Source organism: Urocitellus parryii, chromosome 10 (assembly GCF_045843805.1).
Source record: "Urocitellus parryii isolate mUroPar1 chromosome 10, mUroPar1.hap1, whole genome shotgun sequence".
NCBI classification, from domain to species: domain Eukaryota; kingdom Metazoa; phylum Chordata; class Mammalia; order Rodentia; family Sciuridae; genus Urocitellus; species Urocitellus parryii.
Window position 1 is genome coordinate 46,709,648 of NC_135540.1, and position 72,089 is coordinate 46,781,736.

The window sequence follows — 72,089 nt, forward strand, 5'->3', positions numbered from 1 at the left end:
ATAAGAGATACATCACAGCACTGAGCATCAGTGTGCAGGAGGTATTTAAACTGTGTGCCTGTGGTATCTAGTTTTAAGAAAGATGACTATTATTTTCCTGGGCCTCTAGGTGGCCCTCAGGGACACCTGTTGTCCAGGTAACTCTATGGTGTCAGCAAAGCATCACATACCTGGGTAGGTGCTCCTCAGAATGCTGCCTAGACCAGACTCAGGTTGGTCAGGTGAAATTTTCTGGGTATAGGTAAAAACCTATAAGAGACTTCTAATTTCCAGAGATGTAAGACCATAAACTTGCATTTTCTTAACCACTAAATCTGTGAACATTTCTTGCCACAGCAATAGAAAATGAATTACAATTAAGTGAAATATTGAGTATTTCAGTTAAATGAAGGATTAAAGCTATAAACCAGGAGAAAATGAAACTGTTGAAAATGTCCAAAGGATTGTTTTGTTTTGATGAAGTTACAATAAAGACAAATGATGCATGTTTTCTTTGCAGTCACTTTTACTGGAAAAAAAAAAGAAACAACAAAACATTTTTTTCAAAACAGTCAAAATAAAAAACCAATGCACAAGATTGCACAATCGTTTACAAATGCTGGCAATTAAAGGCAAGTAGTCTAGTCTCACAAGATCCTTGTCTAAGTAGTTTTCTCCATGTGCAATACACTGAAAAGGTAATTCTTGGAGCTGTAGAGTTGGATTCAAAGCCCCTTTAGCCAAGCTCACTGCATTCTGTCATTGAATAACATCAAATCTCAGGTAGGAACTTTTCTACCAAGATTTCTATGTTGATTGTAGTTTAAAATTTCACATTCTTTCCTTATGCCACCAGGTTTATTCATAGTCAGCAGTATAATTCAGTCTTCTCCAATGTCCTTCCTTACATATCACACAATGTCCTCTCTTTATTCATACGTAACTTCTACAGTCTGCACATTCTTTTACAGCCACCACTGTCTTTACTATACAATAATATAATTTATACGTAAATACAGAAATGCATATTTTCATGGGTGGGGGTGGGGGTGGGGAAGGGGGAGAGCCTCCTGTTAGAAAATGCATACAAGTATGGCAGGTAATTCAGGAAACCCAAGGAAGAACTTAACACTAGCTTGTAAAAAGTAATTCAGAAACTTAAAAAAAAAAAAATCAAACTAGATGTGTGTGTGCATGTATGTGTGTGCGTGTGTGTGTGTGTGTGTGTGTTTTATTCTGCACCATTATGAATTAAACAGGAATAAATCTAATGATGTACTCTAGCTGCAACATGAAACACCGAATGCTAACACCTGATAAATGATGCTGTGAACATTCAGTTTTCTTCTGAGATGTGGGGCATACAAAGGAGTCCAATTTTCAGAATCCTCCCCTGGGCCTTGTCCTCATATATGTCACAGATGGACATGATCCCTTTCTAGAGGACGAAAGTCTGCAATTCTGATTAGATTCAAGCTCACCATGTAGCAAATGCTACGTGCTTCATTAATGATTTTATGCACCTGTGAGGTCTACTTGGGACCCAGAAGTTAAAGAATATATAAGCAGTCTCTTGAAAATATATATCTTATCTATGTATCTATCTCCTTAGAAATCATGTAAAAGCCTAACATAGTTTATGGGATTGATTTTTTTATAAGCAGTTTTCTCAAACAAACTTACACATAATTTTCCCCTTCAACAGTACTGATAAAATACAGGGCACCTTTTTCTTTCAAGTATTTGGGTAAAATAACATACCCTGAGAATTTGGGGTGCAAACCTACACCTTGTAAACTGTAGAATGAAACTCCTCAAGCACCACATAGGAAAATATATAGCATGATAGTTTTATACAAAGACTATTGTTGACTGTGTTTTCCCATGCACTTACACAGACTTATCATGAGGTTATAGTCAGTCTACTTAGGAATCAATACTGTCCTGCAGTCTGTAGTCCAAAATATTATTTCGGGTAGCGTGAACATTCAATTTGTAGCAAACACAGACTTTCATTTCTATGAAGGATGAAGACAATCAAAATGCATTAAATCTTGTGAAGAAGCAAAGATGATAAAGTCAAATCTGAAATTAAGAAAAAGGAATTTCTATCACTTGATGTTTCCTAGTGATCTGAGGACAAATTTGAAATTCAGGTTAATATTTGAGAATTATTTTTATAATGTTTTCAAAGTGTAATTTTTTAGCTTATTTACTCAGTGATAAACATACAGAAATACTATATCCTGAGTCTTTACTGGTGTTTCTGGGCTTCATTTAATCCTGAGTGCAATTTCAGTGAGTGTTTTCAGGAAAATACATTCTGGAGAATACAATTTTCATATGGATTACAGATGTGTTCAATTTTTCCAAAAACTCTCCAAATGGGCCTATTTCAATGTGGCCTTTCACCAACAGGAAAAAAAAAAATAGAGGAAATGGGTCAAGATTTGTACACAGAGTAATCTGTGATTTTTCTAGAAAAGTGAGCCACACCCATAACCCTGAGTGGAAATCACAAAAGCCAGACTCCACAATTCTGATTAGATTCAAGCTCAAGGCTTTCTTTAGGAAATGCTTTATTCGTGGTTTATGTAAATAAAACATAAATCGGGTCTCAGTGGCTATAGAACATTGTTGGGGTAATAGTTTGAGGGCTTCCTAGACTTTTGTTTTGTTCCATTTTTGTTGAAAAGGAAGGGCATAATCACTTCATTCAAATGTCCATGCAACCTCAAGAAATGACTAAGCAATGAAAAGGAGGATGGAAATTTCCCTTACGCCTGTGAAAACGTTCTTTTCCTGTCTTAGGGGAGTAAATGGCCTACAGGTTTGTTTGGTATGATGACATTACCACTAGCCGATATGGAACTCACAGAACAGCAACTTCCCCATGGACTCAGCCTCTCAGAGCCAACAAATGAAAAGTTCTTTCCCAGTTTCTATCCTAGTTTACCTCAGTGTGAGAACCCAAGGCTCAGATCTGCTGGTGATAAATATCGGTAAATAGCTAATGAGCAGCTCAACCCTCAGCCTTACCCCATTCTCTAGGGAAGGAGTGTTCCCCATTTGGAGGAACTGGCAAGTAGCCATGGCTCAGTGCGGCCACTGGGCTTTCTTGAAAGTCCCCTGTTTTTTAAACCAGTCTCACATCTTGTAACTGTACATATTGTACGCCCACGCCCTATGTAAGTTTCACTACTCAAGGTCAAATACTTGAGATTTCATGGTGCTGATTTGAGGGTTCATAGTCTGAAATTTTTAAAACGAATGCTACTTTCTTGTTTCCATATGAAGCGACCTTATTTCCAACCAATCTCTCTCAAAAATGAAGAAGCACTGATGCTTTAAGATTCCCGCCCCCCCCCAGTGGTGAAAAATTAAGTTCTGGAGTGAATCTACTCATGTACCTGGGTAAGAAAACTTCTATAATAAAGAAAAAGTGTTTTCCCAAATATGGCACAGAGCTTCTTCTCCATACAGAGACTATGCTTCATATTTCATGTCTCATGGAGATGAAAGCTTCATTTCACAGCTCATTGGCCCAATGAGTAATTGAATTGTGGTGAGATTTCCTGTGTCAAATATTTCTCTTTACACAAAAGAACTTTTTATTTTTTTAATGAGATTCCCGCTAAGAAATCCCCTGAAAGTGCCTTTGTTGTTGTTTTTTAAAAAGTCTAGATGAGAAGCATAATTACAGAGTAATAAGATTATATTAATCATATAAAATCCAGTCTCATGAATTACATATAATTCTGTGGCTTTGAGAGCAATTGTTAAGCTGAAACCAAATATTGACAATCATTCATATCAAAATAATGCTTCTGAAAAATTACCAAAATGCCTTGGCTTTAAACAAATAAGTTAATAAAAGGAGACTCCTGAAAGACAGTCTGGGAGAATTGTTTGGCTTTTAAAGGGATATTTCTTTAGAAAGGAATTAAGAAATATTTCAATGTAACATCTGTTGAGTGTATATTGACACCTTATAAATCATGACAAGTTAAATAAGTATCTGTTCAATCAGCCCTTCAGACTCACTGTGAACACTCACTCAAATAGCCTTCAGAATTGGATTACAACGGAGGCAATATCAAATGTCAGTGAAAGATCCAGTGATTTGGATTTTTTAACATCTCTTAAAACCTGCCTCATAACAAGCAAGCACTGTAATTCTAGGTTACTGCTTTGGAGAGGGCCAGGGCTAGAGGGAATTAGAGCCCCTGAATTAAGAGTTCACATTCTACTCAACTGCCCCAAACAGGTCACTCTTCAGACTCCAGTCTGTGAGAGACAGGAGTGTACAACTATGGAGGGAATCACAAGGAAAAAAAAGGCTACACACTCATAACAAATGTTGGATTTTTTAAAGGGAAATAGATATTTTATACCTTTCTGAAACAAAGAACTTAATTTTAAATGCAGTCACTGACTTTCCACTGTTCAAAGCCAATCTATTTTAAGGCAACAAATAGTGTCATGGCATTGTACAAGTGGGAAAAAATTAAAAACAAAGCACAAAAGTTAAAACCATTGTTTTCCACAATCACATTTGAAATCATCCCAAACCCAATAAAAGAACACAGAGCACAAACAAGAGAAGGTTTAGCTGATATATGATTCCAAGAGCAGACCCAATATATTTTACACCTAAATATGTGCTACAACTCTGCCAGCTACATTTGATAGAATCCAAGAACCTGTAAGGTGATTTGTGATCCAAATTACTGATTTGCTCACTTTGTTTACAACAGAAGCCATCCCATTCGGTTGTGGGTTTTGGTTGAAGCATGGCAAACACTTAAGGGATTGTTTGCCTAGTCAGAAGTGCAAGAGGGAGGGAGGAGAACAGAAAGCTTGTCTCTTGTATTAAAGTATAAAAAGAAATAGTTTTACAGGGGAAAAAAATGCAACCATTCAATCATCTTAGTGAAACTTAAATAACAAAACTGCCTTTAAGAGAATTGTTCAGGAAAATATGAAAACTTACACACTTGGTTTATAAGAAGCAAAAATTAAGAATTACTCATGTGGAGGACATTTTTCAGCTGGATTCATAGTGCTATTACATTTCAACTTTTAGAGAGTCTGTATTTCTGTCTTGCTCCTACAAAAAAAAAAAGTCAAAGAAAAGATGGTTAGTTCTAAACACACATCTCACTTTCAAAGAATCAAGAAAAATGTCAAAATATATTTTATTTATTCTTTAATCCAGTTTCATGATAAATAATGGTGAAGCCTACATTTTAAAATGTATGTGTCAAGAAGAAAAACAATTAGACATTACTCTGACTTTAAGAAAATGCCCTGAGGTGGAATTTCTCTTTGAAAATTGAACTATTCAAAAAATAGTTTTAGAATTAAGTGTTTAGTTTCATTTAAATTATGTATATCAAGGATAAGACAATATAATATATGTTCCTAAAATTAGCAGGCAGAATTGATATTTAAACTAAATGGAAACATTTGAAATTAACTATGAGTCAGTAACCTAATAAAATGAATAAACTCTACACTAAGGATTCTTGTAAAGTAAATGACCACTAATGAAATTATGTGTAATTACACACAGTGCCTTTGGCTTTAAATAAAATATACTGATTATAACCTATAACTTATTTACATCTGTTCTAGTTCAGCACTGGCAGAGTCAAAACATACTCAAAGTCAGACCTTTCTTTCTGTTTTTTTTTCTATATAATTTTGTAGATCTATTAGAACTTTACTGAAGGAATACATTTTTAACACCTGAGAGCTGATATTCGGACTTAATATTATGAAGATAGAAATAGATTGGACTACAGGTAGTATTTGTTAGGGATTAAAAAGACTCTATCATGGGGAAAATAAGCTGCAAGTATTATCAAATAACAACTATCCAGCCAATTATATGCAAGGGATCAAGGCAAGGGATATTTTAATCCTGTCATCTAGAAAAAGATCTGTCTAAATACATGCTTAAGAAGGACATCTATAGGAATAATTATGGTTTTATAGCTCATGCATATATTTCACATATATTTTATTGTTTCATATTTTATGAGAAATAACCTTCATGAATTTTTTGTGTGTTTGGAGATCTCTTCTTTGCTAAACTAATTTTTCAACCTTACAACAAATAGATTAGTAAGAGGAAAAGGGGAGGAGAGCCGGGCACAGTAGCCCACACCTGTAATCCCAGTGGTTTGGGAGGCTGAGGCAGAAGGATAGCTAGTTCAAAGCCAACCTTAGCAATTTCGTGAGGCCCTAAGCAACTCAGTGGGACCCTGTCTCTAAATAAAATACAAAATAGGGCTGGGGATGTGGCTCGGCGGTTGAATGTCCCTGGGTTCAATCCCTGGTACCAAAAAAAAGTGGGGAGGGGAGGACTAAGAGACTAAGAATAATAATTTCAGTGTGGATCAGGGATTTGACAATAACTCTGGCTGTGTTCTCTTCCAAGGCAAGGTTTGTAAAGATTTGAGTACTATGCAAAAACACCAAGAGGGTGGTGGTCTATACTCTGGAACAATGACAATGAGAAGTGGAGGAGAAATCTGTTTATATAATCTACTAGGATCATATCTGGGGATCAGTGGAGTAGATTTCGCCTGTTTGGATATTCATAGGATATTGCCTCTATTTCCATTAACTTCAGAGATATTTTGTTTGAAAGTAATGTATCTTTCATATCAAAAGTCATTTGATTTCATGAAAGTAATAAAGTTGTTTCAAATTTTATTAAAGATAAAATAGTAGGAATTGCCAAATTAACCCATCAGAGGCCTCATGAACACTGTGTCTGTGTGTGTGTGTGTGTGTGTGTGTGTGTGTGTGTGTGTGATAATAGATCATAAAGAAGTCAGCAGAGATAAAGGGGAGACTGTACTGTGTTACCAAGGAGTCTGGCTGGATGATTCTCTACAACTTTAGAACCAGGACACATGACAGAGTTCAGCAGGGATGCTGGGTCATATTTTCCCTTGCTCCACACAGCCCTGTGCCCAGACAGAGAGGAAAATCACCACACACAGTTGGCAAGCTAGGCCCAGAGTTGTATAACATTCTGGAAGGCTATGGGGGATACTAGAGTACCCTGATGCACAGCCAACTAGCCTGCCCTGAGAGGACTGTTGGGCTGAGGGCATTGCCTTCAACTTGGGGAAATACAGAGCAATCCTGGGCACAGGCCCTGATTTGGCTCCGGGTGTCTGCAAAGACAAGGGCTGAACTTTGCTGTGATGGAGGGCCCTGAGAAGATGAGAGGAGCTTGAGGCATTTATGAGGCTCCAGTCTCCAGAGGATGAACACTTACTATGTGCCATGAACTCTGTGCTATGTCCTCTGTAGTGGGTTTATAATTCAGTCTTCACAACTGTCGTTTAAAAAGTATCCCTGTTTTAGCCGTGCGTGGGGGGTGCATACTCGTAATCCCAGTGGCTCAGGAAACTGAGGCAGTAGGATTGCAAGTTCAAAGACAGCCTAAGCAATTTAGCAAGGCCTTAAGCAATTTAGCAAGACTCTGTCTTAAAAAAACAAAACAAAAAACAGCTAGGGGTGTGACTCAGTGGTTAAGTGCCCCTGAGTTTAATACCTGGTACCATCGCCCCCAACCCCACAAAAAAAAAGTATTACTATTTTGTAGATGAGGAGACTGAGGCTCAGGGAAAGCAAGTTACTTGCCTAGATTAATAAATAACAAAACTTGAGTCAGGGTTGCATGACTTCAAGGAACATGTACTTATGTTTTAGTCACAGCCACACAGCTCCCTTTGACTGTATTTTAACCCCCTGCCATCCAGGGACTTCCCACGCTCACCTGCACAACCCACACCTTGCTCTCCTTACACACACACACATACAATATCTCATCACAGGAGCCATCACCTCTGGGCATCCTGAAACTGGCTAAGATTTCTACTTGGGGCATAAAATGTTCTAAGAACAGCTAATTTTCTAATCAAAAGAAAAACACATATAGAGATTTAGTATATGTGAGACATTATCAGATTTGGGATCAATTTTTTAACTTATTTCCTCCTCGACCTTTCCTGCCCCTTCTCTGAAACCCAACACACACACACACACACACACACACACACACACACACACCAAGGCAGTGAAATGACTAGCAGATTCTATGTACTTTTGGATAGGATTTTCATTTTCCTTTGAATGAAACTGAAGTTAGGAAAATCAGCCAGTCAACCAACAGCTGTGCTTTCTCCTCCACAAGGACGTAAATGTGTCACGCAACTAATCCTTTACCAAGCTGATTGACCAACAGGCAAAAGGCAGTAGCTGCAAAATTTTGGAACAAGCTGGGTAGAAAGACAGACCTGACACAGAAAGTACAGATAAGGGAAGAGAGACAATTCACAATAAAGAAAAAGAGAGCAGAGAGTAAAAGAAGTTGGTGAGCAACGAGTTCCTCTATAATAAGACCATGAGGATCTAGGATGAGTTCTCTTTTGGTTGTCAAAGAGGAATTAAAAATGCACCCACTTGCTAAAGAATCCAAAGGCATGATGTTAAGTCTTGGCATATAATAAATGACCGATACACATCAGATATTAGTTTTTGTCTTTTTACTAACCTTAGGGTAGGGAAGAAAATATCAAAAAATAGAATTGTGGAGAAAGGCACAAAATGGTACGCGGGAGGGAGGCTTCCCTCCAATAAAATTGATGGGGAAAATGAAAAGGCAAAAAGACATCAAGAATAGAATAAAACGAATTAGCAAATTTTTACAATGATTGAGAAAGCAAAGTACAACCAAGTTAGAGGGAAAGCAGAAATAAATTCATTATTTCATGAGTGTAGTTGTGGGGGATTAAGTGAAGACAAAACATGGAGTTTACAGCTTCCATCCACCGGGTCTCGAGGGGCAGTCACAGTTCTGTCCTTCCCATGACCCATCAGGGAGATGCTCAAATGAGGGAGCTGGCAAGGCCCACCCCGCCCTGCCCTTCAAGCTGTCCAGTCTGTGATAAAAACAAACTACAGGCAGAGAGGAGGGGGAAGACACAGTGGGGGGCACTGAAGTCAATTATGCTGAAGTGAATGCGAAATGAGAAACACCATAAGAAAGAAATGGCAAATACATAGAAAAGAGCCCAAAGTCATTTCTCAAACACACACAGCAAAGGAAAAAGGGAACAGTGGGACAGAAACCAGGAAATAAGACCATCAAAGAAAAGTGGCCTTAAGGAAAAAGAGAAGCAGAAAGGATCAGTAACCAAAACAGACCCTGGTATAAATATTCAGGGTTTCAGTCTCAGCTCCAGAGGGACATTGTGACTGAAGAAAAGACTCGGTTCCCTCCTGCAATCGTAATACGAAAGGACTGGATTGGGTCACCTGAGGACTCCTCTGGAGCCCCTTGGAATACCCCATGAAAACAGCTCTTCTCGAATCCAGCTCTGTCTTCCACTTCAGTGGCTGATGTGTGGAGCTCTGTTTAGGGGGTAGCAATAACTCAAGGAGAAAAGAAAACACCAATAATGTAGGAGCAACATGAAGCACACTCAGAAATGAAGAAACAAAGCCTTACAGAAAAAAAAAAAAAAGGAGGGATGTTCAAATGAAAGAAAATTATTGCAATTCGCTTAGACTGGTACCTCATCTGTTAGCAAGCAGTGCATCCGTTAGTTTCCTTTTGTTAGTATTACATGCTTATTTTATTTTTATGTCCTTATAAATGGTATTTAGTATCAAGTCTCAATTAAAAATTTAAAACAGAGTTTTGCCTTCCAAGTGGGTGGACAGGAGAAAACATGAGAATGAATGTCAGGAGAGGGAACAGCACAGCCACGAGTCTCAAATGACAGAAACCCAAAACAAAGTCGTCCATCAAAAAGCATCAAAGATCCAAAATATACAAACAAACACAAAAGTCATCACAAAAATAGACTGGTGAGGTTTTGCAACTGATGTGCCTGGCACACTGGTGTGTTTCCAACGGGCTGCCTCTGTGGCTATGTGACCCCTGGGCCACCGGGTACTGAGTGGTGAACTGCCTTGTGCAATTGTCACAATGAGCAATGGCATTACTAAATAATAATAAAATAAATATATGTTACTAATTATCTTTTTAGATAGGTGTGGCCTAGCAAAATTTGAGTACTGGAATATTGACCACAGGATGAGGAGAAGCGAGAAAAATCCACCCATGAAAGGAAAATTCCTAAGGGGGTCATCAGAAAAAGGAGAGCTGGTAGTGCTCAAATATACACCAGGAGGAAAGAAGGAAAGCTCCCTGTTACAATGTAATGCTAAAAATAGATGGTGAACTGCTTATTCTCTGAGCTGGAAGGAATCTTAAAGGTTATGACAGTTCTTGAACACGGGGTTTGCAGTTTTGTGTGTAGACGTCTTCCTCCACTGCTGGAGTGTAGTCTCCTGACTTGTGGAACCGCCTTGGGTCACATGTGGGTTTACAGCCTTGCCGCAGAGTGGCTGATGAAATGCAGGCACGGAATTTGTGTTCATTGAATGAATGAGAAAACTGGTACATTTCCTTCAAATGTGTATTTTACAAATGTCCAGAAAGGCCAATGGAAGTGTAGATGGTTAATGGCCAATTGTCACTAGGGATCCCAGATGTCCTTGCTGGCAAGTCAAAGCTCACCATATCTTCTCTGCCAGCTCTCTTTTACTCTATGCATCCTACTAAGGAACATCAAGAGTGTCCTTGCAGGGATTGTGGTTGGCACCGGAATGAAGAATCAATGCCAAAAGTCCTGGTTCTCTCACTCTCTGGGAACTTCAGCAAAATTATCTCTTTTGAAGTCCCAGTTTCCTTCTCTGTGAAATATTGTGACTGGATCAAATCATGTATGCAACTTTTCAGTTGAACTGAGGACACAAAACCCTACGCTGGGAAAATCCCTGCCACCAGGAAAATCCACAAGACAACTCAGTTTTTCAAGGAAATATTGAACTGAGACCATCTTCCAAGACTTTTCACACTGACCAATCACACAAGCATTAGTCAATGTTTTGAAACATTTGAACAATGCTTTAAATTTTTTCATCCTGAGAAAAGAACTACCCGCTTTTTAAAAAAATCTGACTTTAAAAAAAGATGGCAGAGAACTTTCAAGAGGGTGAGTTTTGAAAGATTTTAATTCATATCTGAATTTGATTGACTTCATTTTTGCTTGTACACAAAAAAAGCTAACATTGAGTCCTTTTTTTTTAGAGAATTTTTTAACACTTATTACTATTTTTTTTTTTTTTTTTAGTTTTTGGCAGACACAACATCTTTGTTTGTATTTGGTGCTGAGGATCGAACCCGGGCCGCACGCATGCCAGGCAAGTGCGCTACCGCTTGAGCCACATCCCCGCCCAAACATTGAGTTCTTGATGAATCATTAAATCAAGAAGCCAGCCTGTGTCTAGCTTTTGGGCTATTTACTACCATAAAGATTGTGCTTTCAAAAAGGGAAAAAATTATCAAAAATCATTTTTCAAAGATGCAAAAGTGTGATTTATATCTGTGTCTGATGGAAAAACTCCAAGCCTAATCTCTCCAGACTCAGCAGACAGAAGAAGGTCCAAGGCTTCTGCTAGGCAGACACCATAGGAGTGTGTCCCAGTTATGATCCCTCCTCTGCTCTCTGCCCCCCTTTCCCTTGCTGCTGTACTTCTAGGGCTTCACAAACGCCTTGTAGGATTAGCTGGTCCAAAATAGCCCTAGGTAAACATACCACCTGTCCAGGAGATTAGAATGCTTTTGCCTATGGGCTCCTTTTTTCCTTCTGCAAAACTCATCCTCAATTCTGAGTTTTCTCCACTTGCATATTGATTTTTTTCTTTATTTTGTATGCCAAACAAAAGATGCATTCTTTATTCCCTCCACTCCCAGCAATTTATGAACATCACACAATTCCTGTTGAAAACTCTTGGAGAGGAACAATAAAAATCACCTATTTCTAGTTTGCAACTAAAAGGAGTCTTGTGCTTTCCCCTGGATTCTTGGTGAAAGTCCTAAGGATTTTTGAACAGTGCCTACTGCTGTCTTACAGTCCAATAAATGTGATAATATAGAGAAATGATCCCTTAATTTGGAAAAAGTTTTATAACTTACAATGCACTGCTCAAAAATGTGACACGCAGCTACATATTGAGAGACACACACTAGGGATAACCCAGCAATGCTAGAGTCTGTCACGCCACAGCTAACATAGCTGGTGAGAAGGTGTATGACTTTTGAGTCAAGTGAACCTAATTTCTAATTGAAATTTCTTTCATTGCACAAAACAGCAGCATTCCTCTGCTCCTTTTCAGTCACACGAGGAAAGAAAAATGAGGCTTATTTCTACTATAGAGGCATGAGTGGGATTTTTTTTTCTTACTTCAATCTTCTTTTTTCATTCACTGACATCTTACTAAAGAGTGAAAGTCCTACCTAGAAGTATTTGTGATCTCAACTCTTCCCATTCTGAGGAGTACAGGAATAAGAAGGGCAAGCTTGTCCCCACTGTTCTGAGATTTTTACGCTCTTGTCTGAAGGTGTCTTTGCCCAGTCTCATGTGTTTGACCTGAAGTGTCCTGGTTCAGACCAGCCAAACTCACTCCTCATATCAAGTTCCAAGGACTGTATTTACAGCAGGGATTCCTGTCTGTGAGTATGGATTAACCTAGGTGTCAGGAATCTATTTTTTCTGATTTCCTTTGCAGAGGGGTCAGCAATGAAGTTGATTTGTTTCTGAAGGGAGAGAACATAGATATGAAATGAGTGCCCTTCGGGGATTAGCCATGGAGCATGATCAATTCAGTCAGAATAGGACTAAATTAACTCCATCCAAAGAACAACTGCATCTCCAGAATCTCCCCCTTTCCTGGAGGTTAAAGTGCAAAACTTTGGGGGAGGGAGGCAGGAGCTAAGATACATTAAAGACCTTGTACTTGCCCAAAGAAAATGTGTTCTGATCATTTGAAAACCAAAAAGCAATACACTCCCTTTGTATAAGAATTTTCAAAAGGAAAATGAGGGGGGGGGGAAGAGGAGAGAGAAGCATTTCTGCAGATTTTAGTAAACCTTCCTACCATGCAAGCAACAGCCTTGGACTCCTCTTACTTCTTGGGGAGCAAACAGATTAAAGGTGTCCAGTGATCTGAAATGTTAGTGCCTGTCACTGTGCTGTCAGAAACTGTGGGGCTTGCTGTACAATATCCAGACCAGATTTTCATTTCTTTTTCCTGCCAAGTTCTACCAAAGGCTGAAGGGACAGATGGAAGGTTCCCTTTCCTCTTATGGGGGGTGGGGGGGGGGGAGAAACACTCAAGCATTTTGAAAAAGTAGAAGGGGAAAGGCTGGTAAAGGGGACAGAGGAGTCGGGAGAGAAGAAACCTGGAGAGCAAATGAGCTCCTTCAGACATCACATGGGATTTAGTTTTATTCTTCCAAACTACCTATTTCTAGAGACCATCTCTTTGGCTGTAAATCTCCCACTTCAATCACCAAGAAACGGGATTGTTCTTGCTCTCCTAATCCTGACTATCAAAGTAAAATTCACTCACCAGCAGCTGTTCCAATCTGCTTTCTGGTGACTTCTCGTCATCTGTGTTCCACCACAAAGCTCATGGTGGTGCCATCAAAGGAAGGGGGAGCAATGATCCGCGGTCCCAGGGGCTGCGAAGTGATGCTGATGACAGGTTTGCCGTGCAGCTGGGCGAAGCCCTTGGCTCCCACCAGCTGGGATGTAGCTGCTGGGGCTGAGGAGGAAGAGGTGGCAGGAGACTGACCAGAGGCCATGAAGTAGGGGGCCTCTGTGAAAGTTGCAGCTGCCTCTTTGTTGTGCGGTTCTGTCGCCATTGAGAGCTCACCACCCCCTGGAGGGTGAGCAATTGGTGTGGGCTGCAGAGCATTGGTGGGCAGCATTGTGGGCAGAAACCCAGGGTAGATCATGTAGGTGGGTCCATAGGCCCCAGGACTCAGGGCCAAGGGAGGCACAGGGAGGGACATGGGAGTCACAGCCTGCTGCTGGGAGGTTATGGGCACATCCACATACTGCCCTGTCTCAGGGTCAAATAGTCTCCGAGTCATGGGCTGTACTGGTGTGTCCACCAGATAGTACTGGCCCGTGGTCACATCCAGGAGCATCTTGCGCTGAGTTTGCTGAGGCGGTGACTGCTGGAAGGGGTCTGTAGGAACAGCAGCTGGGCCTGCAGGAGCTGGGGCAGGCATGCCTGGTGGTGAGAAGCAGAGGACTTGAGGTTGGGCACCCTGGAGGGTAAAGGGCAGTGGCTGCTGATGGTAGATGGCAGTGGGTGTATGCTCGGGGCTCTGTGGCCCTGAGCGGGCAGCTGCTGCTGTCTCCTGGGGGTTGTCAGGTTTGGTACGCCAAGCTGGCCGGCTGGTTCCACTGACCTGAGAGCCCTTGGGGCTACTGGAGACCTGACTTCGGGCACTCAGTGGGGGTAAGCTGCAGAGAGTGGCAGCTGAGGAGATGGGGCCCCCCTCTCCTGCAGCACCAGGTCTACCAGGTAACTCTCCTGCAGCAGAGGTTCCCTTAAGGGGGATAGTCAGGTAGTTCTCACAGTCACTATTGCTCTTCTCCAAATTGATGCCACTTTTCCTGTTGGTCGCCTCATTGGGTGGTGCCTGGGTGGCCGGAGAGATCTTGAGGGACCGGAGTCCCTGTGATTTGATGCCCTTGACCACTGAAGAGCTCTCTGGAGAAGGCCCTTGTGGGAACTTGCCAGCGACACCCCCAGTTTTCTGAGTGCTACTGGCACTCACTGTGAACACGTTCCGGTTGCTGGGGAGCGGTGGGAGGGGCTGCAGAGGCTGGGTTCTTTCCACATCTTTGTGGACAGGGGGAATATAGAGGGATCGGGGCCTTTCCCTGGCCATGTTCTCAAAGGCGGCTGCCCGGGCAGACACACTCTCGGTGCTGGGGTTGGAGTTTCTCCTCTGCAGACGTTCCACGGGAGCCCCTCTCAGGACCACAGCACCTTTGTTTCCGGCACCTCGTTCTTCCACCTCACCTAGTCGTTTGGCCAACTTGTCAGGGTTTCCCTCAGGACCCACCACCCCTTCCCTCTCCTCACTAGCAATGAGTGACAGGACATGACTGTCTGTCATCATGGGCAAGGGATCACTTTTCCGTTTCCACTCATTCCTGTTGAAACTGTACAGCTCTTCCATGGATCTCACTGCAGCAGTCAGCTTCTCCAGGGCATTTCGGGCTGGCTTTGGGGTTTTACCTTCCTCCTTAATGTCCTCCTCCTTGGTTTTCTCTGGGGTCTTCTGAGCAGCAGCCTTGGAGACAATCTTGAGCACAGGCAGGTATGAGCCCTGCTCAGGTTTATTGGGGGCAATGGTGGCCACAGGCAGCCTGCCAGATGCCCTGTGAACCAAGACCGTCCCTTCTGGAGAGGAAGAGTTCATGATCCTGCTGCTGTTCCCTTTGCCCATGCCTTCCCTGGGCTCCCGGTCCATGCTGTCTTCTCTCTGGTTCACTACAGCCTGGCACGTAATTACCATGGGAGACAGGGATCTGGATCCACCAGCTGCAGGAGCCAGCTGCCTGGGCTTGGACCCTGTCAGTCCCTGCTCTGGAGTAATGCTGCCTTTGTCACTGCTGTCCCCTGATCCTTTGATTAGTTTTCTGACATCTCTCACCTGGTGGAGGGGCCCTTGAGCCTTGGACTTGTCTCTGACATCTCTCACCTGGAACTGGGGCACTTTTTCCAGATTGTCCCCACGGAACAGTTTCTGCTGTGCCCTGCTGTTGTCCTCAATGGTCTTAAAGAGGTTAGAAGCGCTGCCTCCAGCCAGCTTGGGTGTGAGCAATTTGGCAATATTGAAGTCCGAGCTTGGCTGTTGGACGCTCCCCAGCCGGATCTTGATTTCGGGAGCCTTGGGTCTGATCACTGCCGTGGTTGTGGCCTGGGCAGCAGGGTACTTGGTGGCCTGCTTCCCTGGCTGCTTGTCCTTGGGCGTCTGCTGGATGTTGGGGACAAAGAGACGAGACATGATGGTGGACTTGCTGGCAGAGATCTCCCCGAGATCCGCCCTCCAGTCCCCGCCTTTGGGGAGCTTCAGCTTCCCAATGGGGGCTTTCTCTTCCCGCTTCTCCGCCTCTTTCTCCTTCCATGACCGAAAAGCACTGTTCTGACTGCGGAGAAAGATGCCTTTCACAGTCTCTGAGGCACTCTTTTTAATTTCACACACTTCCGTTTGTCCATCAGTGAAACTCCGGCCAGAACCTGCGTTGCCTTCTCGAGGAGTACTGGCTTTGAAAATTGGGGATTTAGACCCCTCCCCACCTGCGTCAGACACACTGACCACCGTGTACTCGGAACCCGCCTCTGAGTGGCGGGAATTCTGCCGCTGCAAGCCCCTGTCTCGCAGTTTCTCAGCCCCAGAAGACCCCTCTGCTTCCTTGGAGGTGTGATGAGATGTGTCAGTGACTTCCCCCCTCTCCATTTTAAACTCGTGCTCCCGTTGCATCTTCTTGGAAATGACATTTTTGAGCAGACTGGATGCAAACTTGGACTTCTTGTGGGGGCCTTCACCGCGGGGGGCAGGCTTGTTGCTTTCAGAGGTCTCTGAGCCATCATCTGTGCACACCGATCCAGGTCCCTTGCTGGAGCCCTTGGTGGCCCTGCAGGGTCCAGTGGCCGAGCTGGCTTTGCTTTCACTGCGTAAATTCAGGGGTTCCAGAAGGGTGACGACGCGAGAACCCGTTTGGATCTGTTTCTGGAAACACAAGGGTGTCTCCACGTGTTTGATTTCCCCCTCGACTTTGCTGACCACAAACTCCAAGGCCTTGGTCTGGGACTTCTTGGACTGGATGTAAAGCTGGTCTGCAGTACCACGGGCCCCACTGCCCTTCCTCAGACCTGCAGCCACAGAGGCCGCGCTGCTCCTGAGAAGGCTCTGTTCCACCCTGGCTCCAACACCTCCACATTTTAGGTCCAGGAAGGTTGACCAGCGTCCAAAGCCCACTTCGGAGAGGGTGGTGGAGGACTCACGGGAGCTGATGTTCAGAGCCTCAAAGTAGGGGTAAGCAAGGCTCCGGAAAGCTCGGGAGGTCAGGTTACGCACCTCTTTGTCTGCATCGTCCAGTTCGCTCACGGCACTGGAGGCTCCGCTGGAGTAGTCCACCAGCTCCTTTGCCCGTATGGCCCCGCACCTGGTTTGCAGGCGAGCAGGGACAGCAATGAATTTCTTTGCATGGTCCTGAGCCACGGCTGCAGCCGAGTTTTGCTTCAGTGAACTTGAATTGTGTTCAGCAGCTGTAGAGACTCGGAGGCTCATGTCGCCTTCATGCTTGGCAGCATAAATAATGTTTTGCTTTGCACGCACGTTGCTAGGCTCATTTATAGCCCGGGAAGTTGGTTTGATTGATAGGAGGATCTGGCTTGCTGCACTCCCACAGCTGCTGGCGGTGGTAGCGGCTGCCCCTGAAGCTGCCTCCCGGAGCTCCAGCAAAGGCTCAGGCAGGGTGGCAGTGCCAGGCCCAGTGGGTGGGGGAGTAGGGTCACTGTCGGAGGGGACACTGCCCACTTCCGTGCTGCTGGTGTCACGACCACTGCTGCCTGCACTGAGGCGAGCCAGGTCGCTACTGGTGGGGCTGGGTGTCCGGGTGGCATTGGTGCTGGGAGTGGTGCTGAGGTAGCAGCTGTTGTCGTCGTCCTCTTCGGTGGGGGTGGTGACGTCCCCTGGGGTCTCGTCGCTGCCACCAAAGGAAGCATAATCCACGAACGAGTAGATCACGTTGTTGTCCTCGAAATCCCAGCGGGAGGCCAGCCCCACGTCGAAATCCATGTCCTGCTCCACCTCACTCAGCTGGATCTCATGGGTGGTGATGTAGTGAGCCTCTTCATTTTTGGGGGGGTCCCTGTTACTCTGGGACTTGGCAATAATGTCCCTGCACTCTGTTCCATCTCCTGCCCTCCCTCCCTCTTCCTGCCCTTCTCCTCCTCTTGCTTTTTTCCCTACTTCTCCTCCCTTGGGTGGGCAACTCACTTCGCTCTCACTCTCAAAGCCTAAGGATGAAGAGGAGGTAGCCAGAGCCGCCCCGGATGATGTGGCGGATTCATCCATTTTGGAAAGGCCATGGTCTTCTGCTTTGTCCACAGGGGAGGAGCAGGAGGAGTTGCCACCCTCATCAGTGTGGGAGAGTTGGGAGCTGGAGCGTTCTGAGGAAGCAGGGTTCTTCTGGGGGATTGGAGTCCTGCACTCTGGACTAGTGGGCTCATCCTGGGCTTTCTCCTTTGGGCTCCTAGAGGCTTTCTGATCCCCGGAGCGGTGTTCCAGTGTAAGTTTCACTGTCCGGGGACTCGCCCTCTGGATTCTGGCTGAAGCGCACATCTCCACATATTTTGCTTCTCGCTGGGAGGAGGCTGAAGGCTGGGGAAGTGGCCGCAGCTGCTGCAGGCGCTCCCGGCTGTCTTGCTTTCTGCTCACTGGATCCTGTACTTGCACCAGTCTGGCCTGCGAGTTCGGCTCAGGAGTGGCGGCTTCCATTCTGAGTCCTTGCCCAGGTTCCAGCCACAGGAAGAGGCAGTGGTGAGCACCCGGGCTGTCTTGGGTCCCTCTTTGGTCCTGGAGGGGCCGCAGTGTTGCCTGAAGCAGGGTCCCACGTGCCTGGACTGGCCCCAAGGCTGGAGGCACCACTGCCACTACTGTCACCACCTCCCAGGTCTTCAGCCCCTGTGGCGGGGCTGAGGCAAGGCAGAGGGAGGTGGGAAGGCTCCTGGATGGGGCGGCAGAGGTGGTCTGTGGCTGGGGGGCTGCTGCTCTGGCCGAGACTGCAGCCTGTGACTTGTGGCTGAGCTGGCCTGTCCAGTTATTTGCCTGGCACCGTGGGCAGCTGGGGGTCTGAATGCCATCAGCCACGGAAGAAGCAGCATCTGTAGGTCGACCCCTGGACTTCCAGAAATGAAAGCAAAGCATGTGCTGTTTCTTGTGAAGCCTTGTCCCTTTCCTGGATGGGGCAAGAGAGGGTCACGTCATTCCAGAAATATTTTTAGTGTCCATTCCCTAGTCATCTCAAAACCACACTTGAGGGAAGAGGGTAGAGATGAAAAGAGGCTGGGGGTGGAGGGATGAGGGTTCCAATTCAAATCAACCAAATGTTCTATGTAATCTATTATAGAGATGTCTAGCAAGTATGCAATTATTCTTTACCCGCTGCCATCTTTCTCTCCCGAGCCTCTGATTAAATGGATTTTCCCCCTTGTTCTGAAACAAAAATTCAGATTTTTACACTGCACTTCAAACCAATTGAGGACATTCTGGAAATACTTCAAAATCTCCTTCATACATATGATAGCTTTATCTTTGCTTCAAAATCTTTGTGTTTTCTTTCTCTTTGGAAAACCAAATCGGAAGAGTTCTGGAAATAAAAACTTTTCATAGGAAAATAATATTTCATCCCTCTTTCCCCGAAATGGCATTCTATGAAACATAACCTGTTGTTCCCAAATAGGAAGAATCCCTTCTAGAATCCTTGCTGTGATGACTCAAAGTACCAAAGGGCGATTTTCAAAGACCTGAAATTTAGTGCTTTAAATAAATTTTTAGTTATAGTCATGAAAAAAGGAGCACCTAGGGCCAAAGCTGACACTACTGCAAATCCCTACAATATCTACTCGATCTCAAAATGTTCCCTAAACTTGTAAAACCATGGCAAGACAATAAGCCCCAATTAAATATAGCCCAGGCTGCAAACTCACGACTCTGTTTCGCTGGCTGTATTCCAGGCCCGCAGGGCACGGAGTCAAAAAGCACGAAAGAACAAGGAATATGCTTACCCTTCATCAGTACAGTGCGGCTTGGAGAGAGGTTCAGAGAGGAAATGTGACCCGCTGGCATGCCCCATGGAGACAAAGCCAAATCCCAGTTCACTGCCTCTGAGCTACATCCATTTCAAACAAGTCAGTAGTTGTGCAGGCAAGTTTGCCAGGAAACCCAAGTGGGGGTCTGTGCTGGCCATCCTCAGAGCAATTCCTTGGGTACTATCGGTAGAGAACCACATCTTGATTTTGGTGAGATCTGGCCCTCATCACCTGCCAGGCCCAACTCCACCACTATACATAGTCTATGTGTCACTTACACCGATTGAATAAAGCACTATTTTAAACATCCACATTTGTGGGGAACAAAAATAACACCATCAACCAGCCCCTTCCAATATGAATGCCACCCCCACACGGAAAAATGTTCTTTCCTCTGAATAGGCATGTGGGTAGGTATGAAGTGGGAGCCCCGAACAACTGAAGCATCCACCTTCTCACACTTGGGATGTGAACTCATAGCCATCTCCCAACAACTCCCTCTGCCCACACCATTGCCATTAAAAACACTACCAAAAGAAAGACTGGAAATATCAGGAATAAGAGTATGGATATAAAGTCAGAACTCTAGGCAAAGACAGAAGAAAAGAAAAGGAAAAAATGGCATAATAATCTTGGTTTCCTAGTACTAGTCATAATAATAATTACAACTAAGACTTAAATAGTGCTTACTACATGCCAGGAACTACTTGAAGCACCTTTTAAATGTGTATATCATTTAACCTCGTAAGAACCTGATGAGTTAGATATAATTATTGCACTGATTTTGTAGATGGAAAAGCTAAGGCACAGAATTGTTCAAAAATTATGGAGCAGAGTTCACATCCAGGCAATCTGGTTACAGAGCTTGGATCTTAACGATTAAGCTACACAGTCTTACTGACTTCTACACTCACATACTATACAGGGTACCCAGATAATCAATTAGAAGAAGGAATTTATCCAATAGGTAATTTTATCTGCATGACCACAAATAAACCATGTAACAGTTTTGAAGTTTTTTTTTTTTCATATAACCAACCCGTGTACATATTAAGTACTTAGGGATTAAGTAACATGATCCTATAAATAAAATGAAATAAAATATTGTTGGCTTCTTCAGGCAAGCAGAGTGTTTTTCTTTTGCTCTGAGGTTGATCGTGCCTTGGCTGATAGATCCTGAAGATGGCCTCAAACACTGGGAAGCATACATACCCCATAGTTGAATAGAAGGCAGAGTTTCTGCCCATCAAAGCAATTATAGTCTAGGGAGGAATTTTTCCAGCACTTTCCATATGGCCCTGTCTGTCATGACAACACAACAGATTTCAGCAGAATTTCTCCCAGCAGTTGGCAAACTACAAAATTGTAAGGTCAGATGTCCCAGATGCAGGTTAAATCATAACTTTAGTACCCCCAGTTCTGAAAAATCTCCCTCCAGAGTCTTGCTCCCTCAGAGAGCACAGTCCTAGCTAAGCCTCTCCAAGAGGCCAAACACAGAGGGCTGTTCTAAAACAGGTACTTACCTTCAAGATATCTGTGTAGCTCTCTTTCTGCTGTTTTATCTAAATGAATGGCAGTACAGGAAAAAATTTAAAGGGAAAACTTTTTCAAATAAAGTCAATTTCCAAAAAATCAGTTTTAATTCGAACCACAATTTCTTCAAAAACTTGGAATAGGACAGACTCTACCTATTAAAAGAAAAAAAGTCCATAAATGGAAAAACAGTGACCAGATTTAGGGTAAAACAAGAACTTGAAACTTCTTGCCTCCTGGCATTTTCAGAATTCTGGGTCATTTTTTGTTACAATGAAAATAGATGCTCTCAGTTCTGCTGAAATAACTTTCAGTCCTTTGGTAGCCATAGGGCCTTTTTATTCCTTAATGTGACTACAGTCATTTTTTTTTTTTACAGATGAACTCAGTGATTGCCTACCTGATCTCACTTCTTGAGCAATTAACAGTGACTAATGTTACCAGCATTAACCCAGGGTAAGTGGGCCCACTTACTAAGCCAGGCAAGGTATACTTGGTTGATAACTTTATATGGGAATTCAAAGAGCAACAAAGGAAGTGACTCAGCATCATTATTTTTATCTCTGTAGAGAAAGTTTCTCAGTATTCCCTGAAAGTCTTGTGAAATGTATCACTGTATGTAAAACTTTAACATGATTAAAGAAATAAAGAATGAAAGCCAGATCATCTGCCAGTTAGGAAAAGGATATAATTATATTTAGGGTCTCTGACAGTGGCTTAATGGGATAAATAACATGTCATCGAAAAAGAAGAACGGTTTATCAAAGGTAGACCAAGACCAGAAATGAAGAGAGAGATTAAATGCAAACCAGAAAGGAGAAAAAGGACTTTCCAAACACAGACGTTCTCAGATTCCCTGGGATGAGTGAGGGGTATACTTTAATTGCTTTAAGTTGTGTAAGACTTTCCATTAGCACTTACACAGTTATTTATGCACATTGGTGTGAAAGAGGGTTTTTCTTTTCTTTTCTTTTCTTTCTTTTTTTGAGACAGGGTCTCACTTACATTGTCCTAACTGGTCTTGAACTCTCAATCCCCCTGCCTCCGCCTCTAGAGTTATTGGTATTACAGGTGTGTATCATGGCTCCAGGAGGAAGAAGGCTTTTCATCTGGCCAGTGCTTAATGCCCTGTGGACAGCTGTTTCTCTCTGGCCCAGGTAGAAATAACATTTGAAGGAAAGCCACCTTGTTACCTTTTGTTGCTGAGGGTGAGAAAGGGTATTATTTAGTTTTTGAGGTAAATGTTTTCCATATTTTGCTTATCAGTCCTCTCAATCATACCATGAAAGAGCAATTATTATTCCCATTTTATGCATAAAATAATTGAGGATGAGTGAAGACCTGTGTCCTATATAACCTTTACAATTAATAGGAAGTGTCGGAGCCCTGATGGCAACCCAGCTCTGAGCAACTCAAGCCCATGCTCAGTTGGTGGTTGAGCATTCAGTCTATGAGGTGGAGGTCACAGGGCCAAGCCTACTGCTGGCCACCACCACAACCAGCTGCCTGTACACAGCACCAGCTGGTCTCCATGGAGTCCAAAGAAACAGAGTGGCAGGATTTGTATAAGACTATCCCTGTGAATAGAAAAACAGCATGTACCGTGAGGATGAATAAGTAGCATCATTTTCTTGTGCAAACAGAAAAGCACCTTATTGTAGAGTCACATTCACACGGTAGATACAACCCCTTAGCCATGCCCTTAAAACTTGGAAGGACAGAAAGGAACACAGTTCACCACCAGAAATAAAATCTTAATAACACTTAAGCCTGCACACACAGGCCTCAGGTGGCACAAAATAGGTTTGACTTTTCCCCTTAAGCCACGATGCTCTGTTTTCTTCTCTGGTCTTCCTCCTCCTCCTCCTCCTTCTGCTTTTTGAATGGTCTTTTTGGCAGTTTGTTGTCTTCTCCCTACCCCTACTCTTTCTCTCTTTCCTTCTGGCCCTGACTTGTTATCTCGGGCCATAGTTTCCATTAGGTTTCTCCTAAGGGAGCTGTGGAGATTTTGATGTTTCAGATCTGACTGGATAAAGGAAAATGATCCCTTCCAAACCAGCCTCAAGGTGGAACATCAGCAAGCAAACAAATCTTTCTCTACATCATACTTAAAATAATCTAACTCTCTTGGTCCATCTTGCCCATGATCTCTGTTATCCTAACCTGCATGATGTAGGAACCAGAGAAGAGACTTACCAAAGGTCCCTTCCCAGTCTGGGAAAGTAGCACAGAGAAGATGCCTTATTAGGCTTTAGCAAATTACGGTCAATTTTTTTAAGTTGGCATTGAAACAGAATTTAATTAACCAGCCAACTCAGCTGCCTGACCACAGAATCATGTGGATGACTTATTGCTATGATTCTTAACAAGCATTCTTTTTTCCCTTTTATTCTTGATATTATAACTTGGGACCTAAAATCTTGTTTCTGTCTTCATCTGCTTTGAAAAATGTTTATTTTCCCCAAATTTCTGATTTTAGACATCCACAATTTCAAATATGGACCTCCAAAAATTAACTCAATATTTTATTTTTCAATATTCCATTTCCTTTGAATATTTACAGTAATCATAAATTATTTAACATCTCATTTCTTCCCTTGCTTCAAATCACACCTTCAAATCTGCTCAACACTCAAGACCTAAGATGCAAATTAAAGCAACTTTTGAGAAAACAATCTGACCTTTTCTGTCATATAGAATAAGAACATGAAAATAAATTTTTTTTCTATTATAAGAGAAAAACATTTGTGGAAACAATCCAAACAACTCTGAGCTACTGAATGAGAATTTAAGAGTACAACCATCCCTTTGTTCAGTCGTATCTTCCTACATATACAATTTTGGTGTTTAGTGTTCCATAACATTTTCTATGTTATTTATAATTTTATGTTTATTAAATATCTAACACTTTATCTTCATGTTTTAATCATCACTTCCACCTGGGATCTTCCCTTTCCACTGTATCTAAAGTGGGACTCAGAATGACCTTGTCATGTCCCATCACCTTATGCATTACACTGTTCACCAATTATAAAAACTCTTGTTCTGGTTTATTGCCCATCTTTCTCATCAGAATTTAAACTCATTGCAGGCAGGAATCATGTCTGACTTGTCAGTTGCTTTCATTTCAACATCTAGGACAATATTAGCTTCACAAAAGCAGAATTTTTGTTCTTTCTTTGTACCTTTATTTCTTTCTTTCATTTTTTGCCTCTTTTGTTTACTAATATTTTCCCCAGTGCCTAAGAAGGGCCTAGCATACAGTAGGTACACAATATATCTTTGTTACCTCTCCAATAACTAACCAGTAGGAACTCAGAAAATGCTCTTTTGCCTCCATTATTGAATCAATAATTAAATAGTTTATTACTTTTGTCTAACTGGAGAAAAGCTAGCAAAATTATTTAGGGAGAGTCCTCTTTAACGGAATATCTAAGAATGATTTATAAATAATTCATCAAAGCATTAAGATCTACAAGTGTTATTAAGACATTATTTATAGTCACATTTGAAGTCCTTAGAAACACTTAATACTCAAAAGTTAGCAAAAATTACCTTATTATCTTGTTTAACTTCTAAATTTACTTAGCAAAATACTACTTAAAATAAAGCAAATTCTAAATACCTTGTTATCAAATAGTGCAAATTCAGAATTAATAAAACCTAAATGATGACTTTTGTTTTATAATCCAACTCAATGGTTAACAAGTCAAACTCAGAATGGGCCTCTTCAGAGTATGCTATTTTCCTTCGGGTTATATATATATATATATCAGGCACAAGCCTCCCAGTCAAAAAGGGATCGCTGAATGAATAGTCTTTCAAAGCTTAGAAGTTGTTAATCGAGAAAGATGGTTTACTTTGAGCTGAGAACTCTGACCTTATCCTGCCAGCAACCCCGGGTGACCAAGGATGCAAGGAGATCTGACTGTCGCTGTGAGCATCAAGGCTTAGTGGGATTACAAAGGAAGGAGAAATCAGCCAGATACATTTCAGGCCAGCAGACCCTTCTTGTATTTATGACAACATGTTTTCCTAGTAACAGTTTATTTTGCTGAAAGCATTTAAATAAAAACCTCCAGAGACTCTTTTGAGAAGGTGGTTTTGCATTCCCCAGTCAAACACCTGCCTGATTTTAATGTGCTACTATTTTAGTCTCCATAAGCATATGCTCCCTTCCATAAGACACAAGCTGGTCTCTGTATATTTATCATCCACACAGGCTCTAAAAATAGAAATAGGTGCAGAGGATTGTCCTGGCTATCTCTGTGTGTCTTCAGCAGCTAGGGAAGCAAACTCATGGACAAGAAAACCATTTTTCTCCATGCTAACTCAACACAACACACTTTTGATATGATAGCTCACAAACTCTTTGGAATATTTTCCCTAGCTGAAAGGTCTTCTAGCCCAGTTGTCTCTCTGTTGTCTTAGTGTGACTAAAACAACCTCAGCACAACACTGTATAAGGCCAAACAGTTCAATCAAAACACTCCTAAGCTACTCTACCCTCTCCTCCTTCTCTATTCCTAGTGAATTCCAGGATCAGACAGGGAGAGAGCCCACTTCCTTAACAATCACACTTGTATTAGTGTTGAGACCAGGAGACATACTCCATTGTGCCTTCTCACTCCCCAAAGGGTCATTTTAATTCATGATGGGACCACAGGCTGCTCACTGGTTGGACTTCTGAGACACAACTTAAAGTAAAAAGCAAGAAAGGCCAAAATTGCTTTTGGAAACCCTTCAAGGTTCCCATAGGTCTGATTTCAGAGTTTTGAGTATACAATTCTGTATAATATAATATGTGACTGCACATAATTATATATGGTATGTAATACATAAGTGCACATTTATTCAGCAAAGAACACTTTGCAAACTAACATTTTACAAGGTTGTGTTTCCCACCCCAGTGGTTGAATTTACATAAATCAAATGCACTTGAACTCAAGATGACTCTGCTTCAGGGGTTAGATAAATCTTTTGGCCTCTCACTTTTCTTGTGTGGCCTTGCTTCCTGCTCTATGTTTGAAATAAGTCCATTTGGAATCAGTTGGCTTTTGGTGTGGTGATCAAGTTTTTTAAAATCAATTAAATGTATTTCCCATCCCTTATTTTGTGGTATGCAACCAAATTAAATTTATGTAAAATGGCTAAAAGTGAACTCCTATTTTTGTGCATATCTGCATGTGTAGTGGAAGAGAAGGGCAGGAAAGTACCGGGTTTTCCAGCTCCTGAACGAAGTGTTTATACCTCTTGTATACACACATAACCTTTTGCTGGGGATAGATATGTCTTCTCAGTTTGCAGAGCTGTGGGTTTTTTCCAGCCTTTACTGCAACCGGCATGATGAAGACAATGCTGATTACTTGGTTGCTCAGGCAATGGCACTGTGGAGAGATAAAACATGATCTCCCCTGTATCCGGTAGTGGACAACGTAGAACCTTCTGCATGAGACATGAAGTAACCCTGTAAAATGGGGGAAATGATAGCTACTGGGATCTAATGAAGATTAAAGGAAGTAATACCTGTGAATGACTTAAAACAGTGCCCAGCACACAGAGAGCTCTCCACTGTTGTTAGCTGTTACTGCTTTTATTCTTGGTCTTGTGCCAACAGGCATCCTGGGAAGGAGTTTAGGTCTTTTTTGGAACCTTCTAGTGATGTTTTCATAACTTAGTCACTCAAGATACTCCAAAGAGATATCAGAAGCTTGGTAGAGTTTACTTCTAATGGCAGATATTTATTTAGAAACAAAAACAATTCCACCAAGACTTTTATCTTATGTAGTCTTTGGGGAGAAAAGATACGGGGTTGTAGTTTTCCTGCCTGGAAATGAGGAGAAATCTGTAGGAACAAGGATTCTATAGGTCATTTAGTTCAATCCACTTTAAAAATGATAAAACTGAGAACAAGAGAGGCACAAGGTCACAAAGATTTGTCACTACCAGTGATAAGGATGTCTTCTTTCCTCACTTGTCAAATTCTATGGAGGACGAAAACTCAAAATCATGTTTAACTATGAGATTAAAATATAGTCCAGTCATCCTTAAAAAGTGAACTCTATGTAGCTTTTTAAATTAATCCTACTAGGAAGATTTAACTTATAAGGTTTACAGATACTTGGCCAAAATATATTGGAACATCTCTAGAAAGAGTTGAATAGTTGGTAATTTTCATTATATTATCTCTTTAATATTAGGCCACTTCTCTGCAAAAGAGTAATCAGTAGAATTGAATGACCAAACTTATATTGCTGAAATTGTGCCTCAGTTGACTCAACAGTATGTATTCCTATCATGGAAATTCCTACAGTATACCTGCTTTTTATGGGCTATAGAAAATGGCAGAAAAGCTAGAAAATGTGATTTGTTGCAAAATTAAGTGATTATTATAGATGTAATTGTGCATATGCAAGAAGAAAGCACAGGGCACTAACATACCACCATGATTCATAAACACAGAGTATCCCCTGGAGGTCCGTAGGGTAACAGTTTGGTCTCAGCTTGCCTAATATGAGCTACTGAAAACTTTAAGAGGTAGAGACTAGTAGGAATTCTTTGAGTCATTGAGGTTGGGCTTCTGAAGAACATTGTGAGACCCATTTCTTTTCTTTCTCTCCTTCACTTCCAGCCATGAGACGAGCAGTTTTGCTCTACCATATAACCCCACCATGATGTGTTACCACAAAGCCAAAGCAACAGAATCAAGCCATCATGGACGGAAACCTCAACCTGTGAACCAAAATACTTCTTTTCTCTTTGTAGATTGTTTACCTTGGGTATTTTGTTATAGTGATAGAAAGTTAAATAAAATTACCTACACGTTAAAAACAAGGATATTTAAACCTTCTCTATAGCCATTCTAAGGTACTATTGTGTTTATTTTCAGGAAGCCTTCATAAACTATTTTGACTAAAGAATTTAGACAAAAATAAATTAATTTAAATTTTTTCCCTGGATAGTATCCTTTAGCAGTCATTTTTTTCAACAACTTTCTTATTTCTCCCATTCCCTTATTTTTTCAGGGATAAGTGGATCCTAGGACCTACCAATATCATGCTGTCAATGCAGATAGCCTCATCTTGGATTTGAAAAGAGCCATAACAAATATAAGGGCCAGCAAGATCTCCTGAAGAATACTGTATATTATGTTCCTTTGTATGATAAATATTTCTTGGACCCTACTGATCATCCATGTACTCCTAGCTTTAGCATAATTTTGCATATAGTGATGCAAATTGAATTAAGATTAAGATTAGAGCTGTTCTTGTAAAAATAACAGTGGAAGTTTTTATATGGAATGATTTTTGGAATAGATGGGGGCATATAAAGGAATTCAGAGGAAGGCAGACTAGTAGGGAAATAGAACTCTTCATGGAAGCCATATGACCACTAAGAGAATCCTGGTGCTGTGGCCAGCTCAAGACAGAAAAGGTCCCCGTCACTTGGAAGGGTAGATCCCATTGTTACCATCATGTTGGTAAATATATCTCAGGGAAAATTAAACAGATCAGGCTGAAGGGAAGAAAGACATCTGGTAGGGTGTGTTTTCTGGGTTAGCTGTGCAAACAGTCTGATCTGGTCTGGTACATTCTTTGACCCTTGTGTCTGGTGCCCTTGAAAGCCAGGATAAACCCAGTAGAAACGAACCATGAAGATTCAGACAGAGTCAGAGAGAATTGACAAAACTTTATATTTGAGGGATTTGTCGCTAAAAAATGTCCTTACTTAAAGGACTCAAAGTTCTAATCATGGAGATGGTCCCAAGCACCAAGGCCCAACCAAAATGAAGAGAAAAATGATAGCACAGCAAGGTAGTAGCCAGGAGGACCAGATGAGGACGAGGGAGAGACTAGATAGGGGACATGGCTGTACCCCAGGAACTGTGAGTGATTTACCCCTATCAAGCTTTACCCTCCCCCCTCCACCTGTGATATCAGGGCTCCTGTGAGAGTTATAATGAGCCCTTAGATTTAACAACAAGAGGCACGTTGTTAAACACAAAGGTCATTTCTCAGTAGCATTTGACATGGCTGACCATTCTCTCATCTGTTCCTGTAGCTATCATTGTTTGGCTTCCAGGAAACTTCAGTGGGTGTTCCTCCTGCCTCAATAATTGCTCCTTCTCAGCCTCTTGAACTTGTTCCTTTCTTCTCGGTCTCTGGTCTACTTTTCCTCTCCACATACACATACTCCCTTTGTGCTCTCACACCGTCTCCTGACTCTCAGCATGATTTACATACCAATGATTTTGAGTGAATGTCTCCATCCTAGCCTCTCTCGTGAACTCAGATTCATGTCTCTACTGAGGTATCTCAATTTGAACTTTACCTTATCCCCAAACCTGTTTCAACTTATCCTTCCAGACTTTCAGGTGGAAAACCTTGGTGTAAACATTGACCCCTTGCATTCTCACTTCATTGTCAATGCATTAGAAATACAGTTGGTCTGTCTGTACAACATAGGTCCACTAGTCTGAATTGCAAATTTTATTGACTAGTTCTCTTTAAAGCCCAGCTTAGATGTTAATACCCATGCGAAGCCTTAACCAACTTCTACCCCACCCTATGCCAAACTGGTTGCTACTTCTTATTTTCACATCTTTCCTATACCTTTTACAATATTCACTGCACAGTGTGAAAATTAGAATGTACATCTTCATATAGTCATAAATTTGTGATTTTCCTGCTACCCTATGAGGACCCAGAGCCTAGTGAATATGTTTTATTGATCTTTATCCTTATAACTAAACAGATTCATATGAGCCCATGGTAAACAATTAGCAAATAAATAACAATGATTTTAGGTCAAGTTTAGTTTATGTGCTTTCACAGTTTTTAAATGTTTTTTAAGTAAAGGTAAAGGATCATCATTTCTGCAATTTAAAAAAAAATAATGCAGAAGAATTTAAGTATAATGGCTTGTGGGGGTTTTGTTGTTGGGTTTTTTGTTTGTTTTGTGTATGTGTGTGTGTTTTGTCGTGTTGTGTTGTGTTGTTTTTTACCAGGAAAAGGTTCAGAACATAAGCCCTGAGTTTCTGGCCTTGAACCTTGAGTGTGTCTTCAGGTTTAAAGAAGTAGATTAATCCAGTTGTGCCATAAGCCTGAAGCCTCTGGAAGCTGGCCAGAGCTGCCTTAGAATTTTCCTCTTCTTTTTCTCTTTCTATCTGCCAGGCTAGCTGAGTGAGTCCATTTGCAGAATCAAATGAAAATCAATCCCTTTTATGCAAACCTTCCTGAAGTGGCAAGGCCATGTTTGGTCACAGGAGTGGAGGTTCGTGCGGTGGAAGCTCTGGTGGTGATTTCTCCCTGTGGAGGGCTCGCCAGAGTCCTCCCTCCACATAGCGATGAAAGGGAGGATCAAACAGCTCTCAAAGCCAAGCTCCATTAGACTCGCCTTTTCTAAATATAGCATGCTTCAATAAACACCATTGTGAATTTGCAATTTGCTTGCTGGGAAGTACATTGCCACCTCCACCAAAATCTCATGCATGCATGTATATATTTACATCTTATTGGACCTCATTTCATCAACTAGAACTATCTGGGAATTCATTTTTTTCTTTTATTATTTGATATTCAGTCAGTTCCTGCTTAGTCTTTTAGATACATAAACTGTAAGAAAAAGACCTCTGACTTGGGGCAGATTGAACGAAAGTGAACAAAATTTAACCAAAGATAAGGCTGAGATCTCGGCAGTTCTTGGAAAATCCCACCTGAGACCAGGTTGCTGAGATCCACTGCCCTGAATCCACCAAGTGACACTTTCACCAACTAAAGAACAGGTCACTCAGATTAAGACGGTGCATTGCTTTATACAAATTTTCCTGAGCATGTCTGCTGGTGCAATTAGGAAGATGTGTTCCGTTTGATTTTCTGAAAGAAAACTTTTCCTCTCCACATACACATTCTCCCTTTGTGCTCTCACACCATCTCCTGACTCTCAGCATGATTTATATACCATATACTGGTAAAAGTACTATCCTTATTTTTGGTTTATGCTCATCTTTGATTCTGATGGAAATGAAATCTCTTTTCTGAAGCCAACACCTGATCCTTGAGCTTCTGTTCTCTCTCCCCTAAAAAAAGACCAGGAGAGAAAGCACATCAGGTGTGCAAAGCTCAGCAATGATTTAGGATGGGAACTAAGGAACTTGATCTCCAGTGGAAGCCATGGAGATCACCATGGGAGAATGTGATGATTTGAGTTGACTTTAGCCCAAGAGGTCCTCATGCAGATAGGAGAGACGGGGCCATCCGAGCAACTGCAGAGGGACAGAGTTGATGCTTTTGTGTATGGTCTGAAACCAGCTTTCCCCAACTGTTGGGTATACTGCTTTAGTTTGGGGTTTTTTTTTGGGGGGGAGAGGGGCTGGGAATTGAACTCAGGGGCACTCAACCACAGAACCACATCCCCAACTCTATTTTATATTTTATTTAGAGACAGGGTCTCACTGAGTTGCTTAGTGCCTCACAGTTGCTGAAGGTGGCTTTGAACTCATGATCCTCCTGCTTCAGCCTCCTGAGCCACTGGGATTATAGGCGTGCACCACCTCGCCTGGCTTGCTTTAGTTTTTGCATAGAAAAAAACTCAGAGCCCCAGTACATCATGACTCCCTGTATCATTTGCAAAATTTGTTATTTTTTAGAGGTTATTTGTTCTGCTTCTGCCAATTTCTACTTAGTTTTTCATGTAAACCAAACAAATTAGAATAACAACTTTAGAAAACAAACTTTTCAGTCTGGAAACAGAAAAAAGAAATAGGTATTATACAATGTTAGCTAAATACGAGAGAAGCAATAACAATAAGACAAAAAAGGAAGACAAAATGTCTAAATTTTGTGGAATTTTTGTGGTTTTCTTTTTTTTTAATCATTTTTGCTTTTTGTGACTCTTAGCTATATGTTTATGCTGCATGTGTTAAATCATTCCATCTTCAAAATAAGCAGAAACTAGTGTTTCACACATTTGTAAAATGAGAATCCTGCTTTAGGAAAATCTCTCTTGACTTTTTTTTTTACTCACAAAATATAAATTAGGATATGGTTTTCTTCTTCACAAGGAAAATCCTTTAAGTTAGAATTATGCAGAACAATCTTTTTACAAATAACTGTCATGTGGTGGAAAAAATCAAAACATCTCAATTAATATCCTGTCACACTATTTATTAGTACCTTGAGCACTTAAGTCCAATAAACTTTTAAGCTTCTATGTTCTTTTCTATAAAACAAAGATAACAACACCTACTACACATACTTGTTAGGAGGAAATGAGACAAGTACCTACCCTGTGCCATGAACATATATTTACTTGGCACTAATATTAGGATCTACTTGATATGTGTACTTTTACTTGCTACTTTTCCTTTGTATCAAAATGATACATTATACTGGATTCCATCAAGCATATAATAATTGGATTTTTTTTTGTAAACTACCATTGTTGCTCAGTTTTAGAATATCATAATGATGAAAAGTATTTAAAAGTAAAATTTCATTTGTTTGTAACCCACAGCTTCTCAGAAACATATCTACTGTGTAAAGCGAAGGGCAGATTCACATATTCATTAACTTCATGTATTTCAGAGTGAACACAGGGTCTACTTCTAGAAGACGAGCCATCTTTACTAGCTGATGTGAAGTCAAGGAACATGCCTGCATCTCAGCCTTTCTGAACAGAGAATGAAGCAAATACATCTTGGTTTGTGGGTGCAGATTGTTGAGGGGCTGGCCACTCTAGAGGCTCTTCCAGGTTCCTCTGCAGTCTGTAACCTGAACCCCTGTGTTGGGTACCTTGGTGAGGTGTTTCTGGTGGGACTAATTTCTGGTCTTCCAAGCTACACCACAATGAAGGAGGTTCTGCTTCAGTCTGCTTTGATGCACAACCTCCTTGTGGATCTTCCCCAGCTGCCATGGAACCCCTTGCCACCTGACCTGCTTTCCTATCCCTATTAGTGCCTGCATGGAGCAAGAACTACTTCAGTCTTACAGTGGATTCTAAGGGCTTATATATATACCCAACATTTCTGAAGAAGCTACATCAACTATCACCAGAAATTTCTATTTTTCCCAACCATAGGGAGAATGATTGTAGCCTTATACAACTCCAAGAGGCTTCAAACACATTCTAATCTATATTCATAATATAGCCTAGAATTTTCCGGCATATAGCCTATGCGGCAATACATGGCAACCCTGATAGAAAAAAAAATGAGGAGCTCTGGAATATCCCTTGAAACTGAATCTGAAGCTTGATCATATGTAAGACCTACACTCTCTTTCGAATTTGGGAAGATCACTTTAATCTTGTAGTCAGTTAGCCCTGGAAAGGGTTCTAAGTACAAACAGGCTTAATACTTTGAAATCTAGCTCCTCTCTTGTATCTAAACTGTCACTGCCTTAGTTCAGGTCTCTATCATTTCCTCCCTAAATTATGCTAACAGTCTCCTATCTGGTCTCCTTGCCTTTAATCCCCACCTCCCATCCATTTCTTAGCGTTGACAAGGTGACCCATCTAAATCACAACCTGGTCATATCATTCCTCCTCTTGCAAGCCCTTAATAACTTTCCACTGCCTCAGGACAGCATCCAAACTCCTCAGCTTGGCTAGAAGACCCTTTGTGACTCTGGCCCCTGTTCTTTTGCTTCTGTAACATCATGCCTGCTCCAGCCAGGCCTTTACACTTGATACTGTGTATGCCTACAATACCCCTTGACCTTGCTACCGGCTTTTCCTGACCAAGCCCAGCTTGGACACTACCTCCCCTGGGAGTATCTGAAAGCAGAATCAGGGAGTAGAAATTTTAGCAATGAAAATACATCTTAGACCCACAAAGTGTTGAAAAGTTAAGTCTTAAGAAAAGTAAGAAAAAGTCATGCCTGACCCCCCCCCCACACACACACACACATACATCTGGTTCACATGGCAGCAGATTCAGTGAGATAGATGTATAGAGTGAGGGTCATGCCAAGCTGTGCTGCTACATTTCTTCCTAACCTCCAGGCAGGTGCCAGGGCTGATGCCCAAGAGATGAGCATTGGTAAGTTCCTCTGAGTGCCAACCAGAGATAACCAGATGACAAGACCCAGTGAGAAGCAGCCACAAGTCATGTGGGAAATACAAGATGGAAAATGTAGCAGAGAAAAGTTGAAGCTCAGGAGCCAGTATTTTTAGATATCAGTTTATCATTTCAATATCAGAGCACTAGACTCTTCCATGGGTTGTAGATGGTGCTTTACATGACCTAGGAGTTCTAGATGTTTTTCAAGAACCACCTCAGGGAAATAAAGGGGATGAACACAGTTCTTTCCAAACCACCTCCACTTTGGTGTAGATCCTGTTCTTCAGTGTAAGATAAATCAAGGGTTATGCTGTTTCAAATGCATTGAAAACCCCGAAAAGAGATGAATTCAACAGCAGACATTCCATGAGTCAACCTATGCACATCACCTCCTGGAGGTAAATAAGACGTGGTAACAGAAACACTCCACAGCTATCCGGTGCTGCTCTCATAGACTCTTGTCTCCAGCTTCCTCCTCCCAGAGATCAGTGGGACTTTATTCCCAAGCCAGTCAATGCCAGTTGCCCTTGTTATGTTAGTTGTAGGTATTTAATTAATTGCACATTATCTAAGTCAATGAAATATAGTGAAAAGAGGGTTCTTTTCTTTATGAATACGAAGGAGTATTTATATCAGGAAACAAGGCACTAAATAAAATATTGCCCTAGAATTACATATGGGTGAGTTCTCTCTTTGAGGGAAGATTGTAAATATATAAATGGAAGTTACTCTCAGATTGTTTCATAACCATCCTGGAGAAACCCAACCTGGAAATTATATACGATCTATTAGAAGTGCCAGTCACACAAAAGAGGCAATGACAGAACCCCAAATGGTGTGTTCACATCCAAATCAAGCTTTGGTCTACATGGATGGAAAACAAACAGCCTTCTATGTTTTAAGACAAAATAAAATACTTTAATATAAACACTATTTTATGACCTTCCACTTTGATTTTTTAAATTAATTGCTAGTCCTATCGTGTGTATGTGTGTGTGTGTGTGTGTGTGTGTGTGTGTGTGCGTGTTGTAATAAGAAAATGTTTTTTCTGCAAAAACAAATGATCCCACAGCAATAGCTCAGGTTCTATGGTTCTGTGGGCATTTTTCATCCAAGCAGAAAAGACACTTCTATTGAAGCGAACCCTGACTGGCCTTCGTTTGTGCAGCTGTCGGGCTCAATGGCCACTATAACACAGACAACACAGTCGTTTCCAACTACAACAGGTGTCCTTGATTTTAAGTCTTTCTTAAATTTCAGCAAAGACTGCAGTACAGTCATGGAAAAAACAGTTGGAAGAGAAGAAGAAAGGTAGTCGGGGGTGTGGAGTGAAAGATGTGATCTGGAGCCTTTCTCACTGGTCATTACATTAGTCATACCAAAGGGCTCTGCCTGGCAAGCCCAATATGACAAAGATGCATTGATTCTGCTCTCTACTGTGACCAGTCACTGAATGACTTAGGTCATTTTTGTTGGGTAGTAACAAGACGCCAACCATAAAATCCCTCTTTGCCCAGAGAGCATTGTTAATAGTTTACAAAAAAAAAATCAGCAGGGCAGCATAGCCAAGGGGTCAAGAGAAATGTACCAAACAGTTGAGCATCAACCAAACAAGAGAAATACATGAGTTGCCTGGAAGATGTGCTACATTCTTCCATAGAAAGTATATTCTGAAAACTGATTATAGATAACCTGGTGTGTAAAAGAGTTTCATTAAGGACTAATAATTTATTTTCTTAATGAGTGTCTGTGACCTATAACTAAACCACAACCTTTAACAAATAAAGATCATAGTGTCTTAAATTGTATTCAAGCATGAGCCTCCCATAGGCATCTTGTCACCTAGGGGATTCCACCTGGAACTCAGACTAGGTCTTCCAACCACTGTAAAGCCAGTGTTTGACTCCTATACCCTGCTGCTCTTCTGACCTCTCACCCCTCTTCCCTGTGATAGCCAGTGTCTCTGTCCAGACATATTTTATGAATATTAAAAAGTGCTTTCTATAACACATTTGAAATCATTGTTTATATACAGTTCTGCAAATTGTCTTATGCATCTCATTTTTGGAGTCTGATTTTTTTCCTCCAGCTTTCTTGAGGGTGTAACTGATAAATAAAAATAGTACATATTTAAAATGTCAACTGTGATTTTTTTTTCTTTCCACATTTTTACCAGTGTGTTATAGTTGTATGGAATGATGGGCTTTGTTGTTACATATTCATACGTGCACAAATATAATATCATAATTGGCCAATTTCATTCCCCAACACTTCCTCCCTACCTCCCATCCTCCCACTCCCTGGTCCCTTCCCTCTACTGATCTGTAAGATCCATCCCCCCGGGACACATCATTTCTTTTCCCTTTTCCTTGCTAATTCCCACATATGAGAGAAACCATATAACCCTTGACCTTCTGAGTGTGACTTATTTCACTTAACATAATGGTCTCAAATTCCATCCATTTTCCTACAAATGATATAATTTCATTTTTATGGCTAAATAAAGTGCAATTGTGTATATATTCCATATTTTCTTTATTCATTCATCCATTGATGGAAACCTAGACTAAATCCATAGTTTGGTTATTGTGAATTGTGCTGCTATAAGTACAGATATGCATAGTATGATGACTTTAATTCTTTAGGATTAATACTGAATAATAATCATATGGTGGTTCCATACCTAGTCTTCTGAAGAACCTCCAAATCAATTTCCTTAGAGGTTGTACTAATTTACAATCTCGGCAACAGTGTAAAAATGTTCTTTTTTCTCCACGTTCTTTCCACCATTTATTATTGTTTGTATTCTTGATGACTGCCATCCTAAATGGTGTGAGATAAAATCTGTGTAGTTTGATGTGCATTTCCTCAATTGCTAATGATGGTGAACTTTTTTATATTCAATGGTGATATTTTGATATATGTATGTATTGTGAAATTATTACCCTAATCAAGCTAATGTATATTAATAGAACCTCACGTTGTTTCTCCCCCTTTGGTGGTGAGAACATTTAATATCCATTCTCTTAGCAAATCTTAAGTATACAATATGGTATTGTTAACTATAGTCACCATGTTGTACCTAGATCTCCAGAATTTATTCTTCCTGCACAATTCAAACTTTGTACACTTGGATCAACATTTCCCCCATTCCCCAGCCCCAAAGGTGCTATATTAACTAGATTCTATAAAAAGAATGGGAGTAGAAGATGAAAGGACTAAAAACAAAATGGAACCATTGGTCCCCATCTGCAGATAAACTTAAGATGCCTACAGAAGTAGTCTGCGTGACCTGTGCAGGGGAGTGGTGCAGAGAAATGGATAGATGAGGAAGCCATTCCTTGGAATAGTGGCCTGCCTGCTCACCTTCACTTCTTGTTTGACCCTTGCCCTTAGCAACCACAGCTGACATGGGTGTTGTCATCCCCCAGTAACTGTGTGGATCTGATGGGCTTCAAGTTCTTGTCCAATTCACAGACATGAGAACTAGTTTGGCAGATTTAGCCCCATGATAGCATCTTCATAGAACCATCTGGATGCCTGACAGTACCCTGAAGTTTGTTGCCATGGTTTGAAATCAGTACCTATTTCCCTGCTTGGATCTGAAGAACTATTTTTTCATTCCAAAAGGATAGAGCTCTGGAAATAGTGTTTTTAGACTCTCAAAGGAAAGTAGCTGACCGTCAGTGAGATCTGCATATCTCTAATCCTTATTGATATTGCTGTTAGGAGGATGGTTGAGCTTTGCTGAAGGTGGTGGGACATCACAGGAGCATCTTCAGATCTTTACCTGGGTCCCATCATATTCAGCAGAAATTTCTGTTTTATCAAGGACAGACCCCCCCCCCATAGTACAGCTTATTGGCAGTCACATCTGGTCAGTAGCATCCACCACTGTATAGAGGATCATTGATCACTCTTTTCTGCACTGAGGAGCAAATATCAAATTCATATCAGTATCTCACAGTGTCCATCCATTGTATTTTATCACCTCATAGCCTACAGGGTTTACACTGTACTAGCCACTAAAGTGTTTCTCTGGGTTCCAGGTACTCTTTCCATGCCAGATCAGCACCAGTTTATAGTTAGCTATGATGTAGAGTGTGTATGCAGCACCAACTAAAGCTCCCCAAGATTCTGGAATAGCAACAGCCACCCCCATCCTCTGGGCACTTTAGCATTTCTTATAAGGCAAGTCTAGTGGTGATAAATTTTCTCAGCTTTTGTTTGTCTGGGAAAGTCTTTACCTTGACATCATTTTAGAGTTTAGTACTCTTGGTTGGCAGTGTTTTGTTTTGTTGTTGTTGTTTTTGTTTTGTTTTGTTTTCAATAAAGAGCTCATTCTCTCCTAGCCTACAGGATTTATGCTAAAGAATTCACTGATGGTTTTATGGGGGTTCCTTTGAATATGACTAGTCATTTTTCTTTTCCTGCTTTAAAAATTCTCCTTTTGTATCTGTCTTTTGGAAATTTGAGTATAACGTGTCTTGGTGAACATCTTGTTATCTATCTGGAGTTCTTTGGGCTTCCTAGGTCTGGAAGTTCATTTTCCTTTCCAGATTTGGTAAGCTTTCTCTAATTATTTCTTTTAAAGAGACTGCAGCCCCTTTCTGTTTCTCTACTGCTTCTGAAATTACCACAATGTACATTTTGGATTACTTGATGGTGTCACATAAACTTTTTTCACTCTTTATTTATTTATGTATTTACTTACTTACTTACTTACTTACTTATTCATCTGTATTTGTTTCTCTGGGTAATTGTAGATGTCCTGAGCTCACCATTTTTTTTTCTGCTTTATTGAATCTGCTTTGGAATTCTCTATGGAAACTTTTAGTTTAGTCATTGTGTTCTTCAGCTCCAGAACTTCTGTTTGGTTTCTTTTTGCTCTTCATCAACCGTCCTGTTTAGAAATTCTGTGAGGCCCATTTGGCAGGGTCCATGATAGGCTTCTATGTATTTAATAAAGATTATTTAGTTAAATGACTCATGTTTTATTTTCTAAAGAAATAAGGAAGAGCATACAGAAGCAAAATAATTAAAATAACATAGAAGGCTAAAACATTTTCTAAAAACTGTTCATAGTATGGTAGATACAATAGCTACTTGGAGAGTGGGCAGGGGGCTGGCATCTGAGGGTTAGAAAACTCTCTTGAGAACAGGAATAGGTCTACTCATGATGAGACTTCCCATTTTCTATGAAGTTCACAGCTAATCTCAGGCTCAATGAGGATACATTTAACAGAACTTGAGCAATATCAGTAAATGTCCCCCATCCTTGTCACTATCCCTAACTGATATCTGCTATTTAAAGCATCTCAGCAAAGATGTCAAATGAATAGGAGTCAGTGTTTTCTTTTTCTTTAGAGAGAGAGAGAAAATTTTAATATTTATTTTTTAGTTTTCGGCGGACACAACATCTTTGTTTGCATGTGGTGCCGAGAATCGAACCCGGGCCGCATGCATGCCAGGAGAGCGCGCTACCGCTTGAGCCACATCCCCAGCCCCTGAGTCAGTGTTTTCTAAAGCCAGTCTTTTCTGGTGTATCAGGTGTCAAACGATTATGAGAGCTTACTATACCCCTGATTAACTTTCTTGCTTTCAACCTGGACTTTCCCACTGATTTGGGGGAAAGCTGAGAGTAAACTTAATGGAGTTTCTCATATTAAGAGTCAACAGAAGCACAGTTTTTTAAGAGGATCAAGAGTCATGCTTCCTAGCTTCCATCCATAGAGAGTTAGGAAGTCCCACAAGAAGGGAACTGGCACTGGAGTCAGATCATGTGCCTGGGTGAGAATCCAGGTCCACTTGCATAGTAGCCATATGTCCTGGGCATGACTTAACCTTCCAAGCCTCTGCTTACTCCTGTGTAAAGTGAGGTATCAATCCCTCCATTGTAGGGCTAAGGGTAGAAGTAAACAGGCTATGGGCCAGAGCACATGTGTACCATGTCAGACACTGTGCTGGATTTCCAGAGGCTAGACGTGTATTGAGCATATGGTCAGTTATTAAAGACTTTTTGAGTTGACTTGATCTCATAAAGTAATTGTGAGACTTAAGAAATAAATATGACACCCAAAAGACTGTACTAGAAAGGACTTGGGAATGTCCTGTGAAATAAGAGACTAAGTAACTCTTTCCACATAAATTCCCCAGGTCTCCTTCCTCAGAAATAGAAATGCAGAGAAGAAGAAGGGAGAAGAAAAATAAGATATTTCCTGAGGCTAAAAATGAGAATTATAAAAATAATGCACACAATATGTCCACATAGCATCATTAGTGAAAAATTCTTTTGCGAGGGGTCATGGCTTAAATTCTGGCCCTCTTCATTTCCAGGCTATGGATATTTCGAGAAGTATTTCTGAACCTCAGCACTAGTGACCTTCCAGATTTCACCTGTGCAGGACTGTCTGAGAATTGTAGAAAATTAGCAGCATCCCTGGCCTCCACCTAGTAGATGACAGTAGCACCCTTCACTAAGTTGTGACAACCAAAAATATCTCTAGACATTGACAAATGGCCTTTGGATGACAAAATTGCCTCTCCCCTTTTGTCCCATGGAAACCACAGCAAATTCTCCTGCCTACATTTCTCCCTTAGTCCCTCTGCCTCCTGACTGACTATTGCTTCTCCATGTGGTCCCTGTGGCCAGGGTGTGCCACCTCCTCTTGGGAGGTGTGAGTATAACAAAGTATCTTCTCAATGACAATTATTTCTTAATTGCTTGAATTCACCACACCTGAACAACCATAAACTTACATTTTAAAACACTCACGTTATGCACAAAACAAAGCAGCTTTGGGCTTGTCCTGCACAGGTGTGTGCTCTAGCTTCTCAGGCACTCTGTTCCCTCCTACCATGAAGCTTTTGTTCTTGCTGTTCCTCCCAAAAGAGACAACCCTCTTTCTCCTGACAGCTTCCCCAGACCTAGGAAATGTCTCCATTCTTCATATCTCATGGCCCTTAGGAACTTCCTCAGAGCAGTCCCAGAGCTCCAGTAGAGGTGAAGCCCTGTTCATCTTTCTAATAGCACTTGACTTTTTCTTTCTGACACTTAACACGGTCTGTGTTTATCTGGTGCTTATTTGATTAAGGTCTGGTTTTCCCCTCAAGATTGGAAATGTCAAGAGAGCAACAGCGCTGTCTATTTTTTCTCACTATTGCATCCCTAGCCCACTGCCTGGCACATGGTATGTGCTCAATATTTGTTAATTTAACAAACAGATGAATATCAGGAGCTCCCAGAAAAGAGAGAAAGAATCTTGAAAGAGAAACTGAAGTCCATAGAGAGAAAAATGAAGACAGTCAAGAAATGTACTTTTTTGCAGTTAACATGGTCTCATTTTCCCTAGGCAACTAAGTCAGCAAATAACATGAAGTTGACAACATAAAGGTTAAATAAATTATGATATATACATGTGATATAATATTATTAAAGATCATGTCTATAGTCTGTCTTATAAATATGGCATAGTCCTAGAAAGGAACACTCTGTAGTTACTCATATTATGGATTTAGGTTTGTTAACATTGAAAAATAATCTGATAATACTGTTCAGTAAACAGAAAAGCAGGTTATAGAGTAATTTGTATAGGTTGATGTTTTGTTTAAAATTAGTATAAAATTATTAATGTGTGCTTATGATACATAAGATATTGTGAGAAACAATTTATCTTTATATGAAATATAAAGCTCAATAAAGTTGATACTATATTATTCTTTCCATTTTAAAGATAAAGAGCCAGGCACAGTGGCTGTAATCTCAGCAACTCCAGAGGCTGAGGCAGGAAGATCACAAAATCAAAGCCAGCCTCAGCAAAAGTGAAGTTCTAAGCAACTCAGTGAGACACTGTCTCTAAATAAAAGACAAAATGGGGCTGGGAATGTGGCTCAGTGGTTGAGTGACCCTGAGTTCAATCCCCAGTACCAAATAAATAAATAAATAGAAGGAAGCTTTTAGCGGTAAAACATTTGCCCATGATTTGGGGATATTTTAATAGTAATTATCTCTAGTTAGTTAGGATCATCTCTTTTTTTAACTTTATTTTCTAAGTTTTCTGCAATGAACATGGTTTAATTTTACAATAAAGCATAGATAATTTTAAAATACTTTAACATATATTTAATGACATTAAAATATGAATATAGGGCTGGGATTGTGGCTTGGTGGTAGAGCACTCACCTAGCACATGCATAAGCACACAATTTTCAGCACCATATAAAAAATAATAAAATAAAGATATTAAAAATATATATTAATATAATAAAATATTATTCATACAGTGTTAATTGTAAAGCACAGCAGACTAAATTTTATGTACCAATGATTTCAATTATTATTTTAACTGAAGGTATAATAAGAAATACCTTATTATAAATCCTATAAATGCGTACACAGATGATAAATGAGTGTTTTCAGCATTCTGTATTTTCTAGATTTCTTAACAATGATTTTGTATTTGCCATGTAACTAAGCAATTTGCCAAAATTGCCTACTTGGGCTTCATTTCAAACTAAATCCCCCAAAAAGGATTTGAGGCAATCACAACTCTCATCCTACAATGTGAAGTGTGTAAGAAAGAGACTGTAAATACTTTTATATACAAAAATTAATTTTTATTTCAAGTTCTCATTCTGCAAGAGTGGAAACCTTGAGCTCAGTACATTTGATTCTCCTCTCTTCCCAGCTGACTTCGACTTTCACTCTTGCCAGCACACCCTTCCTAGGGATTAGCCATCGTGTTTTATTGCATCTCAAAATATCAAGGAAAATTAACATTTGTCAGTATTTCAGAAGGGATCATTCCTCCTCACATCAGTGGTATTGAAACACGGGGTTACAAACAATCAGAACTCAAACCAAACTAACCTGAATTCACCCCTCTGAGTGATCAGCACACTGGTGTTTGCTTGGTAGTACTAGGTCATAAAAATTTCACCCTCCTGTGATTTAAAGTCAGCTGGATTGACGTGACCGCTCTTTCCTCGGGTTGAGGATTTATTGTCAAAAGGAGATAGAATCCTCTTTACCTAGAAAGGGTGGTCATGCCAGGTCATCCTGGAGGGAGACACTGAAGCCTAAACTGGCAGCTGCCTTTGCCTACTACCTAGTCTTTCTGCTCTAGAGCAGTTGGTGTTGGCAGAGCCACATAAGTCAGCCTGGAAAGATACAAACACATGCAGCAGTTAACTTTGACTTTCCACACTAAATGTCCTTTGAGCGTGCGTGTGTGTGTGTGTATGCATGTGCATTTACATATATAAGCAAATATATACATACATTGACATCACTACCTCTTATATGATATTTAGTGGTGGGCTGGTCCCTCAGGGTATTTTCAGTGCCTCCCTAACAGTGTTTGGATCACACTGAACAGTGCACACATTTACTGCATCAATGAATAAACAAGTGAATAGTGAATAAATCCACTTTTTCAGAAAAAGTGAATATACACAAAATACATGCTATAACTATGACACAATTTAGGTGTATTTCATTCATACGGTGGCACCTGGGGTGTTTTCAGGGAAAAAAGCATAACCAGTTGCTTTCTTCAGAGCTCCAGAGCTGAAACTGGAGAATGTGACTTCAAGGATCCATCTGGAGGAGGAAACACTTAGGGTTGTGCTACACTGGTGCAGGCAGGAGGGAGTGCCTTGATTTGACCTAGAGTGTTCACACTTCACATCAAAGCAGCTCTTCTGAGTGGAGGCATGCAGGGCTACCAGACCACGGCACAGGGGCTGCTCAACACCAATTCACTTCAATTGAATACCTTTGCTTAGGTTTGTGGGATCCGCCAGAGGCAGGGAGGTGCTAACTCTACACAATGGCTACAGAATGTTAGGGGTCTTCTGAACTTGACTTTGGAGTCAGGGAAGAATCCAATCCTAAATATAGATCTCACAATGAATTCAGGAATTTGGAACTTGGCACCTAGTAACACCTTCTATTTTCATTATCATGGTCACGATCATTAACTTTGCAATTACGTTTATTTGAATACCTATAGCCCAGTCACTATGCCTTGTACTTTGTTTCTAATTATTATAACCTCCCTGAAAGGTATTATTACCTCTATATTACACAGGAGAAAATGAGCCCTGGAAAGGCTAAATAACTTTCTCAAAGCTTGTAGCTGGGGGAGAACATGCCTTCTCAGCTCAAAAATCCACAGACTACCCCAGAGCAGAGGCACATGCCTAGAGTCCCAGCCACACAAAAGGCTGAGGCAGGAGGGTCACTTAAACCCAGGATTCCAGGCCAACCTAAGTAACAGAGTGACATTCCCACCTCTGAAAAAAAAAAAAGAAAGAAAGAAAGAAAGAAAGAAAGAAAGAAAAGAAAAGAAAGAATATCCATTGACTCCCCTTTATCTCACGTTGCAGCTTCAAATCTAGATTTCAAATAACCCTAGGGGTTCCCCCACACAGGAATCTACACAAGAGGAGATCACATTGTGGGTGGAATCTAGGTGTCCTCTCCACAGTACTCATTTTGACAAAGCATCTCTGATTTCATCCATTTTCAATGCTACTCACCCATGTAATATTTAGTTTGAAGAAAGGGCTCTGTTCTGATGATTAAAAAAAATAATAATAATAAGAGAAAGAAAGGAAGGGATTGAAAAAGGAAGAACCAATGGAAAGACCAAAAACCATGTGCCTAAAGAAGAAAAGCTTAACTTCCTAATTCTGGCATTTCTGAGCTTTTAGAAACTTTTCCCAAGACCCTATCCCTTCTGTAACCACAGTCCCTGTTCCTAAACTCTGATGATCCGACGGGCCATGCTGCTGTGTCTTAAATCCCGTTCATGTCCATGTTCTTCATGTTGCTTCTTCAGTCTCCCAAGCTCAGGCTATTTTTTTTCCCCTTCTGTTCTCTACGTCCAGCTGAATGCTGTCTCTGTCTCCTGAAGACTTCACTAGTTTCTGCTGTTTCATGTGCTCTGAAAGTACATAACACTGTCTTAATCCTTCATATGAAACTGATTTTATACTCCCTTGAACCACACTTAGGAGCTTGCATAACATGTATCTTATTCCCACAGACACAGATATGACCCTGAATATTCTAAACTTACTTGGTTTCCTTCTTTCGACTATTTATTTACTCACCGTCTTTTTATTCCTTAATAAAAAACCAGGGCCTTGTTCTAGTTTGGTTTAATTAATTTTGACAGTTATTTTAAATTTTCAACCTATATATAAATATATATTCATGTGAAAGATGTGCCCAAATTAGCTTGAGATAAATCTAACCAAGAACTAGTTTAATCATCAGATAATTTTTATGACATAAACAAATTCACAGGAAAACAGTTACCAAAATCAACATAAACAGAAATAGAAAATCTTAATAACCTTGTATGTATTTAAGAAATTGAATTCATAATAAGAAATTTTCCTATACACAAAAAAAATCCTGTTTCAATTCTCTTACACATTTAAGAAAATAATATCAATTTTACATAAATTCTTTCAGAAAATAGAGATTTATATTGAAAGCTGGACTGCTTCCTACCACACTTTGGTATCAAAACTTCACAGAAATATTGCAAATGAAGAAAATTATAGGTCATCACTTCTCAAGAACATTGGTGCAAAAATTCTAAATAAAACAGTTTTAATATAAACTGAGCAAAATATTAAAAGCATACTATACTCTGACCAAGTGAAATACAGGGTTGGCCTAACATTAAAAAAAAAAATAGATTAATGCCCTTTACCTTATTAACAGAATATAGGAGAAAAATCATATGGTCTTTTTCACACACACATAGTAAAAACCCTGTAGAATATCCAATATCCACACAAAAACCTCACCAACCCAAGGGTAGAATTAAACTTCTTGAGTCCAATAAAAGCCAACAAACCCTACAGCTAACATTATACTTAGTGGCAAAAATGTCCATTTTCACCACTTGTATTCCACATGTGACTGGAGGTCCTGGCCCATGCAAGGAGGCTTTTGTTCTCCACTGGACAGTGCTGCCCGGGAAGACAGGCTATGCAATGCCTGGACACACCTTTGGTTTTCAAGACTCTGGGAGGAAGTAGATACTACATTCTTTGATGGGTAGAGCCCAGGGATACTGTCAAACATTCTCCCACCTTCCAGACAGGCTCAAAATGTCACCAGTGCCAAGACTGAGAAACCCAAACTTGTGGCGAGGAAAGAAATGAAAATCATATAAAATTGGAAAGAAAAATGTAAAACCATCTGTATCTTCAGATGACATGACTGCTAATTTGGAAATTCCTACAGAATCTATATTTTAAAACTATTCTAACTAGCCACAGATTTCTAACGTGTCACTGGTAGTAAGGTCAATTTAACAGAGAGTTAATTTTATTTTTGTGTACTTTCAGAAAACAACTAAAAAATATTTTAAAATCAAAACAATGAATGTATTAAATGTTTCAGAATATATTTAAGACACTCAAGACCTCTAAAGTGAGAAACCATAAATATTGCTGAAAGAACTAAAAAAAAAAAGGTCCAAACAAATAAAGAAATATAGAATGTTCATGGATCAACAGATATAATATTAAGATAGCAGTTCTTTTCAAATTGATCTATAGATTAAACACAATCCTAATCAAAATATTAAAGCATTTTTGTAGAAATTCACAATGTGATTATACAAGTTGAATGACTTACATTCTATAATTTAAGACTTACAGAAAGGTAACTAATTAAGATAATGTAAAATCATCATTAATGTAGACATTCTATAAATGGATGGAATGGATTAGAGAGTTGGGAACTAGAAAAATACATGTAGAATCACTTGATTTTTTACAACTAAGAACTTAAATAAATAAAAAAACCTTTTTATTTATAAGTTTATTGTAACTTTTAAATTAGTCTGAGACAAATAGAACTGAAAAAAATAGAATAACTATATGTTAAAAATAAACCTCAGTCTCTACCTCACACCATACATAAAGGAGAAACAGTAAAGTAGACTCTCCATCGTTTCTGAGCTTCTATAGATTATGTTGAAGTTATTTTCAGTTAAAATTATTATTTTTTGCACTATACTGTCCTCTGAGAAGAAAAGCCAAATCTTAAACCAAGATGGGAAATCACTTTCCAATAAAAATAACTATTATTCTATTTGTAGTACCAAGTAACTATAAGACTTTGAAGGAGAAATAGAAAAAGTACTCAAGTAATTTATCATCAAAAGGCATAATCTACCCATTTGCATACTATGCATTTTCTCTGGTTAATATTGTGCTTATGATAACGCTCATGGCTGCCCTTTGACATCAATACTCGTCACAGCCAACAATGATGAACATAGAATCATTTCTGATTAGCCAACTGGGTATGTTGACTCATCAGAATGTGCATCCCCTAATGTTTCTTAATAAAGTAATATGGCAATACAGAATTTTCTTTCATTAAAATAAATGCAAAAATATAGAAATAATTTTTCTAAAATAAAATAAACCATACAAATACAGAGTATGCTTATGGGTGAATAAAAATCTTATTGTACTTAATGAGTTAATTTCTAAATAATATCATTATTGTGTGCTAAAGACCTTATCTACAAATTAATTCTATTCTAAAATAAATTTCTATTTTTTCTTGAATTATGGTAGGATAATTTAAATTGTATAAATTATCTGAGCTACAGTTTACATGTAGTAAATTTTAAGTATCTTATTGAGGCTAAATGATGTTTTTTTTGTGAACAGGAGTGCCACTTTCAAAATAGAGACTCTGGGCTCTTCCCAATATTAATCTTAGGGAGTTATTGATACTTTAGATATGTCAATTACTGATTTTTCCCTTAATGGAAACTGCATCTATTGTGTTTACAGCAAAACAGTTTTGCTGATATTAAATAGTGCAGGTATAGAATTCTAGAAAAGGACATCTCATAGTTTCCCCAGAGATGAGCCACCCAGCCAAACCTGGGTCAAAGAGTGGAGTTGCTTCCATGAATTTGGCTGGTATTGACAGTCTCTCTGTTCTGAAGATGAGCTAATACCTAAAGGTCCTAAACTCTTAACAGGAGCTTAATGAGCAAAACAGATGAGAATGGACACTTTCAAAAAGACAAGATGGAGATTCTGTTTCTCATAATTGGAAGTAAACTATAGAGATTTAAAAGGGGGATAGATGGGGTCTGTTATCAAAGACAGATAAATAAGGATAAGATTTGGTCCTGATGCTAATTTGAAGTAATAGATTAGGAAGTTAAGCTTATTTTAAGGGTGAAATGAACCTTCATACCTTACTACCTATATCAGGAACACATATGAGGAAAATCATACAGATTAGAGAGAACTAGATGAAGGCTTAAAGCTAAACATCAAGAGTGCCAATGTCATAGAACCCTACACAAATGGTGGGCTCTCCATGAAATGATGGTGGCTCAAGAAAGAAAACCTGGAGACACATTGAGAATGGCTTCTTTCTCAAGGAGGCAGTGAGTGGGCAGAGCAGAGAACACAATGACTCAGCAGCCAGGGACCCTAAGACATGACTTTGGAATCTAAACCTGGAAATGATATTTGGAATTAATTTTGAAAGACACTGTTGACAGTGTCTCAACCAAATCTACTTAATTTAGTCTAGCAAACTCAGACAGACCAAGATCAAGAAGAAGGAACTAAGATAGGCAAAGCTTTTCTAGCTAAGATGTATGCAGTTAGGTTAGGGGAAGAAATGTATCTGCTCTGTACCATCCAATTTTATAGTAAGGTCAAAGATTAACCCTGCCCAAGTGAACTAAGAGCAAATTCCCCATGCTGTGGCAGTGAAGGTAGGATGAGAGGTACCATGTATAGACCAAGATGTGGTGTGTGGATGGCAGGGTACATTCTAGCTCAGGAGGCTGGCGTGCAAGAGTGGTATAATAAAGCAAAAATATGAAATGCAAGAAGGGGAGAATCAAAATGAGAATTTTTAACCTCATTTATCCTGGAATTGTCCCTTCACTGTTATAGCCATAGATTTGATTATGGTCATTTAGCAGCCATTGAGACATTTTTTTAACTTTCTGAGGTTATTAGTGAGTAATTACTTCTGCTAATACTGAGCAAAGACGAAAAGAGAATTGACATAAACTACAGTTTATGAACACAACAGTGGCCCTCAGTAATTGCTTTAACCTCACAGCAAGACTTGGACAAGGTATAAGAATGGATTTAATTTATGATAGAATTTTCAAAATAGAACAGTATCTTGTGCAGAATAGAAAACCCTTAATTGACCCAGGCCTGCAAGGCCCCCTTGCTCATCCCTTGGTTCTTTGAGAAACAGTTTTCTCTCCCAGACTACTTTTCCGAAACAATTCCTAGATTGGGGATTTGGGGAATAAACTCCCTTTCCCAAACCTCCAGTCATTCCTTACTCTCTCTCCCACTCCCACATGCACACACCACTCTATGGCTCCAACAGACTGGCTCCTTACCTGACCCCAACTTCCAAGTGTGTCACCCATCCTGGTTTTCACAGCAGAGAAGCTTGGCCAGTCTTTGTTTCTAGATCTGCTCTGGCTGGATCTTCCTCAGATGCACTCATGGTACCAACGGCCTTAAGTAGGTGACACCTGCCTTAGCACCTAGTCTCAGCCCCAGAGACAGACAGGAAGGGATGGCCACTCTAGGCTGGTCACAGAAGAACTCCAGGCTGATGAAGTTACTTCCCTTTAAGTTTGAGCAGATCTTGGGACCAACAAATCACACTCAAGAAATATGAATTTGTACATTGGAATGCTAGTTATTAGCTCACTGTAAGAAATACCACTGCCAAGAAGACTAAATTCTTATGCCAACTGGTTTGCAAGATTTATTTTCCATTAGAAAAGCTATTTGGAAAAATGATGAGTGATTTGTTTAGTGACTATAGAGACAAAAATTAAGAGAACCAGATAGCTCTTGGGGGATATTCTGAGAGGTGAAGACAGAACCTAGTGAGTAACTTTCCTTTGCCTCTGGAACTCATCTCTCTAGTAATCTGGATTAACTGTGCACTGCAAAATAGGATTTCTCATCTCCAAGCACAATGAAGATTCCATCTTAAAGCTGCTGCTCTTGAGGCTGTTGATCTTGAAATTGAATGTGTCTTTCTCTGAGCATTCATTTACTGGTTTATTATAGTGAAGTGATTTGAAGGTTTAAACATAATAGCTTTACCTTGGAAATCAGATACTCAGATAGAAAATAGATAATCCTATGGTGCCTGAAAGATGCTAAGTGCTCAGTAAATCTGAAAGATGACTGAATGAAGACATGTGGATAACTCAAGATTAACTAAATATTCCTGAATAACCTTATAAAAATAGAATTGGAAGTAGACATTCTGTGTTGAGACCATTTCTTGGATTTTCTGCTTGTTATGGTCTGTCCCCCAAACGCTCATGTGTTGAAGACTTAGTCCCCGGTGCACCAATGTTCAGAAGTGAAGCTTTTAGGAAGTGATTGGATCATGAGGACTCTAATCTCATCAGTGGATTAATCCACTGATGGATTCATAATCTGTTGGCATTATTGGGAGGTTAAAAATGTAGGAGGAGAGGCCTAGTTAGAGAAAGTAGGTTAGCGGGGGTGTGCATTGCAAGGGTTTTCTTTCCCTCTCTCTCGCCTTGTTTCCTGGTTGCCACAAGGTGAGCAGGTTTGCCATAGGATCTGCTTCACTGCAGACCTGAAAACCATGGAGTCAGCTGACTGTGGAATGAAACATCTGAAGCTCTGAGCCAGAATAAATCTCTCCAGTGGGACAGGATAGCCCATGCCTATAATTCCCGTGACTCAGGAGGCTGAGGCGGAAGAATTGCAACCAGCCTTAGCAACTCAGTGAGATCCTCAACATTATCTCAAAATATAAAGGACTGGGAATTCAGCTTGGTTTTAAAGGGCCTCTGGGTTCAATCCCCCAGACAAAACAAAACTTGACAAAGTACATCCTTCCTCCTTTGTTTTTCTGAGGTATTTTGTGCTATGAAGAAAAATTGACTCACACATGCTTCTAATACCATTTCTGGGGCTGGGGATATACCTTGGTTGTAGAGCACTTGCTTAGCACGTTCCATTTCCTGTACCACAAAAATAAATATTAAATGGAGATCCTAATAATCTAGTTTTTCAGGTCATTGTAAGAACTATATATGTTCCTTGACTTATGACAAAGCTACATCCTAATAAACCTACTATAAGCTGAAAATATCATATGTAAATTGAAAAAATGGTTAATACACCTAAGCTACCAAACATCAAAGCCTAGAACATGGTACACTGTAGAGAATGGGGTTGTTTTCCCTCATAATTGGGAGGATACCTGGGAGCTGTGGTTCACTGTTGCTTCTCATCATCGAGATTATTGCGTTAGACATCACTAGCTCAAGAAAGGATCCAAGTTCAAAACTGGAAGTACAGTTTCTACTGAATGTGATTCACTTTCTCCCATCATAAAGTTAAAAAAATTAAGTCAAACTGTATGTGAATTAATATACTTAAAACAGTTATCCCATATACTGGCATATAGTACAATTCTATAAGTTCATGTAATTGAAAATGTATTTTGTTTACCAATACCTCCGGTTTGCATCTGTGTGGGACCCTCAAAAATATACACAGTGAAGTTGTAAACTCAGAATAAGATTCTATCTGGAGATAAGATCTTTAAAGGGGGAATTAATTAAAATGAGGTCATTAGGGTGGACCCTAATCCAGTATTATTTGTGTTATTATAAGAAGAGATTAGCACACAAATAAGGACAGAGGAAAGACAATATGAGCCTTGGGCCCCACATTCATGGATTCAACTGAAGAGAGATCAAAAATATTGAAAAAATATTGCTTCTATACCAAACTTCATTTGTTATTATTCTCTAAACAATATAGCTTAACAACTATTTACATAGCATTAACAATATATTAGATATTACAAGCAATATAGAGATGACTTAAGGCATGTGTGCAAATACATGCATATAAGGGACCTTAATACCCGCAGATTTTGATATCCAAGGGAAGACTTGGAATCAATCCCCGAAAGATATCAGGAATTACTGTACTTCCAAAAGATGACAGCACTCCAGTTCAAACAAACCATAAATTTGAGTCAGAATGGCAATATGATATAATCCACCAATTTGTTAATTATTGTTTGATTTATTCTATCTCTGATTCTCATACATCAACAAGAAAATATCACATACAATGGTTTCTATGGGATCTCTCCTCTGTAGCCAGCAAATATTTAAATATCTCATAATTAGTATGTTTCTAAAATAACTAAAATCAGATCATTTTTTACATATAAAAATCTTAAATTCTTCATTGGAAGATTTGTTTTTCATAAATATCTGATTCCTAATTTCAATGAACAAGAAAATAGGCATTTCAGTAAGCTGTCCACATGGCCCACAAAAAATAGAATGCTCTCCTAGATAGCCAAGCAGGAAATATGCCTCTTAGAAGTGGGTCCTGGGGAGAAGCATTTCTGCTTCCCCATCCATCACCCTGGCCCCTGGCTAGAGCTAGGAATCCTCAGGTGCTGACTAGCTCATTAATGGCCACACAGTGAGGGACCTTCTTCCAGGGGACTGCTCATGAGGGTCAGAGGAGGGTTCTTCTGAATCTATCTACAATAGATCCATTTTTGATAAAACACACAGTTAAGGGAATGGTAGGACATTTCCATTATTGCAGTTAAAAGGTCAAAGCTGCAACTTCATGCTAGATTGCAAAGTCCTTCCATCTTCACTGTCTGATAACAGTTGAGTACAGGTCACATTATGTGCAAATGCCTGACGGATTCTGAGAGAGACAGAGGTTGCTCTCTTTCCTGCATTCCCAGAGGAGATCATGAGCTCTTCTCACTAGGGAAACAGTCATCAGCCTGGCTGGCTTATGTATAAATTTCTCCTGACAAGGCAAAAAGCAGAACCAGAGAAAACTCAAAATAAAATAGGCAATCTTGCCATGCTCGATCGCAACCACACATGAAGCAAAGTAACACCACAGCAAACAAGCTGTGAAACATAGTAAACACACCCTAGCAAGACGAAGATGTGCCAAGTTTGCATGCTTCTCATGTGGAACACACACCAGAGCTTTGAAAAACAAAAAATGCGAGACATCCAAGCTAAGGGGAGTTTAAAAAACAAACAGCAACATGGAGTATCTAGGATGGAGTAAAATATCTAACTGTTATGCACAGAATGCCAAGGCACCTTGTCGGTGCCACCATTTAGGTTCCAATTTAGTCAGTCATCTTCAGCTGTATTGTGCTTTGATGGACTGCAGTTTTGGATATCTAGTCTCCTGGGACATCAACCTCCATGTGACTTCTGAGCTAGATTTCCTCTGCACCCTTGATGTTAGTGGAGGAAAGCAGATTAGATAAGAGGTTGGAGGGGGCACAAATTGCTTCTCAGACTGTCAGAGAAGCAGCTGTTCCCTCTTAGAGGCAAATCTTCAATCTGAGGATTTTTGTTATGGTGCTTTTTACCTCCTTTCCAACATTCCAAATTTGAATTCTATAACCATCTGGGTATTTTTCATTACTGCAGAAAATAGCTACATCATTGACTAAAATTTTTTAAAAATTCTTTAAAGTACTGTATTTAGATAGGACTTTAACCTGAGAATCTGTAGTGTGAGGGATGTTTTGTTTTTCAGGGAATCAAAAGGCAATTCCCAACCCACAATTACAAAGTTATGGAAAGGTTGCCTGTGACTCTCTCTTGTTCTCTATCAAAGAAAGAAAAGGGATAGGAGAAAAAGTTCTCTTTAGACTTTAGAAATGTTTATCAGTCTGCAAAATCATCCCTACCAAGGGCTTTCCACATTCCTTAGGACCGCGGCAATGATGTACCTACTAACTATAACTTGAACAGGTTTAGTAACCTCCAAAGTTATGTTTTTTAATTCAGACTCAAACATCTTACTCCCCCAAGCTGACTTCTTTCCTACTTGGTTTAATTTCTTTTGTGCCTGGTGTTGATGCAATTGTTTTAATATAAATCAAATGCGGAAAGGTAAAATATTCAAGCATTGACTTTAAATTGCTACAACCACTCTGAAAAGCAATATGGAGCTTACTCAGAAAACTTGGAACCACCATTTGACCCAGTTATCCTACTCCTTGGTATATATCCAAAGAATTTAAAACCAGCATACTATAATGATACAGCCACATCAGTGTTTATAGCAGCTCAATTCACAAGAGTTAAGCCATGGAACCAACCTAGGTGCCTTTCAACATATGAATGGATAAAGAAAATGTGGTATACATACACAACGGAATGTTACTCAGACATAAAGAAGAATGAAATGGCCAGGCATAGTGGCATACTCCTGTAATCCCACTGACTTGGGAGGCTGAGGCAGGAGGATCATGAGTTCCAAGCCAGTCTCAGCAATTTATCGAGTCATTAGCAACTCAGCCAGACCCTGTCTCTAAATAAAATATTTAAAAAGGTCTGGGGATATGACTCAGTGGTTAAGCAACCCCTGGGTTCAATCCTCAGTACAAAAAAAAAAAAAAAGAAGGAGGAGGAGGGAGGAAGAAGAAGAAAGAGGAGGAGGAGGAGGAGAAGAAGAAAAATGAAACACTGGCATTTGCCCAAATGGATGGAACTGGAAACTATCATGCTAAGTGAAATAAACTAATCCCCAAACCAAAGGTCAAATGTTTTCGCTGATATGCAGCTGCTAACTCACAATAAGCAGGGGCAGAGGGGAAGAATAGAATTTCAGTGTATTGGATAGGGGGGAATGAAGGGATAGGATTGGGGATAGGAATGGGAAAGACAGAATGAATAAGACATAAACTTCCTATGTTCATATATGAATACTCGACCAGTGTAACTCCACATCGTGTATAAATAAAAATGGAAGTTATACTCCATTTGTGTATGATATGTCAAAATACATTCTACTGTCATGTATAACTAAAAAGAATAAATACAGAAATTTTTAAAAATTTTTAGCCACCTTTTTTCTACATAGTAAAATCCTATTCTATACTAAGGCTCACCTCATATGCATCTCACAATCTTCGTGAATGCTGTCCCACAGAGTCCCATAACTTTCTCCCAGCCATGGTGCTTGTGCATCTACAGTGGCACTTACCTGATCAGAAGTGCCTCTCACCATTGGTTTATAAATTCCTTGAAGAGAGAAGCAAAGTGTAATTCCTTTCTACACAATCAGCCCCTTTTCCACAGGTTCACATTAACAGGTTCAGCCCAAATAAAAAATATTTGAAAAAAAAATGCATCTGAACTAAATATGCAAAGACTTTTTCTTTTCATTGTTCCCTAAACAATACAGTATAACAATTATTTTCATAGCATTTACATTATATTAGGTATTAAAAATAATCTAGAGATGATTTAAAGTAAACAGGAGGATTATGTATATTATATGCAAACACTATGCCATACACAACTTATGTATCTGAGGTTTTGGTATCAAAGAGGAGGTCTTAGAATCACCTTGTAGGTGCTGAGGAATGTCTGTATTCTCAGGGCCCAACACAGTCACTGGAACTCATCAGACTTATAATTCCTATTGAGCAGAATTGTCCAGGCTCCATTGAATCAGACAGCACTGGATATTTCTGTTATATGAACACTTGTCTGCAATAAAGGTACTAACTAATGAGGCCTATCTCAAGATAATAATAAGAAGAATATGCTTCTTGGGGGATAATTTCCTATGAAGTTACAGAAACAGTGTCAGATCTGAAGCATGAGAAGCGCCATTTTCCTTGAAATTCAGAAAAGTATGGAGGGAAGGCTGATGCCCATGTCCTTCAACTCTGAAAGCTACAATTCTATTGACAGAATAACCAGAAGTGTGTAGAGCACTTTATTCTGAGCTTTCTCTCTTTCTCTGTTTCACTGAGTGATGTAAGAATGAAAAGGAGCCAAATCCATTATTTGCCTTGCATGCTTATCTCCGTGACCATGAAATCTCCTTGGCTGTGCTTACTCAGTCACATATATGAGTAATGCCCCAAAAGGGCTTATCCAGCTCAGAAAGCCAGGGGTCATAGGGTTGGTTGGCTTGGTTTTATATGTGGAAGCTAGAGAGGAAAAAAAGTGTGAGGGAGTGGGGCAGGGGGATAGGGGAATCTTAGAGGAAAACAGAAGGGAGACCAGTGGAGTAGCGGAAGGGACCAGAAGAGGGGAGGTAGAAGGGAGATACCAAGGTATGAGATTGACCAAAGTGCATTGTATGCATGTATGAATATGTAACCATGAACCCCACTAATATGTATAATTATAATAAACCAATAAAAATTTAAAGGACTTAAATTTAATAAACTTGTATTAATTTTTAAAAAGCCTTATATAAGTGTTTCTACTCTGCTCACACTTTGCCTTAACATTTTAGAGTCTCATTCAACAAACGTACATAACTGACTTTTTGCTAAGCACAATAAGTGTTTAAATTGTTGCGATCGCTGCTATTTCTCTCCCCCAAATCCAGTCCTATCCCTCAACTCTCTTATTAATTTTGTATAAGGGAACAATGTGCCTGACCCAAAAAAAAAAAAAAAAAATTCACCTTCTACACTTTCTGAGTTGGAGGGTGACACTGTTGCAAAATGACACTGTTGTTGTGGGCAATCAAAAATAAGCCAAGGGTATCTGGGAAATAAACCTCATGAATTTAAACCATTCTTGGGTCAGTTCTGTTTCTCGCAGTTGAGAGAACAGCCGACCATATAACGTGGGCAATCCCAGTTACAGTTGAAGTGTGGCAGTAATCCATCAGAGGAATGACAGGGCTTAAGGGCTGACACCTCATATCCTGAGCCTTTTATTTCTAGACCAATCTGAAATCTTCTCAGTGGGTGGATGAATGAGAAGAATTGAGGAAATACACCTTCCCCTGTTTGGGGGAAGGAAGAGGATTATAGGTCCATATTATTGAATTAGATGGAAGATACATGTGGGTGTTAGTCCTAAAGGAGTTTGCATGCTAATGAATCCCTTCAGAGCCTGTGTTCTGTGGGGTGGAAAAGAAGTAATGCTGAAGGATCAATTCCCCGAAACTGACGCTCCTCCTGAGCAACAATCTGGCACTTCCAGGGGGGCCACATAATAAGAAAATCAGAGAGCACAGAAGGTTTGTCTGACTCTCTAAATCCCCATTTCCTTACAGATACTGCCATTCCACTGCCCTTCAGGAGAAGGTATTCCAGGACAGAAATTTCTTTATCAGCAAACAAATTATGGCTGAGAGTCAAAATCATCAGCAGAAAGAGATATTAAAGGAATGTGATTTAGCAGAGGGTGATGCTCAATGAATCGAAATGCAGATACCCTGCTGCATTTTGGGGTCTCTCCTTTAGTATTCTCCTGGCCCTTAGATGACCTTTTTGGGTCTCTCCTTTAGAATTATCCTGGCCCTTCAATGATCGTTTTATGTTGCAGGCCTTGTGATCATCGTTCACCTTCGACTGGAAAAGTCAAGTCACTCTCACTGGTCAAGGGTAAATATAGTAAGACGCTTGAAATGCAATGCCTTTGAGAAACCAGGGTCCTCTATAGGGAGCCACCTCATCTCGCTAACAAAGAGACAATAAAGGGACCTCCAGCTGGCCTGATGGGTGTGCTGGAACTCAAACAGCTGCTTCCGGATGTGTTATTCCCACCTTTCACAGCTTTTCAGCGGAAATATTTATTGGCTCACTCATAGGATAAAAAGTCTTTCCAATTAAGCAAGTCAGTGTAAAGGCCCAAGGTGGGAGCTGGCAACGCTGAAGGAGCCCACCCCCAAGGCAGCCGAGGTGCTCCTGGTGCGCAGGGATGGTGGGCTGGGCAACAGATACCACCCATCACAGACGTGGGACCCTGGGGCCTGGGAGGGGCCTGCTCATCATGTCTCTTATCTCATTTTTGGTATTAGATTCTTTACTATCTCCAATCCTGCATTGATAGGGAGAAAGCATAAATACTCCCAAACAGTTCTGTGTGTGTGTGTGTGTGTGTGTGTGTGTGTGTGTGTGTGTGAGGCCCACACACAGATGTACTTTTATCTTTAAAGAGAAGGAAAAGTGGGAGGAATGAAAAATAAGGGTCTATTTTTCCCTGGAGAAATTACTCAAGACATTTCTAAAGAAATGTATTTATGATACTATCTAAATGTCTTGAGTACAATAAACATATCAAAGAATAGATGGACTAAAATATAAAGAGAATCTTATATGAGGGACTCCACTTAAAAAGCAGCTCAGTTTAAAGAGCAGTTTTGTTTTTTTTTTCTATCACCTGCCTACCAGGTCTCTGCCAATGTGTCCTGCCAAGGCCAGTGACTCAGCAGAGCGTGCATCCAGCAGCTACTGAATGACAGCCTTGGAACAGCTATTCTGGGTCTCTCCACTCTCAGGAGCATATAGTAACCAATGAGGCCTTCTATCTTTGCTCTTGCTGTTTCCATCTAGAAATGTATGCCCACTGCTGCGTACATTTGCTGAGTATTTCTACATTGCCTGGGTATTACAAAGGGATGCAGTAAAGGGCTGCTATCAAGGCCTCCTGCAGTCTTCAGTCTCAAACCTGCTATTTCTTTATCTGACTTGGCATTTAGAACAGCTGGATGCCTCTAGCCTCTGCCAAATGTAGCTTGGAGCTGTGCATTAGGGATATGCTGCTCTGTGATGTGATTAAGTAAAAGCATATGCTTTCTCTTTCATTGACTTTCTCTCTGCCCAAAGCCAAAATCAGTCCAATTGGTAAAATCCTGATGCAGTAAATGATAAAACTCAAAGCTTACTACTCTTACTGAGAAAGCCCTAACTCAGCTCCCTTGACACCCTAGGGAGAGTTTACACTTTACCTGAAGCCACGAATTTTCCTCTCTGCTGAAAAAGCATAAGATTGCCATTAGATGGAGCTCAATGAAAGAAAGAATAGAGGATGGCTTTTTTTTTCTGGATCAGAAAAAGGTTTTTTTTCCTGGAAAGTCTATTGGAGCAGTTAAAGGGGGCATGTTTCCTTCTAGTATGTGCTTTTGCAGAGTAAACTTCCCTATAAACCCAGAAGGCAGCTCTCTGACGCTGTTATCAGTGCAAAACATAAGCAGGGACATCAGAAATGAAACTAGTAAGTGTGAAATACGAGACGCTGGGTAACGATATATAAATCCAATAGGATAATCTACCTTACATTGTGTTGGAGTTTAGAATATACAAGCAAACTTTCCTTATAAGTTATAAAATAGCTCTATCTAGTTTGTTTTCTCTACCCTGCTTCTCAGTCTTTGTCACCACTAGACTCTGGGGGATCCATATATAGAAAAAATTAGCATCGAAGATATACACGGCCTGGAAAAAGAAAGGCAAACTAGTGTTAAATGCTTGAAGAAAGTTTTTTGTCTGGATTTATGTCATGATGGGCCATATGGATATGGCCAAGTCAATATCTATAGCCAAGCAAGTTTGTTTTCACTTGCTTTATGTCTAGTATCAAATCAGAACATGAAGGCTCAGAAGGTAGCTCGGTGGTAGGGCACTTGCTTAGCATGTGTGAGGTCCTGGGTTTGATACCCAGAACCTCATGGGAAAGAAAAAGAAGAGAATATACCTGCTTCTGTGTTATCGGAAAAATACTGTTATGGGAAAAAATCCTACCCTTCTGAGCATCACAGGAGAAAAGAATAATGATGTCTTTGTCAACAACCAGCCAGGAATATAATTTGATTATATCATAACAATTTATATTACACTGGGAGATACTGGAAATTTATGAAGGAATTTTATTTAATAACTTCTGTGGTTTATACTACAATCAAGATCAAAACCTCCAGGGAGATAAAATTTTAAAAAATCATTTTACTACATTGATCTATATCCCAAACCAAACCATAGCAAGGGATGTGTATGCTAAGCGAAAAAGAGCTATGAATTTTAAAAACCAAATTCAGTTGTATGAACTAATTTGTATCCATCAGTTTTTAGAACAAGTCCTTTTATTTCTTTTTCAGTATGTGTGACTTAGTCCATTTTGTGCTTCTGTGACAGAGTACTTGAGACTAGATAAGTTTTAAAGCACAGAGGTTTATTTCTTAGAGTTCTGGAGGCTGGGAAGTCCAAGGTTGAGGGGGTTACAACTGGCAAGATCCTCTTTACTGCATCATCCAGTGGCAGAAGGCAAAATGGCAAGAGAGAATGCATGTGAAAGACAGAGGGAAGAAGGTCAAACTTATAATTTTATCAGGAACCAACCTCTGTGATAACTAACCCACTCCCATAACAAAGGCTTTGGGAAACACATTCAAACCATAGCAAAGTATCTAGACAATTCTCCCATGGAAGCAGGAACTGCCCACCTGTCCTTTGCCTCCCATACCATATACCTCTCTTGACACATCAGAAGAAATCTCCTTTTAAAACATGTTTACAAATCAAACTATACTTTAACTGCACTGGAGTAGTCTTTATTATAGTATTGAGGACAATTTTACAAGAAAGAACATTTTATAGAGAATGAATACTTGATCCATAGTAAACCTTTGCTATAAATAGAAGTTCATATGCTAAATGTGCATAAAGAAAAATTCTCCACCCAAAGTCATAATCTGCAGTACCTCCTACAAATATGGCAGACATTCCCAGTTTAGTCAATTTAGCTTATGTTTCCTAGAAAGATTTTTCAGAAGCTTTCAAAGATAATAGCTTGGGAAGTTAAGAAACTGGAGAGCTCTAGTCAAGTCAAACTATCTGAACTCCTCAACTAATCTCAGGTGATGACCTCACATGGTTTTGCTCATATCCACCTGGCTTTCATCTATTCCTTTGCAAACACAAAGGTGGGAAGGTATCACAACAACAGACCCGTTACTGAGCTGCAAGGAAGATATTTCCTCCCAAAGAATAAGGGAAGAAATGTCAAGGGATAGAAAGGCAAGAAGGAAGGAGGGTTGGAAGACAACATAGTGTTGTAGTAGGATGTTCAACATCAGATTCATCAATAAGTTCTTTGGTGAAATGTTCATTTGTAGTTCTATTGCTGCATTTAACCCCTTTCAAAAGAAAAAAAAAAAGTAGACTTCCCAGGACTCAGTGAAGACTGAGAAAAGAAAAGGACCAAGAATGATGTGCAGTTCCTGTCTGGGTATACCAGTGGATGTTGTTCACTGAGATCAAGGTGGATGCTTCTGCAAGTTCAGGGGTAGACTGATAAATGTGGGTGATGTCTATATTAGGTAATGGTAGTGTCATTAAAAAATAGTGGTCCTGTTGCTTTATATTCATATAATGCTTTACAGTTCTCAAACTCCTTTCACAAACACTGTCTCGTTTAATACTCACAGCAGCCCACTGAAATAATTAGACTAATTATCAATAGCTGTGTTTAAGAGTTAAGGAAACTGAGGCTTCAATGATTTTTCCAAAAGTCCCGGGGAAAGGAAATGTTAGGATGAGACTTGAACTTCAGGCTTGCAATTCTTAATCTTCAGAGCACTGAACTAGTAATTTTCTCCCTAACTTCATGAATGTTAGGATACTGCTTTTCAGTTAAAGTATATATGCTCTGAAGAAGACAGTAATGGTGCCTATTCAGTCTGGAACTTCTCAGTCTTAACACTCTTGGCCTTCTGATCCAGGGGTTATTTTTTGCATTGTGGGTCTTTAGCAGCATCCCTGGCCTCTAGCACTAAATGCCTATAGCACACCCCAGATTGTGACAACTAAATGTATCTCCAAATATTCCATGGACAATTTGTTCATGGTGGAAAATTGCTGATTTAGTCTGTTCACAACCCTAGGCACATAGGAGAGTCCTATAAATTTCTGGTGGAACCTGTTAAGCATTCTGAAGTGTTTTAAATTGAAACTGGCCAAAAGATGAAGGTTAAGGTCAAGGACTTTGCCTTTTGAGCATTGGCAACAGTGCCCAACAAGTCAGAGTGGATTGTGATGGCCAACTATCCTTGTGCTGATCAGTGGGGGAGTTTTATAGGGATGGGATTGGAAAGAGAAGAGGGACAAAGTGGCTTTTCAAAAGTAGGTACATACACGATTTTGCATGTACTTTCACAGTGCATCAGAGATCAGTGACAGAGGATGCATCGTGTATATTTAATTCATTTAGAAAACACAGCCACTGAGGAAGAGTTTAGTAAAGAGCTGGGAGGAGAAGGAGCTGGGGACTGGAATCTATTTCTATCTCTGCTACTAACCGAGTAGTAAGACCTTTGGCAGATCACTGTACTTTTCTGGACTCAGAGTCCTCATTCATAAAATGAGGAAGTGGTAATACATTAGCCCTTAGGTACCTTCGATGTCAAACATTTACTTAAGATTTTATGATACAAGTCGTCAGTACCCTGGTTGAAAACCGAGGACCACATACTGCATGCGTTACTGAGTTCAAACTTTAAACAAGCCAGAATCAAGCACATGAATATTTCTTTAGTAAAATGTATGCTCGTTCATGCTCGGGGAGATAAATAAAGGTTATTAGAAGCCTTGCATCAGTTGAGGTTACATTTGTTGCCAAATGAATTTGTCACAAAAGCAAACAAAAAAATCTTTTTGGTTTTCAGACCACCACAGTTCAGATTTGTGGATGCATTTGTATACGTGTGCTCAGTTTCAACTATTAATAATTGATTAATAAACACCAAAAGTAAAGTTTGCTAAATAAACCCAGGGTATGTGTTTTTTTTTAATCATCTGGGAAGTAGAGTTTCATTAAAAGATAAAGTATCTTTTCTTGATATTTACTTTTTTGATTCTCAGATTTCCAAGCTGCCACCATAGGCATTCTCTCAGACCTTGATTTTCATTCTAATATTTCATTAGTATGCAAAAACTTTTATCCCAGTGATATACATGTATATAGGAAAAGCATGAGTGAAAATTTTAAAAAGTCTTTATTTTCATATAAAAGCACATAATAAATTTCATGAAATACCACCTTCCTGTGTAGCAATATCATGAAAACTTATGAAAATAAGTCTAACACAAATGATTGAACAAATAAAATAGTCTTGCTTATTTTGTTGGATTTTTGTTAAAGTCACATGAACCTGCACTCTGGTCGGGTAAAAAGAAAAAATATTTTAGTAAGCGTTGTTTGCAGAGGAGTGCTACCAGAAAGCTTGTTGTTCCTGGCTAGCACAGATGTCAAGCACTCAGGATGAACTTCAGTCTTACTCCTGTGGGTCTCAATTCCCAAAATTGCTATTAATAGACCTGCCAACCATAGCACTTTCCATCACTCACTCAGCACTTTCTGTTACACACAGATAATACCCCACCACAGGAAAACACCATTGAGCTAAGTATGTCAAAAAGTCTTTACCAAATAGAAAATGCGTGCCTACTATGCTGAAAGGGAGACGAAGTCAGGTAGTAAGCCAGCAGTTAGAGTCACGCAGTCTCTCAGTGAGGAGCTCGGATCAGATTACACTTGCCTCACACTCTCTCCATGGGCAACAAAGTGTAAAGCTTCAGCTTTAGATAGTTCAAGCCATGGAGAATTTGAGACAGAGATTGGGCAAAGGACCAAGAAGGAAGGAAAAGGTAAGGGAGGAGTTGGTGAAATGGTGTTGGTTACGCATATTTGCCATGAAACATCCAGCAGCTCAGTTACCTGTTTTGTGTCCCTCAATACTCTAATAATGAGAATGGTAATAGTAATATTTATAAATGTCAGATATTTATAAAGTGCAAATGTTGGGAGGACAGTGATGAACAAAACATTTGAGATGCATAGGTTTGTGGTATAAGCAGATAATAAACAAGAAAGAGGTAAATAATTTAAAGTAATGATAAATATGGTGAAGGCAATCAATCACATATGCAAATGGCACTCAACTTGAGCAGAATGCTTTTGAAGGGATACCTGGTGAAGGCCTTCCTAGAAGGTGAGAGCCAGGCTACACCCAAAGAAGGAGAATGAGCAGCCTTCAGAGGTGCTCCCAGGGCCTAAGCCACAGAGAGGGAAGGGTTGGAAGATTGCTGAAAGAGCACAGAGGCTGGGGGTCGGACTCAAGTAAGTGGAAGGACCCCGGACTGCAGGGTCTGTAAATCACAGTGAAGAATCTGTGCTTTATGGCCAGGGCAACGAGAAGATACTGAGGGAATGTAGCAAAGATGCTATTTGATTTATGGTTTTGAATGAACATGCCAGTTGCCTTGTAGAGAATGGATGGGGAAGAGGCAAGCAACAAAGTGAGAACAGAGGTTAGAAGAATGATTTAGATGACGGTGTGTTGCAAGAATAGAAGAATTCTCTCAGTCGGATTGGTCTGAGACACTAAGAGTCAGTTAAGGGGAGAATGGGATGTGAACTTTTTCGGATCATTTTTCTCAAAGCCTTTAATCATCATAAATAGCTTTGCATTGATTTATACAATCAATGTGTCATCTTTGTATCCTTTTTAAAAAAAATGTCTATTTACTGGTTTGGAGAGGAAGGAAGGAAGGAAGGAAGGAAGGAAGGAAGGAAGGAAGGAAGGAAGGAAGGAAGGAAGGAATCCACAAAGACTATATTGTTAGAGAGGTAAGAATTCACACGGACATCAGATGAATTACCTTGTCCACATCCTATTGAATATTAAAGACTTAAATTCTATTTTCTTTCAACCTTTATCTTCTGGGTTGAAAATTGTAATATCTGTCCTCACATAGATGCTCCTCCTACCACTCTTTTTTCAAGTTGGTTAGTAAATTTTCTTGAGATGTAGAATTAGCATTGAATCCAAAAAGCTACATGTGGACACTATGTTTTTATTTTATTTACTTTAGAGCCAAATTTTACTTTGTTTGGTCATATGTATCATGCTTAAATGGGTCAACAATTATTTGCAGGTAGGAACCCTGGGGAATGAGGGGTACCTTTTGTTGTGAGTCTATGTATGTATGCTAGCTAGCTTTAATTACAGCATTACTAAACTTCTTGATCATGTTTTTCATATGTCTTTGCCAATATTTCTCATCCTTTACTCTATTTTCATGGGTGGTTGAGTGAGGTCTCACCATTCTCACTAGTGAAATGAGGCCAGATAAGAGACTAAATTAGTTACATATTACTGTGTAACAAATTTAAACAACTAGCAACAATAAATACTAATCTAACAGTTTCTCTAGATTAGAAATTCTGGAGTACATTATTTGGTTGGTTCTGGCTCAGGATCTCTCATGAAATTGTAGTCACAATATCTACCAGGACTATGGTCACCTGAAAATTTGCATGGAGCTGAAAGATCAGCTTCCTGGATGACTCACTCACATGTTCACAAATTGAGACTGGCTTTTGATAGGACACTCAATTGCTTCATAGGGCTGCTTGAGTGTCCTTGAGATATGGCAGCTGAGAGAGTGAGGGGGAAGCCACAGTGTCGTTTATGACTTAACTTCAGAAGTCATGTTCCATCATTCTTTCTGTAACATCCTATTGGTTATACAGGTCAACCCTTTTTAATGCACACACACACATATAAATACCAGGAGGTGAGAATTATTGCAGGCCATTTTTGAGGTTGCCTATCATAGGATGTAAATCAGAATATGAAGGGGCAGATTGGGAGAATGGCCAAGGAATGAGGCACACACTATGACAAGAAGACCAACAGTTGCTCTTTTGGGGAAGTCCCACTGGCCAAATGCCGTATCTGGGTGGTGTAGCAATAAATGCCACTGCTGGAATGTAGGGAGTCAAGTAAAGTGTTATGAGGGTGTGGACCAGACATCAGAACATAGCATCAATTCAAGTCAGAGCATGAGATATTCTGATTCAGATAGGTATGTAGCCAGCATCTAGAAAAATACCATTCATTGTTCTGTTATTAAATATATATATATATATATATATATATATATATATATATATATATATATATTTACTGAACAACTACTGGACACTAAGGATACAACAGAAAGATTAGGCATCCGACCATCATGATACTTAAAACCTAGGAAGAACTGTGTTCGTAAAAAGGTTATTACACTGTAACATGCTGAGTTCTGTTACGACAGGATACAGAATGGTGCAGATTTCACAGGGGACCAAGCACAGAGAGGGGTGACTGGAGGAAATAATATTAGAACCAAAGCTTAAGAAGAGGTGAAAAGACAGAAGAGACAGGGAGTGTTCCAACAAAGAGAATAAATAGCACAAAGAGCAAGAAGAGTCCTGGATCATGAAATAAGATGTCTCCTTCATAGCAACAAGAAGTACATCTGGAGTTAAACCTGCCACGTTGAGACAGGCAAAAAGTGAGAATGGAGTGTTAATCCAGGGGCAGAGTTGAAGATGGGGTTGAGGGATGAGACCACAATCTTGGAATGAAGGACCAGCTCAAGGAGAGGCAAGGATCAGCCCTGCAGATACCAGGATTCTTGGGAATTCTCCAGACAGAAACTGTGAGGCTGGGGCAGACGTCTATAGGATTCAGCCACATATAAGATGGAAGCTGTCTTGTAATTGTTCATATCAAAAAGTAGTCATGTGCCTAAGAGTGTGAGGACAGAGAGCACTCAGAGTGTACCAGGGAGAGGCCCTGCAATGCAGCATCTGATCAGAAAGAATGGGCTAGTAGATATATGCAGGCATCCTGAGACAAAACATCAAGAAAAAAAATATAGAAATGGAAATCTGGGGCAGAGAAGGTTTTGTGACCAAACCTGCAAACTCTCGACAGATATCCTTTCATATGGTGCCTTTGGGCTTCTTGCCAGTAAAAGAGCAGCTCATTTGAAAGCTGCCCCAGACAAGACAAGACAAAGAGCATCAATCTATTAGAAATGAATATTTCAGGAACAAAGCAGAAATGTAATTATGAGCCCCAGAACCTGAAGTCAGGTTTTACCTGGGAGAGTCCGACTGAATGCTGTTGCCTTAATTAAATCAAAGGTCTTCAGGATTATCTTTGGAGGCTGCATAGGTTGAGCTTTCAGGCGAGGCTCACCGGTGGTCCCAGTTACAGGAGAAATTATACAGCATGGGTATCTGATGATTTCTGAGTCTTGGTCATTTGGAGGCTGTGTATTATTTAGTATAGTGGGTCTTAAACTTTAGTATGCATTAACATAATATGAAATCCTTGCTAAAATTCTATTTTCTATGGACCACCTTGAGATTCTCTGATTCAGTAGGTCAGGAGTGGAACTCAGGAGCCTATATTTTAAGAATATTTGAATGTAATTTGCAGACCAATAAATTGGCAGATCGTACTTTGAAAACTCTTATTTGGAACCTAAAATGTAGCATAGTGATTAAGAATACCGGCTACCAGGCTATCTATCTATAGATGCCCAGCCCTGTCACTTCTCACCATCTCCAAAGACAATCCCTAATCCTTCTCAGCTGCAAAAGGGGGTCACAGTCCCCACCTGTCTGGGTTGTAGTAAAGATGAGACAAGTTAATATATAATGCACAGTCCCTGGCACAGTTGGCATATTCAGTTGTGTTAGCAGTTAACAATTACAGTGAATACCAATATTGTTTGAGATTAGCAAAAATCACATGTGAAATTCCAAACCCATTGGCTTTGTACTTCATGGTACAACAAAGAGGAAAAATTAAGTAAACATCCATTGCTGTCTCAAGTATCTCTCAAATATTTCATTATTACTCTCCGATCGTCCGAATCTCTAAAATGTGGTACAATTATTTGAAAATGTAAAAATGGGAAGAAGTCAAAAACCGTACTGGAAATATCCACCAAATGGTGGTATTTCTTGTCTGTTGGCACTTGAAGGACAGTAGATACAATGGCCACTCATTGTGCCCCATTCCTCATGGCTGTCAGTCAAGAATACCAAGTTCTTCCGGTGCACACTCAGTGCTGGGTGAGAAGTAGGTAGAAAAGGTAATGAGGCCCTGCTGACCTCTGAGTTGCAAGTTTCCTTGTTTATGGGAAAGAAAAGAGTTATGACAACTTCTGCCTCTTTAATTCTTTGCTAGTCTCTCTGTAGGGATAGAGGCAGGGAATACTATTCCCATTTTCATGAATGAAGAAGCTGGATCTCACAAAGTGTACATGGCTAAAAAATAAATAAAGTTAGTCTTCAAATGTAGTTCCCCCCCCCTTTAGTACTCTGTCCTTCTATAAAATAAAAAGGGGCTACTAAAAAATTAAATACCAGCCAGATGTGGTGACACAGACACCTCTAATCCCAGTAGCTTGGGAGGCTGAGGCAGGAGGATTGCTGTAGGGGATGCAAATCAAGTCAAGATGGCGCCTGGCACTTTGCCAGGAGGAGTGGTTTGTGAAGTAACGCCAGGGAGCCATTAAGATGATGAGGATTCCTTAATGACTGACTGCTATATCTAGATGATGTTAATTAAGTTAAGCTGTGTGTAATTAGTTGGGTATATGTACCTCTGCTGTCGGGCAGAGAAGAGGCTCCTGCTACCTTGGGTGCCCGCTACTTTGAGTTTTCAGTTCCTGCTGAGTTCACTCACAATAAAGTAGTTCCTGCTTCAACCTTCAAGTTGCTTGTCACCTCTCGGTTATTTTGCCTAGCCGGACTTAAGCAGCCCAGCCAGACTATGGCAGATTGTAAGTTCAAATACAGCCTTAGCAACTTACTGAGACCCTGTCTCAAACATAAAAAATAAAAGTACTGGAGGTGTAGCTCAGTAGTAGGACACTTCTGGGTTCGATCCCCTGTACTGCAAAAATAAAAATAAAGAAAATTTTAGCTCATGATTGAAACAGGATTAAGAGAAGAAAGAGAGAGAGGGAGGGTGGAAAAGAAAGAAATAGGAGGAAATCTAGTGGCATCCAGGTATAAAGTTTAGATACCCTTATTTGGTACATATATTATAACACAATTAAACATAAACCTATGTATTATAGTTTGGACCTGGAATGTCTCCCAAAGGCTCATGTGTGGAAGGTTTCCCGGAGCTGGTGCTATGCTGGGGGGAGGGGAGACTTCAGGAGCTCTGGCCTAGCTGGCAGAGGTGGATCATTGAGTGTGTGTCTTGGAAAGGTGTATTTTGACCCTGGCCCCTGACATTCTCCCTCTCTCTCTTTGCTCTCTGGCCACCATGAGGTGAACAGCTCATAAGGTAAACAGCTCAGCTGATTTTCTCAGGTATTTCGTTGCAGCAATGAAAAGCTAACACACTTTTTTATTTCTAATGGTTTTATTAGTGCATGATAGTCATATGTAATAGTGGAGTTCATTTTGACATAATTATACATGCATGGAATACAATTTGTTCCATTCCAATCCCCAGTACTTCCTCTTTCCCTCCCCTCCTCCTTCCCCCTGCTCCCTTTTCTCTATTCTTGTCTTCCTTCTATTTATTTATTGTTTTTTTTTTTAAAAATAGGTGCTTTATAAATGTACATAAAGGTGGAATTCACTGTGGTATATTCATATATGTACATAGCATAATTTGGTCAATTTCATTCCTCATTTCCTCCCTTTTCTCATTTCCCCTCTTTCCCCCTCAATTCCATTCTTCTACTTCACTGATCTTCCCTCTATTTTCATGGGATCCACTTGCTCTACCCCATTTTTACTTTACTTTCCTCTACTTTCACATATTAGACCCTTTCTGAGTCTGGCTTATTTCACCTAGCATGATATTCTCCCAGGACCATTCATTTACCAGCAGATGCCATAAAGTCATTCTTCTTTATGTCTAAGTAATACTCTGTTGTGCACATATAACAAAATTTCTTTATCCATTCACCTGGGCTGATTCCAGCTATCTAACACACTAATTATATATAAGGATTATGAGCTATACAGATACGCACATGCAAACTTTGTGGGAGTTATTGAACTGAACATAGTAACATGGTACAAGTGGAGTTATTCAGTGATCATAAAGAGATACTGACAAAGGGTATTTTTATACTTGCTTTTTTTCCCTACATTTTTATTGGTGCATTATAGTTGTACATAATGATGGGATTTGTTATTACATATTCATATATGCACACAATATAATAATATAATTTGGCCAATACCACTCCAAGCACTTCATACCTGCTTTTGAGAATATATAGTAGGAAAACCACATTTGTTGAACACCTACTCTATACTAGGAATTTTAAATGGATTGTGTCATGTAACCCTGAAAAAGACCGGGAAAGGTGAAAATTGGTTTCTATATATATTAACAGAATAGTACCTGAGACTCAGGATAAATTTTGCAGCAGGACAGGATTTGTGAGTGACAGAGAGTTGCTATTTGAACCCAGATCTATGTGACCACGTTGTGCACACTCTTGCTCCTGCACCAGCTGCCACAAGTTTATAAAACTCAAAGAATTCTCATGTCTTTGTCTCCTGATTCCTCAGTGCTAAGTCAGCTAAAGCTTATTCTCACTATTTGATGTTTCTCCCAAATCTGCTTCTCTTCGGTGTTTCCTCTTCCTGTGACTCCCCAGGCAATCATCCTAATCAGCCAGGTTTAGCTCCTTTCTTCCATTCGCCCTCCCCATCCAATCTGTTTGCAAGTCCTAGTGATTCTACTTCTGCCTTAATTGTCATGCCATTCCCTGAGCTCCGTGCACAGGAATCGCCTACTGCAATGCCTCACTGTTTCAGTCTTGCTGGATTGAGGCAATCTCTAAATGGCCTGCATTGGTCCCCACCTGCTGGCATTGACTGTTGTGGAAGTCTTCCCCTTTGGGTGTGTACCAGGCCTGGCAATCTGCTTCCAATGAATAAAACATGGCACCTGTAATGGGCTGTCACCTGTAAGATTAGATGACAAGAGTACCCTGATTTCCATCTTGCTTCCTTTTATTGCTTTTTCACTTGCTCTGATGGAGGCAGAAACCAGATCTGCCCTATGGAAAGGCTCATGGGGCAAGGGACTGGGTGAGGCCTCTGGCCAGTGGCCACTGAAGAGTTGTGAGAGAAGAGCTAAACCCTACCAGATTCCTGCCATTCAGAAACTGTGAGAGAATGAACGCTTGTTGTTTCAAGATGCTAAATTTGAGCATGATTTTTTTAATGCAGCATACCTTCCTCATACTTCTACATACCCAGGAATTTTTACATCTTTCTCTTACCACATTAAACCTCTGGAAAGGCCATTCTGTTTATGTCATTCCCATTTTCAAAAACCTTGACTGATTCCTCATCTGCCTCTGGAAAATATCTAAGCTTCTCAGCTTGGTAAATGACAAGGCTTTATCACCAAGCCCCAGCATGTGAGTTAATAATTAATTAAGGATTATTTGATAGTTGAAGGCAATCGTGCGTAATTCTGACATTGACTGAGGCTACTCCATCCCTTAAGGGCTAAATATAATTGGCTCCAACTACTGATACTCATTTTGTGGAAAATCCAAGATACTTCCCCAAGATTTCTATCAATTCCTGGTGGATTTATGTGTTCACACTTGTATCTGTCTTTTTTTTTTTTTTAAGAGAGAGTGAGAGAGGAGAGACAGAGAGAGAGAGAGAGAGAGAATTTTTAATATTTATTTTTTAGTTCTTGGCAGACACAACATCTTTGTTGGTATGTGGTGCTGAGGATCGAACCCGGGCCGCACGCATGCCAGGCGAGCGCGCTACCGCCGAGCCACATCTCCAGCCCTGTATCTGTCTTTATCTTGCTTCTACTCAATTAAATCAGTGTACAGGTCATCTCTCTAGCTCACACACACTTCTGCTCCACACTATGTCAACCCAGATGTGGATCTCAGGTTTTTTTCCTTGACACACACACTGCCACACGTACACACTTCATACAAGACTGTTGAGTAAAGTAGGTTTTACTTAAATTTGAGGATTTTCCTTACAGCTCAAGTAACTTC

General features: G+C 40.1%; 1 protein-coding gene and 1 long non-coding RNA gene across 4 annotated transcripts; one reads left to right on the top strand and one right to left on the bottom strand.

Moving 5' to 3' along the window:
- Positions 1-504: 504 nt before the first annotated feature.
- Positions 505-21,585, bottom strand: C10H4orf54 (chromosome 10 C4orf54 homolog). Of its 3 annotated transcripts, XR_003301651.2 has the most exons (5): positions 21,285-21,585; positions 19,738-19,941; positions 13,489-18,908; positions 4,973-5,089; positions 505-2,064 (listed from the first exon to the last, which is right to left on the bottom strand). XR_003301651.2 is itself a non-coding variant. In XM_026398108.2 (4 exons), the coding sequence occupies exons 2-3, from the start codon at positions 19,803-19,805 to the stop codon at positions 13,526-13,528; spliced, it is 5,451 nt and encodes a 1,816-aa protein (XP_026253893.2). In that variant the 5' UTR covers positions 19,806-19,941; positions 21,285-21,585; the 3' UTR covers positions 2,677-5,089; positions 13,489-13,525. The 3 variants fall into 3 exon arrangements, 2 of the variants coding, with proteins under 2 accessions (XP_026253893.2, XP_026253894.2); XM_026398108.2 differs by lacking the exon at positions 505-2,064 and having other exon boundaries at positions 2,677-5,089; XM_026398109.2 differs by lacking the exons at positions 505-2,064; positions 19,738-19,941 and having other exon boundaries at positions 2,677-5,089.
- On the top strand, positions 18,403-28,192 carry LOC113189379 (uncharacterized). The gene is made up of 3 exons (XR_003301652.2): positions 18,403-18,490; positions 21,674-21,750; positions 27,926-28,192. It is a non-coding gene; the product is annotated as an uncharacterized LOC113189379 (long non-coding RNA).
- Positions 28,193-72,089: the final 43,897 nt, after the last annotated feature.

What these genes read in the sequence shown, in the direction of transcription:
- C10H4orf54 (XM_026398108.2), bottom strand. Translation starts at nt 19,805, where the DNA reads ATGGGGCATGCCAGCGGGTCACATTTCCTCTCTGAACCTCTCTCCAAG. An exon ending in CCGCACTGTACTGATGAAGG is followed by an intron (nt 18,909 to 19,737) that starts GTAAGCATATTC and finishes TGCCCCATCCAG; the next exon opens with GAAAGGGACAAGGCTTCACA.